The sequence below is a fragment of the Chenopodium album genome, chromosome 2, assembly GCF_948465745.1.
Source record: "Chenopodium album chromosome 2, dcCheAlbu1.1, whole genome shotgun sequence".
Classification (NCBI taxonomy): domain Eukaryota; kingdom Viridiplantae; phylum Streptophyta; class Magnoliopsida; order Caryophyllales; family Amaranthaceae; genus Chenopodium; species Chenopodium album.
This window is the reverse complement of record NC_137835.1, coordinates 79,118,340-79,179,560: the sequence shown is the minus strand read 5'-3', so window position 1 is coordinate 79,179,560 and position 61,221 is coordinate 79,118,340. Positions and strand designations below refer to the sequence as shown.

At 34.1% G+C, this 61,221-nt stretch overlaps 6 protein-coding genes and 1 pseudogene across 6 annotated transcripts; 2 read left to right on the top strand and 5 right to left on the bottom strand.

Moving 5' to 3' along the window:
- Nucleotides 1-1,997: 1,997 nt before the first annotated feature.
- On the bottom strand, nt 1,998-3,713 carry LOC145576744 (uncharacterized). Its single transcript, XM_081634460.1, has one exon. The coding sequence runs from the start codon at nt 3,711-3,713 to the stop codon at nt 1,998-2,000; it is 1,716 nt and encodes a 571-aa protein (XP_081490586.1).
- A 3,011-nt stretch (nt 3,714-6,724) lies between these two features.
- Nucleotides 6,725-10,865, bottom strand: LOC145588987 (uncharacterized). The gene is made up of 4 exons (XM_081645570.1): nt 10,517-10,865; nt 8,509-8,778; nt 7,971-8,252; nt 6,725-7,893 (listed from the first exon to the last, which is right to left on the bottom strand). Exons 1-4 carry the CDS (start codon nt 10,656-10,658, stop codon nt 7,076-7,078), a joined length of 1,512 nt encoding a protein of 503 aa, XP_081501696.1. The 5' UTR covers nt 10,659-10,865; the 3' UTR covers nt 6,725-7,075.
- An 8,768-nt stretch (nt 10,866-19,633) lies between these two features.
- LOC145588979 (pectate lyase-like) lies at nt 19,634-22,389 on the top strand. Its single transcript, XM_081645563.1, has 4 exons — nt 19,634-20,267; nt 20,865-21,522; nt 21,833-22,075; nt 22,165-22,389. Exons 1-4 carry the CDS (start codon nt 20,071-20,073, stop codon nt 22,387-22,389), a joined length of 1,323 nt encoding a protein of 440 aa, XP_081501689.1. The 5' UTR covers nt 19,634-20,070.
- Nucleotides 22,390-23,132: 743 nt separating this feature from the next.
- Nucleotides 23,133-31,851, bottom strand: LOC145601984 (uncharacterized). The gene is made up of 13 exons (XM_081658092.1): nt 30,148-31,851; nt 29,480-29,654; nt 28,692-28,804; nt 28,182-28,277; nt 28,020-28,089; nt 27,602-27,657; nt 27,133-27,183; nt 26,583-26,687; nt 26,449-26,493; nt 25,833-25,920; nt 24,697-24,902; nt 23,661-23,747; nt 23,133-23,536 (listed from the first exon to the last, which is right to left on the bottom strand). Exons 1-13 carry the CDS (start codon nt 31,513-31,515, stop codon nt 23,372-23,374), a joined length of 2,625 nt encoding a protein of 874 aa, XP_081514218.1. The 5' UTR covers nt 31,516-31,851; the 3' UTR covers nt 23,133-23,371.
- A 7,259-nt stretch (nt 31,852-39,110) lies between these two features.
- Nucleotides 39,111-44,530, top strand: LOC145601993 (tRNase Z TRZ1-like). The gene is made up of 8 exons (XM_081658104.1): nt 39,111-39,413; nt 40,085-40,247; nt 40,365-40,435; nt 40,545-40,640; nt 41,330-41,443; nt 42,317-42,385; nt 42,479-42,553; nt 44,166-44,530. Exons 1-8 carry the CDS (start codon nt 39,180-39,182, stop codon nt 44,238-44,240), a joined length of 897 nt encoding a protein of 298 aa, XP_081514230.1. The 5' UTR covers nt 39,111-39,179; the 3' UTR covers nt 44,241-44,530.
- Nucleotides 44,531-45,197: 667 nt separating this feature from the next.
- LOC145589040 (germin-like protein subfamily T member 2 pseudogene) lies at nt 45,198-46,010 on the bottom strand (annotated as a pseudogene).
- A 1,403-nt stretch (nt 46,011-47,413) lies between these two features.
- Nucleotides 47,414-56,922, bottom strand: LOC145588971 (putative aldehyde dehydrogenase). The gene is made up of 16 exons (XM_081645556.1): nt 56,541-56,922; nt 54,934-55,013; nt 54,539-54,642; nt 54,311-54,378; nt 54,114-54,171; nt 53,865-53,978; nt 53,467-53,550; nt 52,998-53,102; nt 51,196-51,309; nt 50,111-50,242; nt 49,941-50,030; nt 49,731-49,820; nt 48,542-48,751; nt 48,278-48,388; nt 47,802-47,881; nt 47,414-47,709 (listed from the first exon to the last, which is right to left on the bottom strand). The coding sequence occupies exons 1-16, from the start codon at nt 56,624-56,626 to the stop codon at nt 47,571-47,573; spliced, it is 1,665 nt and encodes a 554-aa protein (XP_081501682.1). The 5' UTR covers nt 56,627-56,922; the 3' UTR covers nt 47,414-47,570.
- Nucleotides 56,923-61,221: the final 4,299 nt, after the last annotated feature.

The following is a 61,221-nucleotide window of genomic DNA, read 5'->3' as shown; positions in this document are numbered from 1 at the left end:
CCACCTCAATGCCCAAAAAATACTTAAGCACTCCTAGATCTTTCATATGGAAGCAAGAGCTCAAATAATTCTTAAAATCAGAAAGAGCAGCGGAATCATTTCCAGAAATTATCAAATCATCCACATAAACAAGAACATTAATTTGAACCTTACCCCGATGAAGAGTAAACAAGGAATAGTCAGAATAAAACTGACGGAAACCAGATTTCTTCAAAGATGTTGCCAATTTGGAGAACCAACACCTAGGTGCCTGCTTCAACCCATATAACGATTTCCGTAGTCTACACACTTGGTTTGAATTTCCACCTGAAAAACCTGGAGGTAATTTCATATACACCTCTTCTGAGAGGTCCCCATGCAAAAAAGCATTATGCACATCCATCTGATGTAACTCCCAATTCTTTGCTGCAGCAACGGTGAGAAAAGTACGGATAGTAACCATTTTGGCCACAGGAGCGAAAGTATCAGTGTAATCAATACCCTCTACCTGATGATTACCAAACACGACCAAGCGCGACTTAAGTCACTCAATTCTACCATCAGAGTGATATTTCACCTTGTAGACCCATCTACTACCTAGAGCACGCTTCCCCGGAGGAAGTGCCTCCATACTCCATGTCCCATTATCCTCTAGAGCTTGAATTTCTTTTTGCATAGAAACACGCCAACCTGGGTCTTTCATAGCTTCTTTGAAAGAACGAGGCTCACAACCTGTTGTCACAGCTGCAAGAAAATTTTTGTGTCCCAAAGAAAATCGGTCACAATTTACAAAATGTGCTATAGGATAAGGCATACCTGAGGAATGACATGGAGACGATGAATTTGTAGACGAGGATGGACTCACTTTTCTCACATTTTTAACAACATAATCACGTAGCTTCACCGACGGATTCTTAATCCTTAAACCACGACCTAAATCACCCTCTTTAGGCACCTCTTTCAACACCTCCTCTGTTGACTTTGTAATCCCTTTTTCACTATTTATAGGCTGCTGGCAGCCCCCTGTACTGCCTACCACCTCCGTGGCAGCAATATTGCACCCAAACCATTGAGGATATTATCATTGGTTACCTCTGCACTAATATCACCCACATTTTCTATGCTTAGTGCACCCCCCTCATCAATATTATGATCATGATAATTATTAATATGCCCATTATTATCAACATGAACCTGCTCATCAATATGTGGTCCACGTGCTTTTGCATGGTCATGACTTAAATTATCAAAAGCAGTAGGTTCATATGCAAAGTCATCATCAACATTTCCAAACAAAGGACTAATAACATGATCATGTTCTTGATTACTCAACACAATGGCATAAGGAAATTCATGTTCATAAAACTTAACATCACGAGAAACAAAATAATCACCCGTATCAATATCAAATAATTTCCATCCTTTCTTACCATGAGGGTATCCCACAAAAACACATCGCCTACTCCGACTACTAAACTTATCACCCTTTGATTTATGATTATGAGCATAACATAATGACCCAAAAACACGTAATTCGGCATAAGAGGGTGGAGTACCAAACAAGATTTCATAAGGAGTTTTATAGTCAAGCAAACTAGATGGAGTACGATTTATTAGATACCCTGCCGCCAAAATACATTCCCCCCAAAATTCGATAGGTAAATGACCTTAAAAACGCAAAGCACGTCCCACATTTAAAATATGACGGTGTTTTCGTTCAACTCTACCATTTTGTTGAGGGGTATCTACACAAGATGTTTGAAATAAGATTCCATGTTTGGCAAAATAACCCTTCATACAATTAAATTCTGTACCATTATCACTCCGAACAAATTTCACTTTGGCATTAAATTGTCTACTAATCATGGCAAAAAAAGATGTAAACATTTGATAAACCTCAGTTTTATTGATCAACAAAATAACCCAAACAGCTCTAGAATAATCATCGACAAGAGTCAAAAAATATTTAGCACCACAAGATGAAGGGGTACGATATGGCCCCCAAAGGTCACAATGTATCATTTCAAACAATGATTTGCCCTACTATCACTAATAGGAAAAGGGTTTCTAGTTTGTTTAGCTTGATGACAAACATTACATGCCTTATCACATACATAACCAGAACCAGTAATAAAGGGAAGAGACCGAACTACTTTATCGGAGGGATGCCCCAATCTTTGATGCCACAACTCCGGAGATATCTTCCCATCCACACTCAAAGCCCGAATATTTGGAACATCACAAAAGTAGTAGAGTCCATCCCGTCGTTCACCGACTCCAATCAAGGTCCTGGTAATGCGGTCCTGTATAATGCACAAATTTTTAGCAAATTGTACAACACAATTTATATCATCAGCAAGATGGGTCACAGAAATTAAGTTGCAATTCAATTTTGGAACATATAACACATTATCAAGGGTCAAACCATGACCCAAATGCACTTTGCCACACTTCGATGAACTTGCCTTCTTACCATCAGGGAGTCCAATTGGACACTCCGTCATCTCTGTCACATTGCTCAATAGATTAAGATTACCCGTTACATGATTAGAGGCCCCCGTATCAATTATCCAAGTATTAGAGGACTCACCAATTAATCGATCATCAGTTGATTTATTTGCATTACCGAGCATATCAAGGAAAGTTTGCCATTGGGAAGTTGTCATCCCTGGAAATGCTGGAGCACCTGATGTATTCGAAGACGACGATGATGCTGCCCCAACAGCATAGACCTCTGCAGCACCACGCCCTTGACCAATAGACAAACCAGAAGGATGTTGTCCAGTGCCATTATCTCCACTATCTCCTCTGTCACTAACCACGGCACGCCCTACACCTTTACCACCACGAGGGCGGTCACCCCACCACTCGGGAAACCCATACTTGACGAAACATTTGGCAACTACGTGCCCATTCTTATGGCAATATGAGCACAATAATTCAGATTTTTCTCTATAAGTAGAGCGATTCATACCTCGAGATTGAGGGTGTGATTTTACAGCAAGAGTCATCACATCATCACGTTCAGCCTTTACTCGAGAGGAAGATTTTAGTCTTTCTTCTTGCAACATTGCTTGATAAGCACGATCAAGGGATGGAAGTGGGTCTTGTGCCAAGAGGTTGGACCTCACTGTACCAAATAAATCTTCATTGATTCCATACAAGAAATCATGGAAACGATCCTCATCCAAACGAGCCAGAAACTGCTCACCCAAGTCACAAGTACACTTACCGCACTTGCACGTCGGAGGGGGATTATATGTAGCCAACTCATCCCAAAGGGGTTGTAGCATACCAAAGTAATCAGCCACAGACATTGTATTAGATTGCTTGCACTCTGCCAAGGCTGCCTTAAGTTGTTGCTTCCTTGGTCCATTGCCAACATCAAAACGACGCTTCAAAACATCCCACAAGAACTTACCCTCCTCAAAATAAGGAATCGTTTTCTTCACCGAAGGATCGATTGTGTTTAAGATCCATTGTACTAGCGTAGCTTGTACACATCGCCAATCAACAAGATGCTTTGTATTTGTTGGTTTCTCAATCGACCCGTCAAGAAACTCAAACTTCCGCCTAGACATTAGAGAAAGCCGAATTGATCTCGACCATTCCTCATAGTTATTCCCACGAAAAACAATAGGAGTAATGATGTTTCCTGGACCATCATTTGATCCAATATAATAAGAAGTAGTGCTAATTCGCTCAGCATCTTTGTTTTTGTCACCTTCTGCCATGGAGAAGAGAAAAAAATTTGCCCTAGCCGCAATGGCCTGATACCATGTAGAGAATAGAAAATGTTCTCTTGACTTTCTATTTCGGCAGAAGGCTAATATATTACAACCTAAAAGTACAACACATGGGCCTTTAATTACAAGACAAAATATAATATACAAGCCCAAAGCACTAAATAAACTAAGGGTAATAAACTAATTACAAGGATATAATAATTCCAATAGATAATCTTTTTTCTTCGTTCCCTCCAATTTGGCTTGGTGTAACGAGTTTATCCTAATCATGTTGCAATAAGTTCAAAATTCATATATGAGCAATAATTAGTAAAAACTCTAATATATGTTGCAAAATTTTCAGATGAGCCATTAATTAACACATAAAGTTAAAGAAAATCAGTATTTTTTATTATCCGTCAAATTAATACACAAGGATATCTTAATTTCTCATAAATATATTGGTTCACCTTACATGTGCTACTATTATTGAGTTATTGACTATTAAGTGTAAATAATTTGCAGCTACATTATATTGTCAAGTTTAAGGAAAATTACTGTAGAATAGAGTTAGATTATTGGATTATATGGTGCAATAATAAATATCGGAAGACTATTTAATGGCTACAATAAAATTGTAGCTATTGTAATTAGTTTTAATCTTGGCCCTATATTTTTAATGTTCAATCTTGTCCATTCATCTAATTGACTTAAAAAAAAAAAAAAAAAAAAAAAAAAAAAAACAGTTTTCTTTGTCACGAGTAAAAAACTGTTTTACAGTTTCTAATGCAAAAATTTTGAACTTTGCCATTGATGCATATTCTAGCAATTTCTAAGTTCTAATAATTCTCCTATCTCCATTAAAAAATCAATATTTGATTACAGATTATTAACAATAATTATTTACCGCATTATATATTACAAGCCCATAATTTTTGCATCAAATTTTAAAAAAATAATGAATCATCCTCCATTGTTAAAGAAAACAAGAAAAAGGAAGGAAAAAAGAAGATGATTTTAAAAAAAAAATTGCGAAATTTGTCTCTAATTTTCAAGAAACCAATCAATTGATATTAAATATGAAAAAAAATTGGAAACATCAAGTAAGATAAATTAGAAATTTCATCCTTCGACCAAATTTTCTGGTATTTAAAAAAAAAATTTGATTTTATTTTTATTTTTTAAAAAAGTATTTTAAAGTCAACAAAATGGATGGATATGATGAATTTTATTAATCGAGGGTTGTGATTCACTCAGTTACAATGACCACAATTTTATTGTAGCCATTTGAAAACTGTCCAATAAATATCTCCTCCATTCTTTTTTATTTGATCCGTTTTGACTTTTATATTATTCACCCCTCTTCTTTGACCGCCTTTTATGAGTTATATGCAAGGATAAACATATTAAGGTGAGATCTTGTTAGATTCATCTCAATAATAAGTACTATCATAATATATAACCGGTGTTTTTTTTATCTATGGCTAAGGTCGTTACTTATTCAGGGTTTACTAGTCGGTCAAGGGTTACTTATTTTGGGGTTACTTATTTAGGGTTTATTTACTTAGTCGGTAAGGGTTACCTATTTTGGGGTTACTCAATTGGTTAACGTGTTTTCTGTGTGAGAGTAACCCCTGACAGACCGAGTAACCCCTGACTGATTAAGTAATAAACATCTGACTGACCAAGCAACCTCTGAATAAGTAACTCCGATCACACGGTTTAATTTGGTCGGCCACATATGAAAATTTGTGATACATAAGTTTTATAAATTTATTTTTGATAAAATAAGTTTTATAATTTTTAATTATGCAGAATAAAAATTATTGATGTTGAGTAAAATTTTGTATTGACAAGGGAGATAAATGAAACAAGTCAAGAAAAAAAAAAAAACGGATAAAGCATTAGATTGTACGTGAAAATGATAAAAATTTTGTTTTTTTTTAAATATCAAATTTACTCATCCTTATATTGATCAAGCCCGTAGGTAAGGATTAACTCTTTGTTTGTTATAATGGTAATTAATATGCAATACGAGTAATTTATTTCTTTTAATATATACTTACGTTCATTTTTTTTTTTAGTTGACATGTATTCCTTTTTAGAAAGTTTTTTTTTTAGTAGACACGTTTCCTTTTTAGGTCAGTTTTTGCTTTTTAATTAAGTGTACCTCACTTGCTTTATTATTCTCTCTTACCCTCTCTCCTCTCCTTAATATGTGTGTCTAAATTCAACGTGTTAACTAAGGGCCTGTTCCGATTGACTGAACTCAGCTGAACTGAACTGAACTGAGCTGAACTGAACTGAGCTGAACTGAACTGAACTGAACTGAACTTATTAATTAGTGATTTTTAACTACGGATTAGTGATATTTGATTATTTATTGATTATTTATTACTATACATATGTGTATATACAAATGTACATATTATTATTATTATTAATATTATTATTATTATTATTATTATTAATTATTGATGATTATTATTATTATTATTTATTGATTATTATTATTATTAGTATTATTATTATTATTATTATTATTATTATTATTATTATTATTATTATTATTATTATTTCAATTATTATTGTTATTATTATTATTATTATTATTTATTGATTATTATTATTATTATTATTTATTACTTATTGATTATTATTATTATTGTTGTTGTTGTTGTTGTCGTCGTCGTTGTAATAAGAGCTTAAAAGAATGAAATTTGGCTTTATATCATTAGCAATATCATTAGACGTAAATTAAGAGCTGAACTGAACTGAACTGAACTGAATTTCAACGGAAGAGAACAGGCCCTAAATAGAAACGGAGGAAATATTTGCTATATTTAAAATGATTTACCTCATGTATTATAAAAATATTTAAGATTACAATATGTGTTTTTCATCTAAATTCCCAAACAAGCTTCTTCAATTTCCGATGCTCCAAAAATAAGGACAACTTTTTCTGTAGTGGATTTCTGAAGATTACAGAACTGCTTATTAAGAATCAGATACACCTTTTTTTTTTAAAAAAAAAAAAAAGAAAAAAAGATATTGGGTAGAGTCAAAGAGGAAGTATATGATTTGTCATTAGCAGTTAGCACCAATTCATTTTATATTTTGGATGTATCTCACTTCTGAAAGCTATAATATGTTGTATGTATAACTTCATATGTTACATAATTACAGTATGCAACGTCTTCATCCTTATATATATAAAGGTCTAATTGACACATGTTGATAATTGTACAATTTATGATGAAGCAGAGTTAGACACAGAGTTTGTAAGTTGAATTTTTGAGACAGTAACACCACCAAGGTCTAATTTATGATATAATGGATGCTTTAGCTCGCTTTTGATCTTCTCTTTGGTCTCAAAGCCTGAAACAAGGCTTTAACTTGTTCAATACCCGCCTCCAATAGGTTTCGTCCTCCTTAATTGAATCTAACTCACCATTGTTAGACACTTCCTTACGCTTGTCCATTATTTCGCTGTTTGAAGACACTTCCTTACCCTTCTCCACCATTCTGTTGTTGCTTGAAGACGCTTCCTTACCCTTGTCCATCAATTCGCTGCATGAAGACACTTGTTCCTTACTCTTGTCCATTATGTTGTTGCTTGAAGACCCTTGTTCCTTACCCTTGTCCATTATGTTGTTGTTTGAAGACCCTTGATCCTTACCCTTGTCCATTATGTTGTTGCTTGAAGACCCTTGTTCCTTACCCTTGTCCATTATTTCGCCGTTTGAAGACACTTCCTTACCCTTCTCCACCATTGTGTCGTTGCTTGAAGACGCTTCCTTACCCTTGTCCATCAATTCGCTGCTTGAAGACACTTGTTCCTTACCCTTGTCCACTACGCCGGTGCTTGAAGACACTTGTTCATTACCCTTGTCCATTATGCCGTTGCTTGAAGCAGGATTCTCATCTGGAATTACGGCAGAGATGTTGGACTCTTTCTTGTCCTTGTTGGTGCTTGGTTTGCCCTTCTCCGTTGCTGCTACCTTTGGGATGCATACTCTTAACATATCTCCTTCGAATGTCTGTTTTACGCTCTTCATGTCTCTGTCACCTGGCACATAAAATGCCTTTATAAAATGCTCTTGTTTTCTACCCCCTACCTGTCTCCTTCCCCTAACAACTATTACCCCGGATTCATCAACTTCCACCTCCATATCGTCTCTCTTAAAATCTGCAAACAACATATAATAAATTCATTTTTGAGCAAATGTACAAGTGAAAATCAAAGTGTTTGAGAATTCTCCTAACCAGGAAGATTAACGAGGAGGCAATGAGATCCAGGAATATCATTAGTCCACCCTGAAGATGGGATGATTTCTTCTTCTACCGGCCTTGGGATAAATACTTTTAGTGTCGTAGCTCCGTCGAATTTCTTCTGTATATTGTTAACATGAATAGTATCTCCATCTACTGGCACATTGAACTTCTTTTCAAAAATTTCGTGTTTTAGACCTGCCAACTTTCTCCTTCCCCTAACTACTATGATCCCAGGTTTGTCGATATTCAGCTTGATATCGTCTTCATTAAAACCTTCAAACAAAATACAAGTATATATGCATTCCAAATAGCTTATCATAAATTATACAAGTACCAAGTATGTAATATGTGACCATCAATATCACCCCAGGCCATAATTATTTCCTTTGGTAATTAAATTTCAACTCCTAATATGTAATATCAACCCCTTTAATTATTGTAATTAATACATACATACATACATACAATCAATAATCTAATATGATTGAGCAAATGTACATGCGAAAAGTATTAAAGTGCGTCATCTAACCAGGAAGATCATTGATGAGGAGGCAATGAAATCCAGGAAACTCATCAGTCCACCTTGAAGATGGGTTGATTTCTTCTACAATCCCTGGGATACGTACTCTTAGTGTACCACCGTCGAATATCAACTCTCTGTTCTTTACGTCTCCGTCTTCTGGCATATTGAAGGTCTTTCTAAAATGCTCATATTTTTCATCATTTACCTTTCTCCTTCCACTAACTTCTATGATCCTAGATTCATCCACATTCAGCTTGATATTGCCTTTCTCAAAACCTTTAAACAAAATAAACATTTCCAAAAAGCTTATCATAAATTATACAAGTATGTACGTAATCTAATTATTAAATTGTGACCATTTCATGCAAGTTAACTATACGTAATTTATTAAATTGTGACCATTAAATTGTGGCCAATGAGAAGGATCTTAAAATGAGAAGAATGAGAAGGAATCTTAACCATCTATTTAATCCAACGATCAAATTTCATTTTTGTAAAATTATGCACATTTAGTCTAAAAAAATCTGCACAATTAGTTTGAAAATTATGCACATTTTATTTTCCAGTTTTTATTTGTTTTTTAAAAAAACTTTTTCTTCTCCTCCTCGACATCTCTCTTCTATAGATTCATACACATTCTTTTATCTCTCTTTCTCTCTCCTAAAATTATGCACATTTGACTTAAAATTTATGCACATTTAACTCAAAATTTATGCACATTCATTATATCATTGTTTTTCCTCTTCTTTGTGTTGGATTCTCTCTACCTCTTCTATATCAATACTTATTCATACTTCTACTTGTACTTTTAGAAATGAGAAAGTAATAGTGGTCATGAATAACATGTAACCTAATAATAATAAGGATTGATCGGTCGATTTCTTTGGTTCTCATCGATTTCACTACTTCAAATGTTGTTGATGATCTTAAGGATAATTAATCACAATTTTTCACAGCTTTTTTACACCCAATTTCTACAATTTCGGACTTTAATTGCAGCAATTTGGCAAAGAGGAAAGAGAAAATAGGCGGAGTAGAGATATGGTTGTTGGTGATGTGTGATTTAGCTTGAAGAAGAAGCTAAGAAAAGAGGAGAAAGAAAATGGGTAAAGTAGAAATATGGTTGTTGGCGATGTGTGGTTTGGTTTGGAGAAGAAGCTAAGAAAAGAGGAGAGAAAAAAAAGTAATAGAAATTGTGGCTGGCCACACCGTGTGGCCAGCCATATACAAAAATAAGGATGGCAGTGGGTCGGGTTAAATGGGAGACCCGCCCCATCCCTGCCTAAGTGGGGCGGGGATGGGTATAAAATGTGTACCCGCCATGGGTGATGGGGCGGGTATGGATTTTAGACTAGACCCGCCCCATAACCGCCCCGCCCCGTACCCACCTTATACCCGCACCATATTTCTTTTAGAAGAGTTGAGAATTTATAAAACTTGATACCCCTTGAGACCCAATAAGCTTGAATAGTGAAAGTCCCAGTTTTCTTAACCTAATTTGATATAATCATCATTAATGTGATACAATAGAGCATCATGGCAAAAGGGTTTGGGACGGTTTTGGGGCATGTATGAGGTGGGTATGAATATCTAAGTGGGTAATGGGGCGGGGATGGATCCTATCTTGTACCCGGTGGGGCGGGTATGGATGTGGATATTGTACCCGCCATGGGTGATGGGGCAGGGATGGGTATAAGATTTTTAGGCAGATATGGGTATGGAGGTACCATCATCCGCATCCGACCCGCCCCATTTCCATCCCTATACAAAAATGTGTTTTTTTTTAATCTAAAAATGTGAATTTCTTGATAAAAAAAAAAGTAAATTAGTAAATTGAGAAGGGTATTTTGGAAAAACACAAATTTATCAACCAATATATATAATAACCAAAAAAAAAATGTCATGTGCCTTTTTGCAATTCGGTTGCATGCGCATGGTGCACCCTGGTCTACTATCCTATTTTCAAGAAAATACAATGCACAAATGAATATTAAAGTGCATGAATTTGTCTAACCTGGAAGATTAACGAGAAGGCAATGAAATCCAGGAAAGTCATTAATCCACCCTGAAGATGGGTTGATTTCTTCATCTACCGGACCACGGCGAGGAACGGCTATCTTAGGTGTAGTCCATCTTCTCCGTGTAAAATCTGCCATATATGTATTGAAGTGTTGAAGGAATCCTTAGAAACAACCGCGATTTTATGTCTGTTTTGTATTTTGAATTGTATGATTGCGATGGATGTGTCAATGTTATATACTCGTCGTACTAATACTAAATATGGAAATGGGAGAAAAGTGTTTGGGTGCACTTTTAAACATGCAAGTTTTTCATTAAGAGAAGTCTTTACTTGTGGTTTTATACATTGCTTTATACCAAGCTTACTTTGGGTTTGAATACTGAAGTGTACTTATTGCAAAGGAAAAGGAATTCTTTGCTTTCAAACTTCTTGTAACAACTTCTTTCTTCAGCTAACTATCAACAAAATGTATGCATTTCACCTGATTTTTTTTGGAAAAAATATAGATTAGTATTATGAAACTCATTTGACATCTTAATTATACAATTATGTGATATATACTCCCTCCATTTCATAATGTTAGTCCCATATACTATTTTGGGCGTTTCAAAAAGATATACCCATATTGAATATATTTCATTTATAACTTGATTTTTTTTGGAATTAATTGATTGTGTATTGATGACATGACTCTAAATAAGGAAAATTTTACCTTAAATTATGCAATTATGACTTGTGCTTTCCAAATGAAAATCAAAAAAGTTAAATAAGGTAAGCTAATTATGAAATTTGTTGTACTTTAATGTTAAATTCCAAATATATTTATTTTCTTATTTTATGTGATTGATTCCATATGGGACTAACATTATGAAACGGAGGGAGTAACCTTTCTTCTTAGTTCTCATAAATTTGGCATGGGTGGTACGAGTTTCTCCTAACATGTTGCAATAATTTCAAACGAGTTATTAATTAAAAAAAATAAGTTTAAAAAAAAAAATCAGATGAGCCATTAATCAACAAATAAAGTTACGAATAAAGAAAATCAGTAATTCATTTGTACTGTCAAATAAAACATGAATAATTCTATTATTCTCATAATGTTGCATAATATGCATACTATATATAGTGCTACAATCTAGGATTGACTAATTAGTGCTGAGCTAGATCAGTTAGTAATAAGATACGGAGTAGCAGTTATACCTTAATGGAGCTAGACAAACTTTTAAATAAATCGGATGTACAATAAAATATTGTACATCCGTTATAAAGTTATTCTAAAATGAGTAAAAGTTATTCTAAAATGAGTAAAAGTTATTCTAATATGAATAAAAGTTAGGAAATATTTATGTTTTATTGATAAAGTTACCCAAAAAATTATAAAAATAACCCCATATGTACAATAAATTACTGTGCACCGAGTGTATACAAAAGTTACTCATTGAGCTAAGGTCTCAGGTACGAGACTTTGGGACGTAACAACAACTAATTTTTTTTCTTTGAAGATAAAGAAGACTTTTAATTTGAATGCAACTTGATACACAAAACAATTCAACTGATGCAATCTATTTGAGATTTCAATTGCTCAGCTATGACAATGTGTAGTGCATTGAAATGTCTCAACTATATAAGTGATCACACACATCACATTTTGTTGAAGTATGTCCCGATCTCGGGCCAACAAATAACAAATGTAAAAGTCCCACATTGATAAAAGAATAGAAAATTTTGTAAGGTCTAGGGGCTACTCTTCTTATTGTCATATGAATTTGGAATGAACCTCATTTGGACTTGTGAAGTAGACACTCTCTTTTAGTTTGTGAGTGCGGTCCAGATCCATATTTAACACATTTGTGCATGGTATATTTATCTAAAAGCACATCAATTTTTTTGTGCCTTTCTTTATTCAAGGCCAGCCACACAAAAAAATCTCCCAAGATGTTACTCCCTCCGTTTTTAAATATATACTTGTTTCATTTCTCCATGTGAGGAATTTTTGGAAAAATTGAAGAAAGTAATAAAATATGAAGGTAGTGGGATAGGTGGAGAAATAAATTAATGTAAAAGGCAAAAGTAGTTGAAAGAATTATAGGAAACAGAATATGAAATTAATAAAATATGATTTATATTGAGTCCATAAGTTGAGAATAATGTATTAAATATTGTAAAAGTTTTCTAAATAAGGAAATGGAGTAGTTATTTAAAAATGGTGGAGCAAGTATTTTAAAATGAAGGGATTATTATGATAAAATCACGTAAACAATATCATATGTCACACTTGTCAAAAAAAATATATACTTCCTCTATTTCTTTATACTTACAATACAACTGTTTTTATACTTGCCGATGTATTATTTCAATCATTTATATTTGTATTTAGCAATATATAAAAATTATAAATGTTAGATATTAAAATAGTATAATCCGAGATGAATCTAACAAGATCTCATATGACTATATTTTTTCTTAGCTATACCACTATGTTTGGATAACAATAGTGAAGGGAAAGGGAGAGGAAGGAAAAAGAGGGAAGGGAAAGGGAGGTGAGGGGAAGGAGAAGAAGATCTTCCATTTACCTTCCAAATGTTTCCAACAATGGATGGATTGTTGGAGGGATTTGATTTATTAAAAGTGGAAGGAAAATGGATCCCTCCCCTTCCCTCCTTACATTAAATATCCAAACAAGGGATGATGCATCCCTCCATTTCTCTTCTCTCTCTTTCCCTCCATTTCTCTGTATCCAAACATGGCGTAGAACATCAAAGCTAGTCAAAGTGAAGTACATGAATCCCTTCCCTACTTACTTTATAAAAAGTATGAAATTGCTCTTATGAATAGTGCACGGACCATTATACCTGGTCGAGGGAATAATCGGTCGTTGGACAATCACCCTCAAGCCAAACAATATTTCTACCTAAACCAACCTAAGACAAGTCTAGGGTAAGTAAAGGATCGTATCCACAGGGAATGGGTATGAGTACTCCGAGAATATGAAACGGTTGTAATCTAGTTCGGTCACAAGTTTGGGGTTTGATTAAATAACTACTATGGAGACAAACACTAGGGGAAGGAAATGGGAATCGACACCAACCAAACCTATGAATCAAAACAATAAGCAAGCATGTACACAAATTGGGTGATAGAAAGGGCACTCAACATTGTCTTCTACCGAAGCCAACACACTAAGCATTCTTAAACCAAACTCAACTAGCAAGATAGGCCAACCAAGTATTAATAATGGGAAGTAGACTACTAACTCGGGTTTGTCTTTCGATCGGTTCGAGATAGTACTAAGGCACAAATAATTGGGATTTCTCTCCTAATTACCGCAACTAATAAGACTACTATATCATCCAAACAAGGAACCATAATCAAGATAGAAATTCGGTCTAATCATACAAGAAAAGGTTCACTTCTTTCGAAACCACAACACTAAGCATTCCTAAACCAAACTCAACTAGCAAGATAGGCCAACCAAGTTTTAACAATGGGAAGTAGACTACTAACTCGGGTTTGTCTTTCGATTGGTTTGAGATAGTACTAAGGCACAAATAATTGGGATTTCTCTCCTAATTACCGCAACTAAGACTACTACATCATTCAAACAAGGGACCGTAATCAAGAGGAATTTAGCATAATCATACAAGAAAGGGCTCACAACTAGACCTCATCTTTCAATGCAAGCATAGAAGTGAATACATGAGCAATAAGTGGCCATCCAATTACACATGCAATTAACCAATTCTTTAACAATCAATCATCAATCCAAAATGAACATGCAAGCACAAATATCAATCAACCCATGGCTTGTTTGGGTCTTCACCCAACCCCTAGCTAACTAACTACTCACTAAACATGGTAAAGAATATTCTAACAACAATATCTAAGTTCAAAATAAAATCTAACAAATTGAAGAGAGAAGTAAGAACAAAGTAGATTGAACATGCAACAATAATTAACCAAGATTAAGAGAGAAATATATAATTCAAAGCAATTAAAAAACAGAAAATAAAGAGTAAGAGATAGAGGAAAGAGATTACTAATGAAGCTTCAAGGTTGAGAAAATGTTGAAAGTGAGAAGAGAGATAAAGCAATTTGAAAGTCATATAATATAGAAAGTCCAAAATTGGTTGCATGAGCCTTGTTGATTTGTTCCGTGTATCAAGTTATATTTGCAAGTGTTCTTTACTGATAAAATTCAAGAGATAAAGTTTTTGTGTTTATCCAATTTTCAAAATTCCAAATTCTTTTTTATCTAAACACAAAATTCAAATGAATACATCTAATATTCATCATTATCCTTTGTTCAAAAGTATCCCAAGTGTAATACTCTCATAAAACACGGTTTGCGTTTCCCTAAGCAATAAATAAGAGTGTCAAATCAACTAAATTCACTTCACCTCCCAAACGACACCTCACTTCACCAATTTACCTCCACCATAAAAGATGTCAGCCTCACAAAAATTTACACCACACAAAAATTACCTTCTCTCTCATCACTCCGATCAAAATTACTCTCCGATGTCTACCTCTCCAAAAACCCAAATTGAAGCCGACTTAAACACAAACCCAATTCCAGACATTACCATGGAAATCCCACCGGAAATTGCTCCCATTGAAGATCAAGAGCCTCCAAAAGTGGATTCAACTACCGAATCCCAGTCTTCTCGAAAGAGGAAGTCCGACGACATGCAAGATGAAGAAGAGAGTGCTCCGGAACTAGGAGTCAATTATCGGGACAAGCCAGCAGCCATGAAAAGGCAAGAGAAGATTAGTGATCACTTTGTGACAGGTTTGGCTATTAATCTTCCTTGGTGTAAGTCTGTTAAGTTGTATGAACTGCTTGATTTAATTGAGGCTCAAAATTGGGTGAATTTGTTAAGTGAATTCTTTAATCAGAGTATGTATGTTGATGCAATGAGGGATTTTTGCAAAAGTTTCAAATACTCCAAAGGTGTTATTCGTTGTTGTGTGTATGAAAAAGAAATTGAGTTTGATGCGATGTACTTGGCTGAGTTGTTTGATGTTCCTAATACTGGATATGATTTATATTTCAAAAGTAATGTGATATGGAACTCTCTTCCTGATGAAAATATTGATGAAATAGTGGAGTTTCTAGGTGGAGACCCGGAGGAAACCTACATAAACCACAATGACCTAACCCCTCTTGACAAAATCTTGTTAAAATTTGTTTTCAATGATATAATCCCTCGCACCCAAAAGAGAGACAGTGCCAACAAGCTTGACTCTGTTCTCATCTAATGCCTAGCCAAAAAGATCCAAATCAACTTCCCCTCCATCATGATCCAACACCTTTCCCACTGTGTTCCAAAAGGATGGAAGGTGGGATATGGTAACCTACTTACCTATGTTTTCGAAAGCTTTGGTATCTCCTTTGCTGATAAAGAACCCCTGCCCCTCAAAACACCGAATACATGCAACCTATTTTCCTTGAAAACCATAAGATGAAGGTTGTAGATGGATGTTTTGAAGTTGTGCTGGAGGAAAAGGAGAAAAGGCCAAAGGAAGTAGGTGCCATAGCTAAGGGGGAAGAAGAGAGAGCTACGGGGATAATAGAGGGAGTGGTGCAGGACATTCAGGAGGAGGAAGAGGAAAAGGTGGTTGAGGAAGTGACTGAGACAGGGGGAAGGAAGAAAAGGAAGAGCTTGAGGTTGATGAAGAAAAAGGAGCCCTCTGCACCCATTTGCATTGATATCACTGGGGTGCAAGATGAATTGCAGAAAGTCACAAGCTCTCCTATTTCGGGCAAGCATGCATCTGCAGGAACAGGTTTTGCAGCTTTCAGTTCTCCACCAAAGGTTCCCAGCGAGGATGTGAAGGAGATGAAGGATAGATATGCTCCTGAAGGTGCTGAAGGAACAAGAGGAGTCAAAGCAGAACATGGCAGAACTGAAGAAGAGCATGCTCATTCTGAACACTGATGTCAAGAAGCTGGTCTCAAGCACTGAACAAGGGAGACAGTCCATTGTGAAGGACATAGTGTCTCAAATCAGCAAGAAGCTGGAGGATCTTGTTGTTGATGATGACCAGAGCATTGCATCTTAACATGTCTTTCCTTGCAGCCTCTTTATGTTGATGAAACTTATATTTTATCTGCTTTTGGGAACAATTTTTAATTTGCTCTGTAATATTTTGGGCACTTTTTAAATTTCCTTTGGTAAACTTGCGAATTTGGTACATTTGGCCGATGTTTTGAATCGGTTTTGGATGATTATAATCTATGTTTCTTTTGCCTATATGCTTTGTGAATGTTTTCTCTCTATGCATGCTTCTTGTCTTAACACTAAACCACTAGATGGTGCTGTGTTATGGTATACTATATGTGTGTATGTTAGTTTTTGATAATGCCAAAAGGGGGAAAAGGATGCAAATTATCAAGGAAACTTAATCATTCTATGGTCTCTATTCGAAATCTTCACAAGCTGCCTAATCTCTACAAGCAGGTATAATGGATATACAAGTTTTTCAAGTTTTTTCCTTAAGTTATTTATTTATGCATTGCTTTTATTTTCTTAACATTAGTTTCCCTTCTGCATTATATTTTGTTTTTGCATTTTCTTTTCTTTAGGACTTTTCTTTAGGAATAAAATGGATTAGCTCTGTTTCCTTGTAAGTAAGTTTGGTTTGTTTGTCATCATCAAAAAGGGGGAATATTGTTGGACTTAATGATTTTGATGATGACACAACCTCACTTACTTACAAACTAATAAGTGCTTGATTGTTTAAGTGTGTACTCAGTTACAAAGACCAGGAGAATTAAGTTTCTTGTAAAAATACCATGAGGAACAAGAAGGCCAGAAGCAGAGCCATCCATAAAGAAGAGTTCCTTGCAGGAACTGGCGCTTCAGAAATGAAGACTGGAGAAGAGAAGGTTCCCTCAGGGAACAGAAGCTTCAGAGAAGAAGCCTCATCAGAGAAGAGAAGTTCCTCCCAAGGAACAGAAGCCTCGGAATAGAAGCTTCAACAGAAAGCATGAAGACTAAATATATTTATATATTTTAGGATTTATGTAAGTATAAGATATTAAGTTGCATTCGAAATACTGTGTGGAATTGGTCTAAAAAGATAATTTTGTGCTAGCTAATTTTTAGGGAAGTTGTTATTAATTATCGATTATCTTTTCAAACAAAAAGAGAATTTTATTTTTAAATCTGATTTTACAAAATATCTTCTGAAAAATAAAATCTCCATGTTTCCCAAAACTTGCGGCCTACTCCCCATGTTCTTCTTCAGATCATGGTTTTGCACATTGAGGAGTTCATGGTTCCTTAATTCAGGGGACATGATCTTCTTAGTGGGTATGAGTAGTGGCGTAATGGATTTGTTGCACAAAGAGGTTTTTCCAATACGTTTATTTCTCTATAAATAGTTCATGATTTCACAATGTACAACTTCATCTTCTAGACGACGAGGAATGGCTATCCTTGGTCGTGTCCTACTTTGCAGTGTGAAATCTGCCATATTTTCAAGGAATCCGATCCCTATAAACAACCGTGATTTTAATTTATGTCTGTTTTATATTTTTGAATGGTATTATTGCAATGGATGTGTCAATGTTATATACTACTCCTCGTACTAATCTTAGGCAAGGGAGAAAAGTGTTTGGGTGTACTTTTAAACATGCAAGTTTTTAATTAAGAGAAGTCTTTACATTGATTTATACCAAGCTTTGGGTTTGAGTACTGAAGTCTATTGCAAAGGAAAAGGAATTCTTTAATTTGCTTTCAAACTTGTTGTTGCAATAATTTCAAGTGAGCAATTAATAAAAACTCGATCTAATGTTGCAAAATTTTCAGTTGCACCATTCATCAACAAATAAAGTAAAGTAATTCAACACACGCCAAACACGGATATCTTAATTTCTCAAAAATTATATTGGTTTACCTTACATGTGCTACAACTATTGAGGGTAAATTATTTGGCAGCTACATTGTCTTTATAGATTATTAGACTATGTGCTACAAAGAAAGTTTGTTTTTTTTTTCTTTATAGATTATTAAACTATGTTGTCACAAAGACAAAAAAAAACTTCTGATTTTGAAAATAGTGATTTAAAAGAAAATTCTATCAATTTACTCAATTTTTTTTAAATCGATCGATAGCGTGTAGGTAAAGATTAACTCTTTATTTATAATGATTATTTAATTTAATATGCTAATACGAGTTTTTTTTTTTTTTAAAAAAGAAAATATTGTACTAGTACATAGTATGAGTTATTGTTAACATGTGCCCATCGTTAGAAGATCCCTAAATCAATGTGTGATATGCACTAATCAATTGTGTTTTACTATTGAATGAAGATTACACTACACCATTGATACTAAAAGCGAATGAAGAGTACACTACACCATTGATACTAAAAGCCAAGTGTCATGGAAGGATTCGCTTTTAGAAATGAAGATATTTTAACCTATCTTTCATTATTTTATAATAGATATTTTTTTCTAAAATAAACAAACATATAATATATTACAATAATAATGTAATACTCCATATCATTTTGTATCATATTTTTTCTTTGGAAGTTTTTTTTTTTTTTTTGCTCCAACCTGGATTGACTCTTTAACTTTTATTACAAAGTATATATTTGTTGATTTATTTATAATAATAACACTACAATTCAATAGATAAAAATAAAAAACCTTGATTATTAATTATCACAAAAAAAAGCAATTAAATTTGTATAAAACATTATGTCGGTCAAAGTAAGCTACAAACATTGTGCCGGTCAAAACATGCCAACAAAATTGGGACGTTGAGGTATGTACATTACACATGTTACTCTAAAAAAAAAAATACGTTGCATGGGTTATAATTAACATAAAATTTAATTCTTATGTACCCGTCAAAAAAAAAAAAAATTCTTATGTAAAATCCTATAATCATTAAATTTGTTTTTTTTTTTTAAATAAAATGTTTAATGATCAATAACTTTTGACATCAATATAATATTAAACTCAAGTTTTGTTTTGCTTTTTTTTTTTTTTTATGATTATTTTTTTTAAAAAAGAAATTCAAGTATGTACTTCAAGTTTTTGTTAAATTAATATTGTAATTAAAATTTAGGTTAAGTAAAAACCGTGCATTGCACGGGACTTAAACTAGTTCTTCTTTAAACACGAAGCCATATGTATAGTACGCCAAATGTCTACAATTTGCTAAAATTGGAGCAAAAAGTGTACATATTTTTACCACCCCTATAATTTTTCTGTTTTTTTTTTTAATTTGCCAATTTTTGTCACATGTACATATTTTTACCACCCTCTATTATATTTTCTGTTTGTCTATTCGCCAATTTTTGTCACATTCACCTTTCTTCACTCTCTGCTTCCCATTTCCTTTTCTTTTCTTTCTTGTTTTAGAATTTCTTTCCTTTATACCACTATTTTGCAACTAACAAAATTGGAATTTCAATCTTGGGTAATTCAGAATAGATTAAAAACACTCTCAAAAAATTTAAAATATTATTAAAAAAAAAAAAAAAGAATTTGTTCGGAGATAAAAGAAGGTTAAAAAAACAGAAAAAAAGAATGACAAAAGTTACAATAATGTGTATGTTCTTGTTCATATTTGTTTCAATCATCCTTCCCCTACATGTACAGGCTAACATTGGTGATTTCGACGACCATTGGAAAAATCGAGAGCAGCAAGCAAAGATGAATGCAGCTAAGGCTTATGATCCCAATCCACAAGAAGCTTGTCACACGCTTAATAAACAAGTTCACGAGTATGTTATTACCATTCACCTTTCATTTCTTACAATATGCTCTACACATTTGACGTTTGATAGTAGGGGCACATAGAGACCTAAATTTCAAATCTAGACGCGATGTCTAAATAAGAAATCTTTTAAATTTAAATAGACAAGTCGATTTTGAATCACCAGCATAGGCGTCAACCCAATCTAACTCATCCTTATAGATGCAATAAAGTGGCCTAATAATCTAAATTATTTTTTATCACGCAATACACTTTTTTTTCAAAGGCCAGGCTTCCTATCATTGAGTCTGAAATGATTCTAATTTTTTTTTTTAAAAAGAACAAATATTTTTGAAATATGTAACATACACTTTTATTTTGGAATAAGTTATAAATAATATTATCTTTGAGAAAGTAAAACGCGAACCTATGGATTGAACAAAGTTTGAACTCAAGACCTCAAGTTTCAAAACTATATTGCCAGCCACTAAGCTATATCATATTATATGTCATTTTATTAAAATTAAATATAATTAAGGATTTCAATTATGGAATTAATGTAGTATCTTGAGGCATCGCCCAAAGCCTATAAAAACTAGTTATAATTATATGTTTGATGACACAGGAACTACCATGAGACGAGCAACAACAATACAAGGAGGGGCTTAGGGAAGTATGATGGTCATTGCCTAGCCGCGAACCCTATAGACCGGTGTTGGAGATGTGACAAGCACTGGTCCATGAACCGTCAAAAGCTAGCTGATTGTGCTAGAGGGTTCGGTCACAAGACCACCGGGGGTAAAAAGGGAAGAATCTATTTTGTGACCGATGACTCGGATGGTGACCTACTAAACCCTAAGCCAGGAACCCTCCGCCATGCAGTCATCCAAGATGGACCACTTTGGATCACTTTCAACCATGGCATGGTGATTAGGCTAAGTGAAGAGCTCCTCGTTTCGAGCAACAAGACGATAGATGGCCGTGGAGGGCACGTACACATAGCCGGCGGGGCTGGAATAATGTTACAATATGTGGATAATGTGATCATACATAGTGTACATATACATGATATTAAGAAGGGAAATGGTGGGCTTATTAGAGATTCTATGAGCCATTTTGGGTTTAGGACTGCTAGTGATGGTGATGGTATATCTATTTTTGGATCTACTAATATTTGGATTGATCATGTTTCTATGTCTAATTGTATGGATGGTTTGATTGATGCTATTGAGGCTTCAACTGCTATCACCATCTCCAATTGTCACTTCACCGATCACAATGATGTAAGTATACGCTCCCTGTGTGCTATATGTTTGGCTATTATACAGGGACTCACGTAGGACAATAATGTAGACAAGATTTGATTTTTACTTTTTTCGTTACATCTACAAAATCTTACAATCTAGGATATGACCAGTAAGTGTTTAGATCAGTTGGTAAGGTAGCAGTTATTCTAGCTTAACCGAGGTCTCAGGTTTAAAAAACCTGGGGATGTAATAACAACTAGTCTCATGATTAGAAATTTTGGATTGTCATAACATTAGTAACCAAATGCATATGTGTAAATAAGTAAATTTAATGATATATGTATAGGTGATGTTGTTTGGAGCAAGAGATGGTAATACATTGGATGAATTAATGCAAGTAACAATAGCATTCAACCACTTTGGGAAGCGTTTGATACAAAGAATGCCAAGATGTAGATATGGGTTCTTCCATGTTGTTAACAATGACTACACTCATTGGGAAATGTATGCCATCGGAGGAAGCCAACACCCTACAATCATTAGCCAAGGAAATCGCTTCATAGCACCTCCTAATCTCTTTGCTAAAGAGGTAACATTATCAACACTAGTACTTGCTTATGCTCTTAAAATGGATATAATCTAAAGTTTTTATTAATGATAACATGTTGGTGAATGTAGGTGACTAAGAGGGAATATGCACCATATAGTGAGTGGAAGAATTGGCTATGGACTTCGGATGAAGATATGATGTTGAATGGAGCTTTCTTCAATCAATCTGGAGATAAAACAAAGAAATTTGCCTACACTAGGCAAGACGTGATCAAAGCAAAACCCGGAAGTTATGTCAAGCGTCTTACACGCTTTGCTGGTGCTCTTAATTGTAAGGAAGGAGAAGCATGCTAAAATCGCGCTTAGCTTCTTCAATAGATAGCTATACTTTTTTCTCGATCCATTAGAATAACTACTGGCCTTGGGGTTAGCTGCTCTCATTTGTGAGCAATAGGAGACGCGTAAACAAAGTTGATTGTACTTAGTCGTATGGTTTAGCTAACGTACCCCTCTTTTATGGCTTGCTTCTTGCTTACAAATGGAGGCAAGAACAAGGAGAAAAATGCAAGGAATCTAGGAGCAAAGGCAATGTTTTTAAACTAGTATGTATATCATGATTATGTTCCTAGGAAAAATTGTGGTTTTGAAAGCATATATTGCATAATATACTTGCATACATTCGTACGAATATGTGTGTGCTTTACCAAAGTGAACCATAAATCGAGTCTTGTAGTTTCTTTGAAAAATAGAGAATAACTTGAATTTCCTTCAATAAAAACAGAGCAAAACTTAAATCATTTAGTTGTTCTAGCAAATGAAGTCTGATCATTAAGAGGCTTGCATCATATCCAACATTCCAACTAACTTGAAATCATACTATTGCATAACTAATAAAGTTCTACAACTTATTTGGGGCTTCAATATACCCTTCGTGAGGAGGACATCCTAATGTTTTTTTATCTTACTTAAAAAAAATTAAAAAAAATTAAAAAAAAACATTGAAGGGAATATGTAAAACTTAAATTTTTAACTTATCAAATTTAGATTAATGACTTTTTTTTTCTATTTTGAGAACAAAATAAGAGAAATTTAGGAGAAGTTAATGAGCATTTGCACATTTTAAAAAATGATACCATACAGTATCGATTTTGTTGGATTCTACCATTTGAAGAACCTCATTTTATGTCTTGCTCAAATGATCTTGTATTATACACATGATTACAAGCAAGCCTTGGAAAATTGGCAATACAATGTTATACAAGGGAATGAGCATATCCCATCCAAAGGGACAACATCAGGAAAAATGGAAACTAACTACAAAACTGTATGCGACACATCAGTCCTCCTCAGGATCAAGACCACCAATACGATGCCGCCTCCTGTCAAAAACAGCTCTGAAGGACTCTTGCTCTGCACGCTGCCTTTCTTGAAACATGGTATGCTTCTTCGTCTCTCTAGAATTTCCGGCTGTTGCTTCTTCCTTAGGTAGTGGATTTGACTTCTGTAGAATATAAGGCAAAAAGTTTATAATATTCTTGCAAAAAAAAACTACTTGTCCTTTTAATACAACACAACTAAATTGAAGTCCTTTAAATTATTCGATGAAGTTGAAGTTGAAAACCCACCAAGTTGTAACCTGCACCAGGGCCAATGACTAATGACACCAAATTTGCTTTCTTGACAGCACCAATGGAAAAACCAGTATTGCCACCCTATAAAACAGCATTATATCCAGTTAACAAGGAACCAGAGGTCAGCATATTTTAGCATACAGCAAGTCAGCAACACGCAACCCAAAAAATGGAAAGAAATCCACAAGCAATAAGCCACACAGTATAGAAGGAAATCCACAAGCAATAAGCAAAACTCCAAGCATGGAAGACTTGGAAGTAGCTCCACATTAGAAAATTGCTAGCATGTTGACAAAGCAGGTTTGCAGCTTTCTAATTGATCGTTAGACAAGCCAGGCATGGGAATGAGGAACAAATATTAGCAACTCCTCTCGATTAAATCTATCAGCATAACTCAATATATCCCGCAATCACAATTCTTGGATAAATCCTTGGAAGGACATGCCAAGCAGAACCATCAAGTTCAAGAAACAGCATCACATTTAGAGAGGAGAGGAGATTGAAACTTCTTCTCCCCATTGTTCTGCCAATTGAGTCAAAGGGGAAAACATAAAATAGAATTTTAACATTCAAACTACCTAACAAAATCAGGTGAATCACAATAAATATAACTACGGAAACACAGTTTATCAAAAGAAACAGAAAAAATTTAAGATATGGCAAAACAAACAAGCACGATATGGTTACAGCTACTACTCCTGGAAGGTTCAACTTATCACAAATGAGCCATCAAAGTTTAACTAAAAGGACACCAAAATAACCATTTAATGGTAGACCATAGACCTTTAATTAACTCCACTCTCGAGATAACACTTCTGATTTTCTGGAGTATAAATATACAAATGTAAAACATGGACAAACTTTGATTTCACTCTCGCAAAACGAAAGACAGTGCAGAAGACAATTATACGCGTCACAACCACAATATACATAAGTGGAAACCACTGTGCATGACTGCAGAGTATAGACCAATTAGACGATTATAGATCAAGCATGTAGATACATTGAAAGACGAAAAGAAATAGCATACCTGATCTCCCCAGTGAACAGATTTACCTTCTCTCCCATATGTTCTGACCAATCCAGACAAAACAGTGGCCTTGCCCTTCAAAACTTGATTTATCTCATCATCGTCATCATCCAAATTGTCTGACCATTTACTACGTCCTAAATCTTTGACTTCTTCTGCTGGATGATCAACCTGGGAATTCCAGTTCCTCTCATCCTTTTGGGAAACTGTATTTTGAAGACCAAAACTTAACCACAAACCCTTCCTCTCTATTCAGGATTTTTATGTTATACAATTGATGTCACTTCCAAAATGATTATAATAACAGCTTGAAAATTTGCAAGAAATTCTAAAAGCAAGTCATGACAATATAATCCTTTACCCTCTCAAAATCTTCAACTTTTAATGAGTGACCCAGCAAAGAAGATAACAATGTATAAATGGCTAAAAACATACAATCATGAGAAGTAATGAACCAAAAAGCATTCAAAAGATCTGGAAAACACTAAAATAACTTCCTCTGTTTCTTATTAGTTGACACACTTCATCTAGGCACACATTTTAGAAGGTGTCAAAAGATGTTAAAAGCCAATAAATACCCCTTGCCCACCATATTTCAAATCAATTTAAAGGTGTTAGCGAGGATAAAATGGGATTTATACATTAAGAAACTCACCAAAAAGAGACTTGTCAACTAAAAGAATTTTCCTAAAAAGGAATATGTGTCAACTAAAGAAAACGGAGGAAGTATTACATAAGGGTCACAAATGCAAGCATAATACAGCATTAAGCCAAATTTACAGCAGGCAGCATTTGGTACATCTCAAAATCAAAGGTGCAAGGTGTCCAACCAGCACCTTTTCAGATCACACTTTGTTTTTTCACAAAATAAACTGCTCATAGAAATATGATCCCACCAAATGAAAGAAATAATCATCTGCTAAATAGTGTCTTGAACTAGTATCAAGCAGTGGTAAAAAAAAAAAAAAAAAAAATCCACTCCCAACTGCATTGTTAATTTGCAAGGCTTTCAAATTTTATATATATATAAAATAAATAAAAATAAATAATAATAATAATAAAAAATTTAAAAAAAATAAAGGTTTTCAAACATGTAAAGGTAATAAAGTTTTATTAAAATAAATTTTGAACCATACCATAAGACCCAAAGTCTCCAGACGAAGATGTAACAATTTTCTCGGCTACTCTTTCATCAACATCCCCATCTTCCGTGTCCATATCAACCTGAGTGCAGAAACTGTCATCAATAGTAACTCACAACAAGAAGACTTACACTGCTAGTTTGGCAGGTACTAGACAATGATAAATGATGGTAATTGACTAATTGTATTGAGTCTATACTCCATCTGTTCATTGAAATTGCAACATGGGAAGTAAAATGATTGTAAAATCACTTTATTTGGATTATGGTTCTCACTATCTCTCTTCATCACATTTTTTCTGTTTTCATCTCTATACTCACATTTAAAAAAGTGAATCCACCCATGTTGCAGTTTTAACCAATTACTTAAGTGTTTCTTTTCAAGAATGTCCATGTTATAATGAAAATAAATTTGACATAACATACATAGAATTAAAGTTGCATTACTGGGGACTTCTTTGCAAATAAACACAGGTTCATTGGTATTACCATCATATATAACTGCCTATGGCCTACCAAATCAGCCAAACAGATTATGACCCTTAAAGATAATACAAAGTACAAATATAAAGACTCGCGGTATTTTTTTTTTTTAATGTAATTTATATTACCTCTTCTATATTGCTCTCCTTCAAATCATCTCCATGGAATAAAGACTGTCATAAATGTATTACACCCATATCAAGTTAGAACAATCTTGCTAACCATAATTCAAAAAGGCTATAGAAAGGACCATAGATTAAACCTTAGCATCCACTTGTAAGTACATTGATGGAGCTTCTTCCCATTTTGCAGCCATCTTTTCCACATCAACCTGATTAAAGCCGTGAATATTCCTAGCAGTGCAACCCTGAAATTTTTTTACAGATATTTCAAAAAAAAAAAAAAAAAAAAAAAGTAAAAGTATTTAAGTCAAGAAATGATGGCTCATCTACTACCCCTAAAAAATATGCAATACCCTAAAACATTCCAATCGTCAAAGACCGCAGGGGATGAGGGAATTAAAAAAGGAAATATATTAAAATGCCATACAAACAGAGACTTTCTACGATCCTCCTCCCTCACCCCACCCCACCCCCTTCTTTTTATTCTTTCCATTCAACAGTACCTTAGCTAAAGAACAAGGAGAGAGAAAGACGGAGAAAGAGGCAACTTGTGACAGTATAAGAGACAAAGTTTTCACACAAGAGGTATGCATCATCCCCAGTTGTAACTTGTAGGCCATGCTTTAAAGGCAGCACGAGAAGCCTAAACTATGACCAACAATATACATGAACGGCCTAAAGGAAACTCACCGCAGGATCCTTGTATGGTGCTTCCAGCACATAAACTTCATAACCCGACCTCTGAGCAAAAAATAAAAAGACAATCATTAGTTAAAGCATAAAGTATCAAGTATTAACTCGGATAGAATGGAGAAATTCAGTTAAAACAGAAATGAAAGCAGCAAAAGGACAGTTAGTGGCTGCAAAGTCAAACCAAATAACAAGCTTAAGCCATTAGCATTAATATCAATATAGCAATGAGCATAAAGCAGCATCAACATCTGCTAACCTTTGTTGATGTTGCAATATTATTACAGCAAAGAGTCACAAATTAACATCTAAAAGACAAGCGAAGCAAGGCCAATAAAAAATGTAGCAAACTGGCCCACATGGGTATTATCCCATCTGAACTTGAGAAGAATCCTTTTCCAGACCCCCAAAAGAACATGAAACAGACAACAAAATCTCGCATTACTGATTTTAAAGAAACAGAATATACCTTTGCAGTTGCCCAAAACTGAGCAAAATCAGCTACCCGCAGATTGCGGTCATCCACTAAGACGAGGCACAACAAATCAGCGACAAATGGGTCAATTGCCAATGAAAACTGCATCTGATGTCAGTGAAGATGAAAGCAGTGCAACAGCACTACATGACCACTAAGACCCACAGCTAAACTCAACAAAGGAATTCGTGAATTCCTATATAAATCAGGAATTCATGACTTCTTGTATGTCTATGCCTACGATTTTTCTAAAGAGCATATAGAAAGCATAATTTTATAGCACGGAAAGCCAAACCATACATTACTAGTTTCATAAAATAAGATTAAGTCATACTATAAAGAGAGTATAAAATTAGAAGATGCAAGAGAAAATAGATCAGTTGTTATTCACTAGTCTAATCATTAATCATACCAATTACAAAGGTGAAAGCACCCTCCTCAAGAGTCTTCTTAAATGCCTTTAGCATGCTTGATCTGTAAGCCTGTTGCAACAAAAACAAATTCAGAAGTCAAGAATTCCAAGACCATTTGAGCAACAGAGAAAGACATTTATAATTTTCAATTAGTGCAATACCTCCTCCATTTCAGGTTCATAACAGTACTCTAAGACCATCTTCATGGTAGGTTTCTTGAACCTTCCAGAAGATTTTGAAGCATCATTCTCCTCAACCTATGAAGCAAAAGATGCTACATGAGTATGAATTATTCAGATTTTAAGTTTAAAACAGTGTAAATAAACATCTCAACTGGATTAGGGTTGTAAAAGGATATTTTACCAAAGTAACCAAACTAATAAAACACTTCACCCCATAACGAATGTCCATCTTCCCATAACGAAAGTCCATCTTCCCATAATTAGGAAAGCGCACTTACTAAGCTTTCACATACTCATCACATCCAATTTTCAACATCCTCTAATTCAAAATTTAAATTATGCTTGTCGTGTTATCCCTTCAATATGATTTATAGGTCTATAAACCAATACACTGTCCTTGAGGATCAAACTAGTATATCTTACCGCATATAACAAATCAAACTGAACATTTTATGTGGAACATGAGAGGATAAAAAGCCAAAACTGTACCTTCTCAACTTCTGTCATGAAATAATCATCCATTGAATGAATTCTGGGAGCACTGCCACCATGTTCAACCTCCAAGTCACGTAACATCTTAGCCAAGTAACTCTTTCCACTTCCTGTGTAAAATATTACAATGGTGAGGAATCACATCCTTTTATTTTTTGAGATAATGTTTACTTATTTAAGTGCATGTGCATAGTGCTGTGCTAATTTCATGCACATACACATTAAGATTTTTTTTCCCCCTTCTTACTCATTATAACAAGCTAATGTGGTTGGGTTTTACAAAATTACAAATATGGCTAGAGGATTAGATGTATTTCAAATTGTTTTAGAAGTAGGAATAAGTATTTTATAACTTTTTCAGGTGATTTCCTAGATAATTAGCCTCAGGTAACTTATTTTTGTTACAGTATGCAGGATCAAGCTAAGATTAAGGTCATATAGTTTTGTCTTAATCTCGATCTTTTCGCCCTTACTTGTGTTTCAAGTATATCTGTAGCCTATTTTTATTTAATCAATTGATCAATTTTGGACTGTTTAACTTAAAAACGAACACCTGGATTCTGCAAAGTCTATTTGAGCTATCAAACATATACGAAGTATATCATCTTCTCCAATAATAAATTAAAAGTGTATCTTGACATATTTTAAAAAATATTGCTGCTTAAAACATTTCTAGTTCTTATCCATCTAGTACCAAACAGATAAAAAATACTCCATAGACCAAATTAAAAGTTCACGAAGAAGAGAACGTCAGATTCAGCAAAAAGGTCTAGCAATGGAAGTACCTGGTAAGCCTCGGAGTATAATCACAAAATGGTCTGGACGAGATTTCCGATGAGGTGGTTTGAATAAGTGGGTAGCATCTATAGTTTTTGGTTTATCAGGAAAAGTGTTCTGTGATGGAATTGTTTGGCCATCTCCAAGATATTGTCCAAATGATGTCAAAGTTCCTTGAGCATCCTGGAGAAAGAAAGAACGCCAATGTAACAGTTTGTTGGAATAGGGAAGCAATAGAATTTTTAAAATAAAAAATTTAAAAAAATAAAATAAAAAAATAAAAAATAAAAAAAAAGTAGCAAACTCCACAAAACGAGTCAAATAGACACAAACATCACAAATCATCAAATAGGAGAAGCCCTTGTTTTTCAATTAAACTAGCAGCACCATAAAAGATGATGCAAGTACTTTGTATTTTTCAAGAGTTCAAAGAAAGTTCGCCTTAGGAGGGAGGGAAAGTCTAGCAGGCTGTCAATCATGTATTCCAAGATATCAATTAACCATGACTTGAGAAGCTACATCACTCAGCAACCTAATTGGCATAAATGACAATTGGGTACATATCTTCTCCTACCTTCCAGTAGTCTATTGAGTATCTCAGAAACAAAATCTACTATGACTATACCATGACATCTACAAGCAAACAATAAATAAAGGAAGGTTTGGATTCACTCACCCGTTGAAAGGCACCACGAGACATATGTCCAAGTTGAGAGTTCAGCGGATGTGAATTTGCCCGTGTGTGAGATTCAGGAATCGGGGCATGTGAAGAGTGCACTGGAGCTGAAGAGCCAACAGGAACAGGAAACAATGAAGATGATGCTCTGGGTGGTGAAGATAAAGGCTTGTGATCTGTTGGCCAAGGACCTGGTGGCTCCATAGGCAGAGGTGGAGGTGGAGAAGCTGGAAGTGGAGGCTGCATGTCAAATCCTTGTGAAGCATTAAAATGACCCGTGTTTTCTGAAATAGAGTTACCATAACCACCCTGGTAATCCATATGTGGGGCTCCGTAATGAGGCCTGGCAGGAGCAATATGATTACCAGCTGGAACATGATAACCATCAGGAGGGGGTGGCCTGGTTTCAATTGGCGGCCTTAAATCACTTAAAGGGCGTGGAGGACCATAATCATATCTCAATTGACCAGGTCGCGGCACTGCAGGAGCAAGTGGTGGATGGCCACCGGAATAGTGGTTTGCTGTAGGCAAATTGCTCCTTTGATCATAATGTATAGGAGCATTGTGAGAATGCATAGGCTCTACATTGCTACCATAAAATCCCTCATTTGAACCACGCGGCATCCCATAGTTCGAGTGATGATAACCATGCTCTACCTCCGACACACTCCTTTTCACGCTATACCGCGATCCATACTCTACTCCATCCCTTTGATAATGCACACCATGCCCCACCCCAGCAGGGTTGTTACTCATCTCCACATTGCTCAACGGTCTCACTCCAAACTCACTCGAATTCCCAGGAACCCGAACATCAACATTCCTATCAAAACCCGAACTTTCTAGAGCATTCCCCCTCATGTCCCCACCAAAACCAAAACCCGGATTCGGTCCACCATGATCATGAACCATCTTTAACCTTCTCTCACCACCATCCACCGGAATTTTTGATGCCGGATAATTCCCATCGCCATGAACCCCATATATCCCAGGATAATTCCCATCAACCCTTAATCTCTTACTACCCCTATCATTCACATTGTTATAATAATCATTCCCCATATAACTACCATCCCCAAAACCAGGGTTTTGCATTGAATATGGACCTCCATTAACATTCCCAAAATTACCCACATGAGGAAAACTAGGGTTTCGATTACTAAACCCCGGATCATAATATGGGTCACTAGGATTAGTATTATTATAAACGGGTCGATTCATATTAATTGGGCGAAAATTGGGATCCAAATTAGGAGCAGAATATGTAGAGGGGTGAGGAAGAGGAGGGCAAAAGGGGAAGTGAGAGATTGAACAAGTTGGGCAGATGTTACCTTGGATAGTTGGGTGAGGACGCCATGAATGATCCATTGATTGAGCTCTGATTTGCAGTGAAGTTGCAGGAAAAAAGTGTCGATTAAATCGAAGAACACGATACAACAGAAATAGAGAAATTGAAAGGAATAGTAGTATTAAAGATTTTCTGAGATTTATGTGTTGATGTTTTCACTTTTTAGTAGGATGGGTGGGTGTAGAAACTACAAGAAGGGGATGAACATGGAAAACTGCCTTCAAAATCAAATTGTGTATGTTATAATCTGGGTTTTCTAAAGATTTGATATGGTCTGGGACGGCTTAAGCTTAATGTCACGGGAAGAGCACATAGCCCCTCTTGCGACGTCTGAATCTCCGGGGCTTAAAGGAATTAACGGCAAAATGACACAATATTACCACAAACGCGTGCATCGGTAAGGCACACAGATATTAGAAGGTTTGCTCGTTTGCTTCATATGGGACCTGTTGTGTTGGGTCATTTGGGAAATTGTTAGCACGTGACATTTAGCTCGATGTATTCGACAAGATCGGGTGTAGTTGTGGGGATAGTTGTTAGCTATAGATTGTGGTGTGTGGTTGTATGCTTGTATCTAACTATTTGCGTGAATAGTTTAGCTCTAGCTACGAAACATTTATACTTTAAACTTTGACAATTCATTATTTTCCTTGGTAATGTACAAACATTAAATGGTATTTGTATTATGAACACTGTTTATGCTATAATCACAAGATCTGGATAGTCATTAGGGTACTACTTCCTCATCCCAAAATTAAGTGTCCATTTCTAATCATCAATAATCAATCAATCAATCATCATCAACAAACACCGAAAATGACACGTGTCACTTTCTGGTGATGTTTTTCCCCTCCAAAACTTTCCCTCCCATTTTAGCAAAAAAAAATTATTTTGGAATATTTATATAATATAATACAACTATAATGCTCCATATTATTCCTAATCTAATATATTATCTTTACAATAATTGTATTCCTTTTTAATTCGTGTTCAGCTTAATTAAAATAGTTACACAAGATTTTTTTTTTTTTTTTTTTTTTTTTTTTTTTTGAAGAGAATAGTTACACAAGATTTTAAGACATTTTAATTAGGAAAAATGGAAAAGAAAATTCCAATCTTTGCACTTTTTCCTCCTAAAAATCCAACCTGCATTTTATTCCTTAAAAATCCAACCTTTATACCCAACCTTCTTCAACAGATCCATTTGACCTTTAACCTGTTAAACAGGTTAAAAAGTTTTTTTTTTTTTTTATTCTCACACTTTTCTTTCTCACTCCTCTTTCTCTCTCCTCTCTTCTTAAAAAACGGAAACAACCAGCAGCTGCCTCGCCACCAATTCCGCCACCACACAACAACCCTCGTGAACGCATCCCACCGCACCTTCAACAACCCTCCAACACTGCGCCTCCGACAATCCACGCAACACCAATTCCGCCACCACACAGTTCGATTCACCCACAATAAAAAATTTTATTTTTTTCTTTTCACTCTCCTTCCTCCAAACACCACCAATGCTCCACCCATTCCCACCACCACTGCATCACTCCGGTCCCATCCCCACAGCCAAAATCGCGCCCCTCCGTTTCCACCCCTTCAAAATCGCAAGAGAAACGCGTAATCCTGCACCAACCAGTCCCTAATCCACCCAACCGTTTTGCAGCCCCGTTTTCACCCCTTCCCAATCACCGCAACGGAAAAAGTAAGGTTGTTGATCTTCATCTATCTTTGTTGGAATAATTCCACCCAACTGCAGCAACCCCGTTTCTCTTGCGATTTTGATTTTTGTCGGAAAATTACGCGCCGATATGTATCCAACAGTTAAATTTGGCTGGATAACGTCGATGAATTCATACAGGGTAAGGGGGAAAGAGGAAAGGGGTGGTCGATCGGCGTTTGGGGATTGTTATTGTGGGTGGCGAATTGGTGACTGTGGGTAGCGTGTGTGCCGGCGAGAGGAGTGGTGTGGGATTGTGGGTTTTCCGGTGGAGAGGAGAATGGTGTTGCTGGGTTCCGGTGGCTGATGTGCGATGGGGATAGGGTGGTCAGGCAACGAGTTGGGGGGCTGGCTGGGTTCCCGATTTTTTTAAAAAAAAAACAATTTAAAAAAAATTAACCTAACACGTGGCATGTAACTTAAAAAAACCAGTCATCAACAGGTAATGGATCTGTTGGAGAAGGTGGGGTATAAAGGTTGAATTTTTGAGGAATAAAATGAAGGTTGGATTCTTAGGAGGAAAAAGTGCAAAGGTTGGATTTTTTTTTTCCCCATTTTTCCTTTTAATTATGGGGGGATAAGATATAATTTAGAAGGTTGAAATATGGTGGAGAGTATAAGATAAGGAGCCAAAAATACACTATTAACATTTAAATTATTAACAATAATGGGTTGAATGGGAAAAAAAAAAAAGGATATACTCATGGTGTTGATTTGAAATCTTATGAACCAATATAATTGAGTTAGTTTTTCGTTATATATTTCTGTAATAATTTTACCAAAGTTCTTATACAAGGAAGCTCCTGATGCCATGAGAAGCATTGGACCCGCATATGTAGCACGCAGTTGTTGGGGGTTTGGATTACTTTGGTGCAACCATTTTGAACAGCATTGTTAAAGCTTCCACTGTAGATAACAAATCAAAGGGTTGTCCTTGGCCTGGTTATCCTAGAATATTAACACAGGACGATTTGATTATTTTTACTGGTTGAAGTCTTCTGCATCGTGGGATTGCTTGAGTTGGCGAGAGGAGTGGTGTGGGATTGTGGGTTTTCCGGTGGAGAGGAGAATGGTGTTGTTGGGTTCCGGTGGCCGATGTGCGATGGGGATAGGGTGGTCAGGCAACGAGTTGGGGGGCTGGCTGGGTTCCTGATTTTTTTTTAAAAAAAAACAATTTAAAAAAAATTAACCTAACACGTGGCATGTAACTTAAAAAAACCAGTCATCAACAGGTAATGGATCTGTTGGAGAAGGTGGGGTATAAAGGTTGAATTTTTGAGGAATAAAATGAAGGTTGGATTCTTAGGAGGAAAAAGTGCAAAGGTTGGATTTTTTTTTTTTCTCATTTTTCTTTTTAATTATGGGGGGATAAGATATAATTTAGAAGGTTGAAATATGGTGGAGAGTATAAGATAAGGAGCCAAAAATACACTATTAACATTTAAACTATCATATATATATATATATATATATATATATATATATATATATATATATATATATATATATATATAATTGTACAATAATGGGTTCAATGGGAAAAAAAAAAGGATATACTCATGGTGTTGATTTGAAATCTTATGAACCAATATAATTGAGTTAGTTTTTCGTTATATATTTATGTAATAATTTTACCAAAGTTCTTATACAAGGAAGCTCCTGATGCCATGAGAAGCATTGGACCCGCATATGTAGCACGCAGTTGTTGGGGGTTTGGATTACTTTGGTGCAACCATTTTGAACAGCATTGTTAAAGCTTCCACTGTAGATAACAAATCAAAGGGTTGTCCTTGGCCTGGTTATCCTAGAATATCAACACAGGACGATTTGATTATTTTTACTGGTTGAAGTCTTCTGCATCGTGGGATTGCTTGAGTTCTTATGCTTATTATCTGATTTTTGACCAATATTATCTAATTTTTTATACTTATTATCTAATACCTGGCCAATATTATCTAATTTCTGATACTTATTATCTATTTTCTTATACTTATTATCTACACCAATATTATCTTATTTCTGATACTTATTATCTAATACCTGAGCAATATTATCTAGTTTCTAACAATTATTATCTAATATCTGACCATTATTATCTAATTTTTAATAATTATTTATTTATTTTTTTTTGTATGATTGGACTCACATGAGTCCGTTCTACACAATACTTTTCCTTTTTACCAAGTTATGACTTTTTTTTTCCTTCAAAAAATCTATTTGTATTAACTATTACTACAATATGTCATGCTTACACCGATCATTTTGGGCATATGTAAAGCTATCGTTAAAAAAAATTCCCGCCAGTATATAATATGATGTCAGCTTTAAATCTTTTTTTTTTTAATTATTTCACTTACCTTATTATTTGGAAGTACATTGTTTATTTATTTATTTATATTTTTTTTTAACAAAGCTAATTAATTCATTGATTTTTTTTTTTGAATAGTAATTAATTCATTGATAAAAAGTCATACTACACCTTTTCAAAAAAAAAAAAAAAAGTCATACTACATCTACATTATATAGTTTTATTGGGAATAACATGCATCATTAATTTAATATAATGTATAATATTTTTAAATATTTTAAACACAACAAATCAACAATAAAATTATTTTTCTTAATTGTGGTTTTAATAATTCTTGCATTATTATTTCATTTTTCTTTTATGCATTGCACGCATTTGTATTATTGCACGACTTGCCTCATTTTTATATTTATTTATCACAAATTAGTTATATGAAAAAAGATTATTACTATCGTGCATCGCATTGGCACTAATCCAGTGTAAAAAGTAAAAACATCCATTATTAAATTTGTAGAGTGCATTGCAATTTCACTTGCCCTTGCAATGATACATTTTTTTACACATTGTAAAAATGTCCATAATTATAATTTGTAGATTGAGTTTTTTGCACTTACTAAGACGTTGTGTTTATTTATTTAACAGTTTGACCGCAACTATGCCGGATAGCCCGGATTACAACAACATTTTTCAATGAAAGGCGGCCCAATGCATTGAGCAATATCATTACTACATGTAGTCTGACAAGCTTTTTGAGTACAACCTGGTGAACATTCGTCGTCGTCATCGTTTGTTCCAATGTGTTGAAGGAACACTTTATCAAATCTTGAACTCATAGCTAGAGCCTGCACTTATCCAATATGATAACAAAAAATAAATAAATACGAGTACCACTACTATCAGTAACTTTGATGATTACATGCAATATCATCGGTTGATATGATAAGAAAAATTTCGGATTGGTTTCGATTCACATTTTAATTTTTCCAAATGTGTAAAAATATTACCTGGTAATAAAAATGAATTAAAAGTAAAATATTATGGAGTAATAAATCAATTAAATTAAGGATAAAATAATTTAAAGTTTTAACACTAATATTGTTTAAATTTTAACACACATAATACTTTAAAGCATATAAAGTTTTAATCAATGTTTGAAAATTATATTAGATTAAATTCTACAGATTTACTACATATAAAAATAGAAAGTATAATCATAATTCATAATAGGGAGATTTATCAAACTTTGTAATGTATAATACTTACCGCAAACTAGAATAACTAGTAGCACTAGCATGAGTGACACAAAGAACTTTCTAGCCATTTGTTATAATTTCTTATTGCTTGTATTTAGAGTTATGGAGATGAAAAATTGAATTATATATAATTAAAGTATAAAAACCTTTCATAATTCATACTTTTGGCCTCTTTATATACTAGTAGATTATGATATTATTATTGATTTCCTAATAATTATATGATTCATTTCCTTTTCTAAAATATATTGTTCTTTTACATATGATTATGAGTTTGATTTGTTATCAATGAATTCTATTAAAAAAAAAGGATTATTTCCTTCCAATGTTATTCATAATTTTCTAGATTTGGCTCCTTTCTTAATGAAAATTATTGCACTATTAAATATGCATTGGGAATTATTGATTTCCAAATATATTTAAATGAAAAATTGTTTTTTCCATCTTAATTTTGCTAAATAGAAATCATTTTTAAAATATTAAAATTATTTTTGCCAAATTAAATTTATTATACGGATTATAAATTATTTTTTTACTGATTCACTATTATTGTATTTGTTCTTCGATGCTACTGATTTTGTTTATTAAAATTAAATTGATTGAAATCAATTTATCTCTTATCAATTAAGGACATGTTCACATTTATTGAACTGAGCTGAATTGATTGAAGCTGAACTGAACTGAACTGAATAAAGCTGAAAATGAATATTTTATGAGGTAAGGAAATTAGGAGCTGGACTGAACTGATTGATATGATGGAGCTGAATTGAACTGAAATTAAGTTGAAGTGAACATACCCTAAGTTATTGTATTTGTTCTTCCATTCTTTATTATTCTCTATTATTTGTAAATTCTTTAAAAAGAATAATTCCTTCTAACTATATTCATAATTTTCCAGATTTGGCTCCTCTCCTAATGAAAAATTTGCACTATTTAATATGCGTAGAGAATTATTGATTTCCTAAGATTTTAATGGTTTAGATCAAAGTGGTTTTTCCACCTTATTTTTGTTGAACATTTTTTTTTTAATGAAATTACATTATTGTATTTGTTCTTCGATTCTCTATCAATTAATTTGTATTATTGTATTTGTTCTTCTTCGATGAAATGATTTCAACAATGGTTTTGAATGAATCTGGAGTTGGTTTTCATAGTTTTGGAGTCAATTTTAACGATTCTTACTATATCTTGAATGACAACCATCTAGATATGTAATCTGGAACGTATGTTTTCACTAGTTCAAACTTCATTAACTGGAGTAGAACAATTAATTAGAAAGACGTTGATTGCTAGGAAAAAGCTAGGTTTTATTGATATCAATATTCCTACACCTGATGTTAGTTTCAACATATTATCATAAATGGTTGAGAAATGATTATATGTTGATGAGCTATTTGTTGAATTCTACAAAGAAAAATCTAGCCAAGTGTTTCTTTTTTGAGAATTCTTTTGCTCGATTGTGGAAAGAGTTGCAGGAGAGATTTGGTAATTCAAATCTACCATAATTATTCAAATTGCATAGAAAATTGACTTGTTTTTACTGATCAAAATCTATGGCAAATGTGGTGACCAAACTAGGAACATTTAAAAAAACACATAGGAGTACTCTAAAGTCTGTTAGCTTCTCCTCCTAGAGATTTGGGATCGAATCCTACCAAGTGAGGGTACTTGAAGATATCGATTTTTTTTTATCCGTTCCTCTTTTCAACTGTCTGACCTAACCTACAAATATTAAAATATATAAAAAAAATGGAAAATTTGCAAATTGCAGCCATTTAAAGTTCGTATTTTGCAAATTGCAGCCATTTAAATTTTTTTTTGCAAATTGCAGCCCAAAAGTTCGTATAAATTGTAAATTGCAGCCGATTCAATTTTTTCATCGGTTTACATGTTGAAAAATCTTTGGTTAAGGTTTTAGGGGTCATTTTAGTCCTTAGGGTCCCAAATTGAGCTCGAAATCAGCAAACAAAAAACGTAAGTGTCTCGTATTTACAGTTTCCCAAAAATCGATACACTTTTGTTATGCAAAACGAGATATTTAAGTTATTTTTTTGCTAATTCCGAGCTCAATTCGGTTCCCTAAGGTTTAAAATGGCCCATAAAACCTTAATCAAATATTTTTCAACTTGTAAACCGATGAAAAAGTTGAATCGAACCGCAATTTACAATTTATATGAACTTTTGGGCTGCAATTTGCAAAAAAAAATTTAAATGGCTGCAATTTGCAAAATACGAACTTTAAATGGCTGCAATTTACAAATTTTCTCAAAAAAAAAAAAAAAAAAAATCGTAAAAGTTGAGGTCTCATGTTCCTCTGCTCCTCGAAAAAAAAAAAAAAAAAAAAAAAAACCCGAGTATGTTGGCAAAGGTAGTCGGCATTAGTCAAAAGGCTGCAATACTAAATCAAAAATGTCAATGGTGCCGAAGAATGACGAGACGAACTTGGAAGCAAACTCAGCAACAAAGAAGAAGAAAAGGGGAATAAATATACAAGGCTATCAAATTGAGGGTTTATCAATTGCTGGTCAAGAAACATGCATAATCGTCCCTTCTCTCAACCTCGCTTTCGATATCGGAAGGTGCCCTCAACGCGCCATTTCTCAAGACTTCCTTTTTATCTCCCATGGTCATATGGACCACATTGTATGTCTTTTCTTCTGCTCTCTTTTTCATCTTTCTTTTCTTGTATTTCATGGTTTTTTTTTTTGAAAATTTTGATTTTTGGTTAACTTTTGTCGAGTTTTTCCATATTCTTGATTTGGGTTTTTTTTTTTTAGAGTATTTTGTGGGCTTCCTTGCTTTTGAATTAGTCTGATTTTTGGTTAATGTATTATGAGAAGTTTCTGCTATAATCTTATATTGGGGTTTGGATTATTTTCTGTATTATGTTGTATTTATAATCATTGAGAATTTTGATATGTATAATCACTGCAATGGGAACTGTTTGAGATTTGTATGAGTATCAATGAAATTCGTGAGTGGAATAACAGTGATTTTTGAATTGGTGGTTGTTTTTGAGTTACTATGTTTTGTTTTAAGGATGTATATTACTCCCTTCCCCGCGCCTCCATTGTTGGAGTAATTGTATAACAAATGGAACATATTGTCTCTTTAATCATCGGTTGATAAAGTAAACAAATTAATGGATAGTTTTTATGAATCCTGCAGTTTTGTTAAAGTTGAATTCTTTAAAATGATTTTCTTTCTTTTTTTTTGACATATGCCTTTTCAAATAGACAGTCTATGGAGTATTTTGTGAATTGTGTATATCTCCTAAATACTATTTGTATTGTGTAATATGATGTGTATATTAGGGAGGATTACCGATGTATGTTGCGACTCGTGGATTGTTCTCTATGAAACCTCCTACGATTTTTGTGCCTAAAGCTATAAAAGAGGATGTGGAAAGGCTTTTTGATGTACACAGAGCAATGGACCAATCTGAGCTGAAGAATAATTTAGTTGGTCTAGACGTGGGTAATGTCATTATTAGATCAACATTTTCAATGTATTAGCTCCATCCAGGCTTGATTTCTTCAATGATCATGCCAACTTAATTACTGTGCTTAAAATTTTTATTTAAATAATTTTCAGGAGAAGAATTCTATATTAGGAGGGATCTCAAAGTAAAAGCATTTAAGACATATCATGTCATTCCCAGTCAGGTACCAATTACTTAGTTATTTTTCCTATTAAGATCTCATCTATGTGGATCAAAGACATCCTCGAGCTTAAAACCATGTATACTTTGTTCACTCATATTATATGTTGCAGGGATATGTAATTTATTCCGTTAAGCACAAGCTTAAGCAGGATTACATTGGTCTTCCTGGACATGAGATCAAGGCTTTGAAGGATAAAGGTGTGGAGGTATGTTTGATTACTGTATTATCAACTGACAATTGTTGCATCTACGGTGATAGGGTAGACTGTTATTCAAAAATTTGTTTGCTCAATCATGAGACTACTGTAAGTTTCTGTTCTCGGTTTATATCTGTAATTAGTCCGAATATATGATAAGAAGATATTTTGGACTATGTAAGGGATAAATGATACTTTGTATCTGTTTTGGCATTGTTTCCTTACTTTAGATGTGTCCATCTATTGAGGTCCATCGTCCATGCAACCATTTAGTCATATGTCATGGTGAATGTAGTTTGTAATTGCCAGGCAAACACAATAACATTCTGAAGTACAAATTTGTATTTGTTGACTGCTTATTTACTTGTGGTCCTCTTTTTCTGCAGTTGGTATCTTAAGGGTCAGTTGGAGCATTAATTTAGCTAGAATCCTTTTTCTTTGTCCTTAATTTGATAAATTGTACACTTGCCGTCACAGCTGCAACTGTAGCTACATATTTGACGCCTTCTTGTGATACGGCGTGCCTTTCAGAGTCTTAGGAGTGGGCTGTTCTTGCATCCCCTCTCCCCCTTCCCCTTAATACCAACCCTTTAAAGCTAGAATAGTTTCATAACCTATGCAATTGCATAAGTGGTCAGCAATTTAGTTCTGCTGCCTTCTGCATATTTCTGTCTTATAGATTGGTTCCACATTGGCAGATTACCACAGCAACTACGTCACCTGAGATAGCATTTACTGGAGACACAACAGCTGACTTCATTGTTGATCCAGCTAATGTTGATGTGCTGAGGGCAAAGATTCTTGTGATGGAGGTAACTCACTTTATGAGCACTTGATTTTTCAGATTTATTTATTGACTGTTACTTGTTCAATCAATGATATTTCTTGATAAGTTTAATTTATTTGAGCTTCTGCCTTGTTCATTGATTTGTTTGTGGAATTTCTGGTTGTCCGATCTGCAAAACGGATGTATATGATGTTTGTATTGGTAAACTGTGATGTAAGATCTATGGGACTTGTCTTTATAAACTCTCTCTTGCACATCATGCTCTTATCACAAGTTTTACCAGGAAAAGGAATACTTTCAGTCTTAGAACTTTTGGATGAACACATATGGATTGGTATTGGGGAAATATGCAAATTAAGCAAGGGTTCTTGAGTTTTCTTTGTTTGTTGTCTTTGGCTGAAGAGGTTTGGTAGGGGAACCGGGAACACTTACAGCTGGTACTTGAAAGTCAACGGTTTTGGAAATGGTACAACCTCTTCTTTTTTTTTTTAGTACTACTTAAAAACAAAAATACACCTCCCAACAAATATTTTTGTGTTTAGTGAGTGGTCAGTTTGGAATTTTGCTCTGTGAGTTTGCTGGATGTGCATAGCATAAGCTTATTAATAGTGCTGGATTTTGCTCACCACAACTTCAATGTTAATTCTAGAAGCAGCCTCTGTTTGTGGGTCTAGAGCTATATTAATCTTATCCTTCCTCAAGGCTCAAATCCCCAAACCCGTTATGGCAGGGACCTCAGTGGATTTGGACTTTGTGGTACTTGTATATCTAAGGTTGCTTGAATCCTCTTATCAACTACTGTTTCGTTCTCAATTCTTCTCTCCACTGGTAGCTTCTTAGGAAATTAATAGATGTGATGATTTGATAGGCGTGGTCTGTCTTTTATGTTGTCATGCAGTGCACCTTCTTAGACAAAGCAGTTGACGTGGTGCATGCAAGAGATTATGGACATACACATCTGGATGAGGTTCTTTTTTTATTATTTTATCCCTTTGTATCTGATGTTTGTATAATGATGCTGCATTTTCTCATTGATTTTGTTTGTTTAACCATCATACAGGTTGTAAAGTATGCTGAAAAGTTTCTGAATAAGGCAATTCTTCTGATCCACTTTTCTGCTAGATACTATGTAGAGGTAAAAGATTTAAAAATCTGGCATTGTTTCCTCTTTCTAGTGGCTTTGGAATTGTTTATACTTTGATTTATTGTTTGTACATATGGATGTGTAACTATATTAACTATATTCACTAGAATAAGTGCATGTCGCAGATAGGAGATTACTTGGATATTTGGATTTTTTGCTGCCTTTGTCAATTCTTCTTTGTTTTCTAGCCTTTCATAGTTTTCTAACAATTGTGGTTTTCATCTTTCTTCGCTTAGCAATTCTACACCTGGTTATATCTGCCCTTTACTTATTATTCTCTGCCCTCAGGCTCTCATGAACATATGCAAGATTTAGTTGTTATAAACATCTGAATTTTGATGCCTTGCACCATAATATTCAGATAGCAGCTAATTAAGCTAATTAGAAATGATTAGAGTAGCATTAATGTGAAGGTATTTTTTAGATGTCTAATTTATGTAAACTCCTGAAGTTGGTTTCAGTTTTGAAGCTGATTTCATAATATTGATCTTTAAGTGAGCGGGTATACCAATCTATTCTTCCCAAATTCACACTTAAATAGGTTGGTGAGCAATGTTAAGATGAAGTGGGGGGAATTCGTAATTTCCTGATAATGAAATAGGTTGCTTCAATCAGGAGATGAGCTTGTTAGTAATGTTGTTGGCGGCTGTGCTTTCCTTGCAGAAGTAAAGGTTATTTATAGATTGAAATGGCTTGTAATTATATTAGAGTTGAAGGATTAAGGTGGTAGTGTGGGTAGTTGGAGCGCAAGATTGATGAGTATTATGTGTATTTTTTATTGCTCGGATTTCTGTGCAATTGTGCGTAGAAGTTATCCTTCGTCAGAAAAATTATTCTTGATTAAAAAAGGGTGTTGAAGAATAATTTGCTGGGCTTTCTGTGCATAGAAGATTGTATTAGGTCAGAAAAATTGTTTCTGTGTTAAACAATTGTGTTGTGCTAATTGTGCCAGGGAATATCTTTTATGTCCTTCCTTATTTCTAGGGCATCTGAGTTAGGATATTGTCATGTTTCTGGCATGGCAAATGGCAATACTAGAGGAACTTGGGGTTTCTAGCTATAATAAATGGCATCAGATGTGCTTGGACGAAAAATTTGGCCCATAATAGGAGAAGAGCTGATCTTGATGCCTCCAAATATGGAGATATGGAGGGAGAAAATATTTGAATCTTCATTCGGGAGCAAAAATTAAATAGTTGCGTTAAAAAATGCATCTAGATTCAGATTTTCTGCTGCATTTTTTAAGCTTAGTGTGTATATATTGTTACCTTGTGGTCCTGTTGTATGCATACCCACCACAACAAAAGTCATCTTATACAGTTATATTTCTCAGCCTGATTTTGATTTGTGTTCTCTCTCATGTTACAGAGTACCTCAGTTTCGCCTTTTCTTAGCCATATATTTTTAATTTAATTTGCTCCATTTATAAAAGTGATGCTTGATTCTGTACCTAAAATTGCAAATTACATCTTCTGACCCCTTAAATTAATTCTACTGCTGTGTTACTGCTCTGCCAATATTGTGTACTATCACTTATTGTAAGTATTGTCAGTAATTCTATTTAGATGCCAAAATACAGCTATTAATTTTGTAGCTTTGACAGGAAATTGAAGATGCCATTTCGAGATTGCCATCAGCTTTTGCCGGCCGGATCTTTGCACTCACTGAAGGGATTTAATGATTGGTGTTATAATGAGCGCTTTGAAACACATCTATCTCCTGTACAGAAGTTGAGTTGTTTTTGTGCACGATTATAGAACTGGTTCTTTTCTCTTCTTTTCTCCCCCTTTGCCCTCATTACTTCATTAGAAATACAAGCATTTTTCCATATCACATGTACTAGTGTACTACCACCCTAGTAGCTACAAAATATGAAGATGTTTATTACTGAATTAAGTTTTACAGTGAACCATGAATTCAATTTTGACATCACATTATAGTTGATTTTTCACCCTAGTACTGTATAAACTTAGTAAAGTGTGACTATTAGCTTGGTGTAAATCTAGTTTTGAATGGAATGAAATTAATCTCAGAAAGCTAATGTATCATGCCTGTGCTTGGTCGGTAAACAAACTCAACTGGTGTCTTGTTTATTTGATAATCAAGGAATTAAACTCCATTCAACTGTTAAATTAGTGTTTAATAATGTTTTAAGCTTCATTTAGCCATCAGGCTAATTGTATGACCCTTTAACTAGTAACTAAGACTGAAGTGTCCTAGGTTGTTAAAAGTGTTGAATATTTGTCTATACCAATACAATTATGTTGAATTAACCTTAAACGGTTATAATGCCTTAATTTATACTCTGAATTTTTGCAATATAGTCTACTAAATTGTGTGCATTGGAGTTACTCTTAAAATATACTTTAAAAGGCTAAGTCTTTTATTAAATCTAGAATTGCCTTTCTTCTTATGTAAAGGGTGACCTACTAAGATTTGCTTCATATCCTCAAAAGTTTGCATAAAAAACAAAGATATATATGATGTCTCTTGCCAATAAGCAGGCGAACTCGAAAACTACATCATTTATTGTATTGATTATAATTCAATTGTATAAAACTCTAATCCTTATTCTCAAAATATCGTAAAAATAAATAAATAAATAAATAAAGTTCATCTTCATAGAGTAGTAGGGTTTTTTTTTTTTTTTTTTTTTTTGACATGATCTTCATACTAAATTTATGATCCAAATTTGGATTCTATACTGTGGACAACACTTGAATCAACTTGGAAAGTTTGGGATAGAACATGATCTGGAATTGAAGGTTGGGTGCCAAATAGAGTTGTGGATATGATCACTGTACCAGGATTCTGGCTGTTGAAAGATGTTATTATTGCTGCTTTCTTATCCCCCACATTCTTCTGAAAATGAACTAAACCTCTGGGAATCGCAAACATCTGTCCTGGAACCAACACCTTCGAGTAGTACACGTTCCCTGTGGTCACGAAACCAACTAGAACTTTCCCTGTGATCACCACTCCACTCTCGCTTGATCGTGGGTGGGAATGGGGTGGGTTCATCCCATTAGGTGCAAGGTCAACCCGGTTCATTGAAAGTCCAAGCATGTTTAGGGCGGGGAATGTAAGAACGTTCCCTGGTGTGACCTTCGATCCAAAAATGGTAGAAGTGTTGCCCTCCTCCATTAGCCCGTCGAAGAAGAAGTCTTCAGAGGTCACATTTGAGGCAGGCTTGCAAGGAAAACTGGAAAACGAGGGAGACGAGCTGAGGTCTGCTATGCAGAAGTCCAGCAAGGGATCAGGATCAGCAGCGTGGGAGATAAAAGGAGCAAGCAAGAAAACTACAATGCAGAATAAGGCAGCCATGAGTGTGTATTTTTGTGAGTGTTGTTTGTGTATGAAAAGTAAGATTAGAGTGTTTTGCTTGTGTATGAAAAATAAGATTAAGGTGTTTATATAGGTCACTAATATGCGACTTTGTCAAGGACATGCAAAATATATTAAATTCTGTAAGACTGCTGCAAATGATTTTTTTTTTTTCAATATGGTAAGTTGTAGTGGTTGTAGACTTATAGGTAAAAGACTGATTCAATTTGTTGAACATGGAAGAAGCTCATATTTTGGTTAGGATTAATCTGGCTTTAAAACATTGAACTAAATCAGTTACGAAATACGTACTGTAGATTATTCAATATATGAACAGCTACCTTTTTACTGAATCAAAAGTCGAAACCTTCTAGGCTGTTTAACAGAAGGCTGTGTACAAGCTATTGCCTTGTAGCATTTCCTGACTCGAAACTCATCTGAAATTCATCTTCAGATATTCCTTAGCATTTTGATTTTTGTAATTGTCCATGATGTTTCTTCAATCATTATGGATTGTTAAGGGGGTTAGGGGGTTGAGTTATTAGCAGTTGTGATCCTTGGAGGTAGCAATTGGATAGTTCAATATGGCTACTAGCCCGAGTCCATTCGGATCGGGTCATTTTGGGTAGGGATTGTTTAGTTTATGAAAACTTGAGTCAAGTGACTTTCATGCTGTTAATTAGCTAATTAAATAGATCAATCTCAACATAATATTTTCTAGTAGCTCAATTTTGGTTATGGTTGAGTATGGTCAAGCACTCAAACAACACAACTAGGATCAGTTTTTCAATTTTTCTGGATCTAGCAAGTAGCAACCCCCACAAAGATGGAAATATGGAATGGTGCTACCTTGAACCTTAATTATCGAGATTTTATTTCAAATAATACTACGTTCAACGGAGTAATATGACCATCTTTTTGTACACTTGAAACCTATATTATTTAGACTCTTCATTTTACCTCAAATACTTATGTGAACTCTCGACACTCGGACATAGGAACCATGTTGGACACTTTATTTTAGTTTAAAATCATAATTTTTTAACAAAATTGCCGAGTTGGACTTCTGAACAAGTACCCATGTTAGACATAGGTACCGAGTCCCAGTACGTAACATAGTTGAAACAACTTTCCAATATCTCTTGATTGCTTGCATAGTTGCATGTTTCTGCATAAATAAAAATCAAGAGATAAATTATGTGGAAATACTTGTTTGTTTGGGGCACTGTATTGCCACTGATTCAAGAGATCACAGCCTTTTACTACCAGCATGGCAGCATCTACTTAGTCCATTAAAGAGCATCTCCAATGGTTCAATTAAAAGGACTTGCTTGCAATTTAAATAAAGTTCCTAGCTACATGCTTACCATTGGAGAACAAAAAATTGAGCAACATGCAAGCAACTGTAGCCCAAACAAGCTACATGCTTGATTGAAAAAGAGACAAATAAACTCCACTCGTCTTGAGCATTATACTCACGGATCGTTCAATTAAAATTGCTATAATAAGATTGAATTTAACACCAGATCATCAAGACACCGAAAGAGCGTAAATTTATTTAAGATTATGTAATTCTGGTCACAGTAAAAATGACGGTTTTTATTTTAAACCACTGTCTCTGAAAACTAAGCTAATGTACTCAACTTCATTTCCTAACTTGCCACCATGCAAACGCATTGAAACATCAGGTAGCTGGTGGAAGTTTCCACTGGGAATGTACAGGACCAACATCATATATGATTTCTCTATGGCAAGACCACACTAGCTTGATTGCATCTGGAGTTCCAATTCCTGCACCCCTAGGATCTCCAGCAGGTCCAAACCTGGAGAATTTCAGGTCGAGAAATATTTATAAGAAATTACAATGCACCATACATAATTTATATAATAATTAATAATAGGATTTAGGGCTTACCAATGATTTTGTGGAGCTCCTGTAGTCCTTGCTCGTAAGCCAGCATAAGTGGTTCCATTTACTGTATTCCCAATAACTTTCTGCAATTGATCGAATTAACTCAGATGCACGAAATATATATATTTCTGTCATAATCAGTATTTTGTATGATTACATAATTCCCTACATTCTATGATTATATTGCGGCAAAAGACTACAAAGATCAATGAACAAGTTCTGTTTCCCTCATTCATTTCCAAAAGTTATTCAGAATATACATTTTTTGGCTTAGATACATCTTAATTATACAAATTCAGTTTTATTTACGTCAGTGATTAACCCATAAAACTATTTTAATGTTGTAAGTGATTCTTTCATTCCCACCACCACATCGATATAAACATTAGTGAGATGTCTTTCAGAAGGCCCAGGTCCCCGGTTCTGTGAAAGGAAAAGCGGAAAAACAAAATAGAAAGCAATTTTTTAACACATCTTGCCTGTAGGAATAACAAATCATTTGACACCACCGCAGCAGTTAAATGTGCATTCATCCTCTCTAAGGCATCTAGCACCAATGGTAGCTGGTTCGCTTTATAGTCAGTAATAATCTGCAAATACCAAAGTCCATGAGCAATAGATTACAGTTTTCTTCAGGGACAGGCGGATAGCCATTTATAAATACTAATATTAGGTTCAATTTGCAGATATACACCAAAGGTGCATGAAGTGGGGAAGGGTATAGAAAGATAAACCAAACTCACCTGGAATGGTCCAAATATTTCTTTAGTCACAAGCTCAAAATTTGTGTCCTTCAAAATTTCTTCCAGGGGAACATATACAGCAGTAGGCTTAATCGCACCATAAATTGAGGGTATAGTGTGATTCTCTAAAGCCTCACCACCAAATAGTACCTTCGATCCTGGTATTTTTAGCAACTTCTCCACATGCTCCAACATTGCTTCGGTTGTGACCTATGTGATAACACCAAAATTATTAAGATAAAAGCATAAGATCAAAAGCATTAAACCAAAGTCACTGCAGAATTGTTATTGCATGCCTCACAGATGTTGGAAAACATACAAAATGTCACCCCTGGGGCAAATTTATCTACAATATATTACCTATATATTTTCTGACAATGTGCATGGGTAACAGGGTAAGTAGTCTGTAGCTCTCTACTATCTGAGCGATAATTAAAATCAACAAACTAGAACTTCAACTACGGAGATCAATTCCTCAAGAAGTTATCACCAAAAAGCAATAGCAAGAAAGGGTAAAAGCCAGATATACACACAATACAACTAAAGGAAAACACAGTTACTGTACAAACACATCCAGAGGAAAGAAGGGAACATCCTCTGGCTCTCCCCTCTCCATATAAAAGGCAGGTGCTTTGAGAGGTAAAGGATATAATTGAACAAATGAGACAAACTTAAGTGCATCCCATTTTCCACAACAGAAATGACATGGGTAATAGAAAATAACCGGTTGAACTCTTAAAGCACCTTTAACTGCTAAGATGTCACTGATGTTTAGCTTGATGAACTCAGTGACATAATGAGCAGCTCAGTGAAAGACATTCTCACAGCTCCTCACAGTCTTGTGGCAATCAATAGTAAATTTGGGATGAGACTGATTATTCTGTTGTTGGATAAGAAACTAACTCAAAAATTCCATTCCTTATGTTAGTACAGAGGTGTTAGAGAATGAAACAAATAAAGCATTTGGGTAAAAAAAAAAAAAAAAAAAAAAACAAAACCCTAAGCCTTCTCCTAGGTTTCAGAACATGAAAAAGAGCAGAAGCCCCCCCTTCACCCCCCGCGCATCTTATTCTCAATCCTGACAAACACAGATAATAACTTTCATCCCCACTGACTCTTATTATTCCCAAATACTACAGAAGCCATGAGTTGCAACATCTCTAATGCAAATTATGCAAATGGAGCTTACAGTAAGAACAGGTCCAATAGTCAGGTTATCTAGCTTCCTTCTAGCAGCAAGATCTTTCAACTTGGAAATAAGAGAACTTGCTGACCAGTTCTGCAATGAAAATCAGAGAAAAGGATCATATAAATATACATGTATAATTGGTTTCACACTGGAATTACAGAAAATCACTCCTTTTTATAAAATATATCCATTATTTTCAATAGGGTTTACCTCATGCATAAAAAGGATGGACTGTGCAGAGCACTTCTGTCCACTGCATGCATATGCGTCTTGATCACAAACCCAGGCAACATAATCCTCCTGCCAACAAGAAGAGGGGATATGAGAATTACTAAACCAAGAGCATGATCGAGATCATATGGAGAATGACAGAAGCAAACCTCCTGAACATCAGGGCCAAGAATTTTCCAATCAAATCCTGCATCCTCCAATTTAACTCGGCCCTTCAGGTCATCAGCTAATTTCTCTGCTACTCTAGAGCTTCCAGTGAAAAGGGTCATACGAGGATTTGCCTGTACATGACGTCTGGCTTGTAAACAAGAATTTAAGTTGCTTTAATCAGATTCATTAGAATGGAAGTACAAGTCCTAGGGATCTTTGACCCAATCTTCAACCAAGACAGCACCGCACAATTAATGGATCTCAAAGCAGGAGATTAAACAGAATTTTAAGCAAGGCCTAATTAATTACCCACAGATATGAATAGAATTCTGATACTAATCAAATCACAGGCAAAAGGTACAAAGATGCTATAAAACAGCAACTTATGAAAAACAGATCTGATCTAACACTTTACTAACTTGAAATTCTGTAAGAAACAGGTAATCAGTACAGTCATAAGGCCACCATGTTTACTCAGTATCTAGCTGTTTTTTCCCCATGCCCCTTATCATAACTCAAATTCAATAAATTTACAACTATCAACTCTCTATCACATTATTAGACCACAAGTTAACTGATCTATCAACTCTGTCACGTTACTAAACCACAAGTTATCCATAGTTCATCACATTACCCTAATCACTAATGAAATTTCCACAAAATAAACAACGATATTACACCCCTAATGTTGCTCCAATCTTGTTATGCAGTAGTAGCCATAAAAACTTCTACAATGTCTTGATCTCTAAAAAAAAGACTAACCCAGATATAAATGAACAGCAAACTAAACTCTCAAATCCTTGCCCAAAAGAAATATAAAATCTGACCCTAACCTGATGGAGATCTCAAAAGATCAACATCAACTTTACATACCCACTGCGGCTTCAATCTCTACGTGCCTTTTGCTCCAGGCAAAACAACTAATTTCCACAGACCGCTTATCTGTGTGTGTTTGCGTTTGTGTGTGTGGGGGGGGGGGGGGAGGGAATAAATAAGTGGGGCAAGTTATAAACTCGAATGCTCTTTCCACAGGACAAAAGCAATATAATTAAAATTCTTTTGAAATAGTGATGCAGAATGAAACCTCCAACAGCAGTTTGTTCATCGTCTTGCCATCAGAGTTGATGAAGTCAACATCGTCAGTAGATAACCCACATAAATGAAGCAGGCGCAGCATTTGTTCCATTACAATGCTAACCTGCAAGGCAGAAATATATATAGAGTCAAAATTCTGTTGTGAACTTCTGATCACAGATCTAAGAAGCAAGTTGAGAAATAAAAATTGCAGCAAACTATAGGCATCAATTATATGTTAGTATGTCATGCTCACATGCTATAAAGAAATATACATCTATATATACACATAGTCACATATATAATTACTATTGTTTGAGGTCTCATTGCCAATTGGTTCACAAATTCTGCATCGAAATGTTCTCTTAATTGTCCAAGCACTGCAGTACCTTCTTTTAGAATCTGATACGTCTCTTTGAGAACAAGAGGCCATTGGTAAATTGGTATACCAGAGCCATACATTACCTACGTTTTATTTTTTCAATTAATGCCATTCGACTTTTCACACTTGCCGGCTCAAAATTTAAACTATTAATATCTTGATTATTAGTAAGTAAAAATTATACTTCCTCTGTTTTTTTTTACTTGACCTGTTTCTTTTATCACGCTTGCCAATGCAAAACTTTAACAGTCAATAACTTTAATTCTCCATAATTAAAATATATAAAAGTTATATATTATGATAGTACTTATTGAGACGAATTCAAAATGATCCAACATAAATATGTTTTTCCTTACATATCTATATCTATATATATATTAAAAGTCATGGAAAGAATTATAATCATGCCACGTGTCATAATTTTTGCCACGTATCGTCATGACTCGTGACTTGATAAATGATGTAGAGTCATGTCATTTTAAAACAGATATCAATGTTTCCTCACAAAAATTTAATGTTCATAAATTCTAAATTTTTAATTGAACCTATATATATATACTTCAATATAATCTCATTCTTTCGTTTACTCATCCATAATTCATATAGGTTATATGTATTTAAAATATGTAACACAAAAATACATAGCAACATGTGTTTACCTTGAATAAATTTTTAACAGTAGATAAAAATTCTTTTAACAAATAAAACAAACTAATATGAATTATAAAATTTAGATTACTGCAAGTTTCCTAATGAATTTTAATAATGTTCAATAATATTTAAATTTTTTTTTTTTTTTTAAATTATAAAACCACCGATAGATTTTACTTTAATTTATTATAATTTTTTATATACAAAAAATGACCGGGGCATCGCCCGGGCCTAAAACTAGTTATTCACAAAACACGGTCAAAGGAGGGGTGATGAATAGTGTAAAAGTCAAAGCGGGTCAAGTAAAAAAGAACGGAGGAAGTATAAGTTTACCACGAAGTATTTTTTCTTATATAAAAATCACCAACATTGGTCAAAGTAAAGTACGTTAATACTGCAAAAGGTCAAATTGGGTAATTACAAAAAAAAACTGAGTAATAGCTTAAGAAAAAAAAGATACAATGCCATCAATGACTCTCTCTAAACGTTAAACTGATATCAATAAAGACGCTGTGTATATTCTACAAGAAAAAGGAAGAGTTGCTATGTAGTTTTCTTTCTTTCATCACTTTCTTTCTTCTTTTAGAGAATGAGAAGGGGGAGGGTATTAAGGATTTAGGGTGACCCCACCAACGCACACCAAATTAGGGCTAGATAATTTCATACATCACACCAGCTCTTGTAAATATGAATGAGGCCTAACAGTAACTCACAGCAAAAATTAAAAAATTATTAAAATATAGCCTCTTGAAATCCATACAAATGCCTTTTTAAAATACCTTGCTATCCACTTTGAGTAGAGGTTTGTTTCCCATGTAAAGTGCACCCATCAACTGTAGCACTGGGATTTCTAGAGGGAAATTGAACGGAGTAATAATAGCCACCTGAAATAATAAATTGTTAATAAAAAAAGCTGTCTAGAGGCATGAACTCGATTTTGTGGGCATTGTAAATACGTAGTAAGTAAATAATGTTCAAAGATTTGACATTTTTAGCTACAATTGAGTTATGCACAACAAAAAAATGCGATCAAACTTTCAGAAAATGTGGCAAATAATGCTAAAACGTCCTTGGCATCCAAATAAAAAAATGCATATTCCAATCACCATGGTACTTTTTGTTCTTTTTTGTGGTGAGGAAAACTGTGGTACTCTAATTCCACCCAGCATGCAGCATTCTACTGGTGTAAAAAAAAAAAAAAAAAAAACTCAAAATTAATAAAGGAATGAGTGTAAGATGGTAACATACCGGACCATAAGGCCAACGGAAACCATGACTTTGCTGACCAAGATGATTCCCAGGTATTGCAAATGACCTTGCAAGAAAACGAACCTGTCCAAAAGTAAATATAATCAACAAAAACATATCGAATTGAAGATAAATGAGTTGCTATTATAATTAGTTGTCCACTGAGAAGGTCTTATTAGATTAAGGATCTACAACATCATTGTGAAAGATAAGAAATTAACATAACAAGGTTTTCTATGTATATATTTACAGCATATAATACAAGATATGCTTTCTAATTTTCACTTTCAAGAACATAGCCTCTAGTTTGCGACCAGCTAAAACATAAAACTGAGTTTACTATTAAATAATAAAATGTTAGTAATGAAGTGTTTTTGTTAAGACAATTCTCCAGATACCTGGTCACCAGAGAAATTCTCAAGAAATTTCTGTGTAACAGATACTTCAGCCATAGCCTGCTCAAAACTCTTTGGAGAAACCCTTTGAACCAACCTAGCAAAGAACTTTGAAATCTGGAATGTAACACAAAAAAATTTACTAATTACTCTTTTTTTTTTAAAAAAAAAAAAAAAAAACAAGTAACATCAAACAACTAGTTGGTTAAAAAGACGGCAAAATAAGAAGATAAGAAATGAGCCAATGAATACCTCAGGCTGAGAAAGCTTGTCAGCTGCTTTAGTTGATATGGCTCCTAACTGAAGATATCTGAAAATTCAGCCTCTTTAGCATAAAAAATCTCATAATTAAGAGCACAACGGTCAATACTCAATAGGAAACTGTGGAGAGAGCATAATGCAACAATCATATAAGGGAAGACAACTAGGAGAATGACATAAGCACAAACCTTTCTGGGTCCTTGAAGGGATTATGAAGACCATGTTTAGGGCACCTGGATAAGCTATCTACAAATGGCTGTATAGGCAGTAAGCATGAAAAAATAATAACATCAGATATTCAGATGAGTATATGCATAGTGTCCGAAATGATTTCACAGAATGGATGAAATAAGGGGAGACGAAAAAGCTGTTAACTATCACTAGTAGAAGGTAAAAAGTAGAGCGCCATGACATACCTTTATATTTGATTCACCAACCTCAGCAACCTTTATGAATGGTTCACCGTTCAATGGATCCACAATTGTATTCCAGGAAGGAGACTCAAACCATTTCCCATTCACTGAAGATTAAACAATTATATTATCAAAAACAGCTTAGACTGAATGTGCAAGTTTTTCTTAAGAATACACTGCTTAACAAAAATAACTAATGCCAATCCTAAAAGAACAGAAGTTAAGAGCACCAATATCAGACTAGTATCAGAATCCTGTGAAAACAAGGTCAGTAGCAGCAAGGCAAGGAGGGTGACATAATGAAATAGTTGAATTAAAAAGACAAGAATGACAGCAAATATCCCAATCGTTTATTTAAATTTTAACAAAACCTCACATCTACACTTTTTCAAACATACCCAAGTTAAGCACTTTAGCTGGTTCAGAACCAGATACTTTGTCTGCATCTACAGTTTGAAAAGCTGCCAAGCTCATATACCTGCACAAGAAGGATTTATAGATAAATTAGACTGAAGGAGAAAGTGATTCTCTCATAGTTGTATAAACATGTCAACCATACAAGCTATTGCATATGCAATTGACATTCTAAAACAAAAAATTAGTAGAGGGGATAAAGCACAAGAAATCCCATAATGTTTGTATTTCTCGTCCTTAGTTGTGCTTCTATGTAATCTGCACATGTGGGGAAGGCTGGGCTGAGGGATTCAAAGACCAAACTGATGATCTGCCCTCATACTGTGACAATTAGGTATCATTTCATATGCAAACACTTCTTCCCTGATCTAATTAACCAACCACAGCGACATCTTACATGTACGATCAAGCCAAGTAGGCATATAGATAAGTTGTTAATTGCTAACTACTAATGTTTAACAGTACTTTCCAATACTTGCCACTATTATTGCTCAACTTGTTAAGTACAATGCTACAAGAACAGCAATATACAAAAGAAGTTTGTAACTTTGTATGTACTAATGTGCATACAAAGTTACAACTTCTCCTTAGCAGCACTCACACTGGGTGGCATTTCTATCGGTTCAACCGCTGTCCCTATAACCTTGTTCTAATGTGCAAACTACTTGACTACTACAATTACCTTATGCGTGCCAACAATGGTTGCCCTGATACTTTAATTGTTTACAGTCTTTTCCACTTAGCAAATACGGCATATATATATGTGATCAGAAAGTTCATTTTTTTAGCGGTAGACGGTTCACAAGGTGTCCCGACTGCCCAACACATTTAGGTCGAATTGTTCACAATGTGTCTCGGTGAAATGACACATTTTCACTTTGGTGCGTAGTCTCTATAAATAGAGGAAGTATGACATATGTGATGTATGATGAAGTTATCAAATCCTCTTGCTTTCTTCTTGACATAAATATGACCATGTTTGTTCATATGTATTTGCACATTGATTTACTACTTTAACTAAACAACCTAAATCATTGGTCACGTCTTGGTATCTCAATAGTTATATCGTGTTAAACTAGTTTTTTAAACGATAATATAAAACTACTATGAAAACAACCATATTACGTGCCTAGAAGAAATATTTAATCCCTCCAATTCCTTGAAGGTGCACACGGCTTTTGCAAGCTAATTATAGATTTATAAGTTTTTTTCACTTAAGATGATTATCAATGTCAAAAATTCTCAAATTTCATTTGATTAGCCAAGCAAATCACTACATAATCAATTAAATTAATTTCCCAAACCTATAAACCAAACACAGAATTGACACAAAAAATCATAAAGTAATAAATAATACCAATCAAACAGTACAATCACAAAATAAAATTCAATCATTAAACATAGCAAAATATTGAGATGACCCAATCAAGCTAAATTCTCATCATTTCACAAAACCCTCAAAAACCCAGATACATTAACTCATATAAATCATACCCAGAAACCAAAACTCTCAACAAAATGCACTGAAATTTTGGAAATAATTGATTGATCAGTTGATATTAATTCTACAATTATAAAAATTTAAAAATACCTGGGAAATTTACAAGAATCAAGCAAAGAAACAGCTTTTTTGGAAACAATCGTCCTCATTTCTCTGCGAATTGCAAATCTATGCATGATGATTAAGCTATACTCCGAATAAGAAAGATGATTTCGATTTTCCTCGTCTCTCTGTTTCTCTCTCCTCTTTATAAGTTAACTGAGACTGACACTTCCTCCTTGGAGTTATAAAAAATTGAACTAATACTCCGTAAAACAATATGGGTTTAATTTACCAAAAGGTTAAATAGAAATGGAAACATTCATTAGGTTATTCGGGTTTAACCCGGTTTGCGACTACGCGGATTGGTGGGAAAATCTTCGGTTGAGATTTTGGCTTAAAATAAATCTGATTAAACCCGTCATGAATTTTATTCAATCCGTGACCTATCCTTACCATGGAAGTTTTTTTCTTCGTAAATATAATATTTAAACTCGTTTTTCAACTCGCTAATCTCATTATGGTCATGTATTATAATTATCACACGATGGTCGTTTCTAATAAACTAGGTAGAAATGATAAGATTTAAATTGTTTGAGCTGTTTTTCAAATGAAATACTCTATAATACCAATTTGAGCCACATACCTAGCTTGAATAAAATTGATTGACTATTTTTCGGATTATGATGATGATTGATTGTGATATTAAAAATTATGAAGTACAAAAGTAATACGACTCAAATTGTTCAATTGCATAAACACAACTTTAAAAGTTCTTACTTCGTATTTTGTAATCTGTATGTATTTTAATACCGAGTTAAACATGAATAGTTAAACATGCATCGTCCGGGTTAATATCATTACACAGAAGACAGTTTAAGTGCTTAACATCTTGGGTTCCTGTATGAGTAACAAACAAACATGAGTAACATGTGAAATGGTAAGTTTTAAAATTTTAAAGTGCTGGATTTGGTGATTGGATGGATTTCTATGAAACCTTGACCGTTGTTTACGACTTATGCAGAATTAGATAAGTTGGTGAGTCATACTACAATCAGATCTATATTAATGGAATAATTCAACGGTTGATACGCATGTAGAGTAGCAAGCAAATTGTACATTATCTGGTTATGTGACAAGTGTTTAACTTAGGATGGACTTTGCTTAAAGACTTTGTTTTCAATTAAGATTAAACTTTTTTCATTAATACCAACAAGTAATAATAAATAAATTGTTGATACTTGGGATTTTCAATGGTGTCATTTTCATGTAGACATATATAGTTCATCACTTCATCCTACTGAGTACTGATTAATCGGGCCGTAGTTAGTCCATGGTCCACATGCATGTCAGTCTAATTGTTCAAAGTGACTATAGCTTAAAATGACTCGGCCGTGGGCTTGTGAATCAAATTAGAAGAGGGAGTGATAATGAGTTCAAAGTGATACACTTGTGAATTAAATTAGAAGAGGGACTGAGGGAGTGATCATGAACCCAACCCGAAGCAACTCAAAAACGACCCAACTCGAATTAACTCAATCTCAAAATCACTTTGGATTTATTTTTTTTAGCCAAATACTTCTGTTTCCTCATGGTGTTTCTCAAGAAACAATTTCTAGAAACTAATTCTAGGAAACATAAGTTGTTTTACAAAAGGTTGGTCAAATAGACCATTAATATGACCTAAGTTAGCGAGCTATGGTAAGGGACGGTTGATGAAACAGGGCCCCCAATTATTAAGGGCCCCAAGCTTTGTTCGGGTCACTACAAGAAAAATCACTTTTCGTAGCGATTATTTCGTAGCGATTGTACATTCGCTACAATATGCAAGTATGTTTGTGAAATAACTAAGGATGTCGTATCATTTTTACAATCGACATGGTTTTCCCATTTAAAATTGATGCGGAAAACATAATAATACATGTCCACACTATTTTTACACATTTATATAATTTTGAGAGATCCTATCATTTACAATCCACTAAATCCTAAAAATCGATACGAAAAGCCTTTTCAACACTACATATATAAATATTGTTTGACAAAGAGTACATAAAATATGGCATAGCTTATTGGTGAAACATTTAATATAAGAGTTTGAGGTTGCATGTGTTGAATCTTGTAAAGATCATACGCATGTTTTTTTTTTTTTTTTTCTGAAGAAAATGAGTTATACATTTATAGCGATTGTAATCGCTACAATAATCACCACGATTGGATGTAGTTTTTCGTATCGATTATTGAGGCCAACCCCAACGATATTGAAAACCACTACTAAAGGCTAGGGCAACAGGGGATATTGTATCGAATGACCATTCGTTGGGAAAGCTTTTTGTTGCAATTACAATCGATACTAAATGTTAAAATAATCGCTACGAAAAGGTTATTTTCTTGTAGTGGGTGCTGATATTTTGTGTGTAAAGTTTAATTAGTTTTACCAAAATCAAAAGAGAAGAAATCTAAAGCTATTATTCAGGTGCTGGTATTTTGTGTGTAAAGTTTTGAGTTCAGGCTCTCATAAGTCATAACTACACTTCTTCTTTATCAAAAATGAGATTGGACACGTGACCAATAGACAAGGAAGTACTAATCGAGGACCTCATTGTGAGAAATTGAACAGAGCACATTGTTGTGGTGTTATTGTAGCCCCGACATTGGAACGAAAACCCTTTAGGAGGAGGAGGGTGGAGGGTGGGGGGTGGTGGTGGTTAAGGGGATTGAATCCCCACCACTAAAGAACCTCCAATTAAAATTTTATGTTTATTTTTATTTTTTATTTTTTTTATTGACACGGAATTTTGATGTTTAATCTTATAAACTCATGGTAGTAAACTAGTAAGCCAAGCTTTGATTTGTACAAATTTTGACCCTATAACATTTAAAATCCTAACAACCATCAACCTTCCATTTGTATTCGTGGTCAAGATATATTTTGAGCACCTTTGATATTTAGTTATTTACCCCAAGGTCCCCAGCTACCATGTGGAGTTTTATTAGGCTCATTATTAGAGTTTTTTTTTTTTTTTTTTTTTTTTTTTTTTTTTTTTTTTTTTTTTTTTTTTTAAAAAAAAAAATAAAAAAATTATGGTCCCTTAGCTTAATTAGGTTCAATGATAAACTTCCAAATTTTTAGATTAGTGATACGTTATTGTTGTATAATTGATGCTAGAGTTACTAATAAGTACGGAGGAATACTAAATTAATTGTACTGAAACAATAATGTTGAAGCCTCATATTGTATTGTCTACATGTAAATTTGTCCCACGTTAAAAAATACGATACATATTAAATTATTAACTCAGCTGCACTATAAGCATGATAGGGAAGCTACACTTTGTAAGTAGTTCAAACTCTCTACTCCTGTAACATTTCAAAAGGCAAAAATTTAATTAAAACAATAAAAGTGGTCTACTGCGATTCATCGATCGATACATAGCATAAAGAACTCCTCAACAAAAGTGGTTCAAATGGAACTCATTCCTCCTCTATATATTTCTTCAATACAAGATTTGTTCGTCCTGATTATCCTATTATGGCTTGTAACTTAGGTTGACATATCAATTACAAATATAGACACTTAGTTGACTTTTAAACAAGAAAAGTATGTTTTATACTTGTATGTAGCTCATATCTTAATCACTAATTAATATTAACAATATCTAATCTAATATAGTAATTCAAATGATACAATTTGGCAAGATTATATCCTAGTTGTAGATTAAATAATTCGCAAGGACCATGGCATAATAAAAGTATGAAAGTGAGATTTAAGATCTTATTGTAAGAAAATTGATGAAATATTTAGGTCAATGGAAGCACATTGCTTGCAATTGGTTGGTGCATTGGCTTCGAATTTGACAACTAGGTTCAATCTTGGAAGCTCATTTTCACATGGATCAAATAATCCATGATTTATAAACAAATTGCAAAATCGTGGACTAGTTGACTCCTTCCGTTTCTTTTTGTTTCGTCTTTAATTGTCCAACTTATAATTTTTATATGCATTAAAAATTAATTGACCATTTAGAAAATATTGGCAACTTAATGTCATGCTCCATTATTTAGCCGCACAAGTCTCCTACATCACTTGGCGTATCCTTTTTATCAATTTACTCAATGAATTGGTCAATCTATTCACAAATAAATAAAAGTCAACTTATAACTATTTTTTACGTTAATCTATTTATTTCAATTTTATACAATACATAAGGAGATTTATTATATCCTTAGTAAAACTTATTCATCCCGACTAGTTTAGTTATATTCCGTAACCCATACATATTCAAGCAAGTTAGTAATACAAGTTATTCATCACAACTTTTTATATACAACATACATTCATTACATATTTACGTAAGTTAATAAATTAGTAGTTTGTTTTTATCATATCAAATATATTATGTAAAAATGTTGGACTTGATCATTAGTCTTCATAAATATTTATAATCATACGTCATAAGTATACCCGTTAGAATATTGCATTATAGAAAAATATGACATTCATGAATATTATTATAATAATTATAACAAGTGTTTCCACACAAGTATACCCGTAATTGCACAAGTCAAAAATTAAATTTCACATGCATGCTCGAAAAATCCATTTTCATATATATTGAATATTGCATTATAGAAAAACATTTGAAAGAGTAATTGATTCAACCAACAAGATTGAGAACCATCTAAGTTCGTTATTACATTCGATATCAAGCTTGTTAATTAAAATTAAATA

Coding starts and splice junctions, on each gene's coding strand:
- LOC145576744 (XM_081634460.1), bottom strand. CDS start 3,713: ATGGCAGAAGGTGACAAAAACAAAGATGCTGAGCGAATTAGCACTACT.
- LOC145588987 (XM_081645570.1), bottom strand. CDS start 10,658: ATGGCAGATTTTACACGGAGAAGATGGACTACACCTAAGATAGCCGTT. Junction 8,779..10,516: donor CCTTCTCGTTAATCTTCCAG/GTTAGACAAATT, acceptor TTTTGTTTAAAG/GTTTTGAGAAAGGCAATATC. Junction 7,894..7,970: donor CCTCCTCGTTAATCTTCCTG/GTTAGGAGAATT, acceptor TGTTGTTTGCAG/ATTTTAAGAGAGACGATATG.
- LOC145588979 (XM_081645563.1), top strand. CDS start 20,071: ATGACAAAAGTTACAATAATGTGTATGTTCTTGTTCATATTTGTTTCA. Junction 20,268..20,864: donor CTTAATAAACAAGTTCACGA/GTATGTTATTAC, acceptor TTGATGACACAG/GAACTACCATGAGACGAGCA. Junction 22,076..22,164: donor CTAATCTCTTTGCTAAAGAG/GTAACATTATCA, acceptor TGGTGAATGTAG/GTGACTAAGAGGGAATATGC.
- LOC145601984 (XM_081658092.1), bottom strand. CDS start 31,515: ATGGATCATTCATGGCGTCCTCACCCAACTATCCAAGGTAACATCTGC. Junction 28,805..29,479: donor TATACTCCGAGGCTTACCAG/GTACTTCCATTG, acceptor TATTTTACACAG/GAAGTGGAAAGAGTTACTTG. Junction 26,494..26,582: donor ACTTACAAGTGGATGCTAAG/GTTTAATCTATG, acceptor CATTTATGACAG/TCTTTATTCCATGGAGATGA.
- LOC145601993 (XM_081658104.1), top strand. CDS start 39,180: ATGTCAATGGTGCCGAAGAATGACGAGACGAACTTGGAAGCAAACTCA. Junction 39,414..40,084: donor ATGGTCATATGGACCACATT/GTATGTCTTTTC, acceptor TGTGTATATTAG/GGAGGATTACCGATGTATGT. Junction 40,436..40,544: donor ATCATGTCATTCCCAGTCAG/GTACCAATTACT, acceptor TATATGTTGCAG/GGATATGTAATTTATTCCGT.
- LOC145588971 (XM_081645556.1), bottom strand. CDS start 56,626: ATGCATAGATTTGCAATTCGCAGAGAAATGAGGACGATTGTTTCCAAA. Junction 54,172..54,310: donor CCCTTCAAGGACCCAGAAAG/GTTTGTGCTTAT, acceptor CTGAATTTTCAG/ATATCTTCAGTTAGGAGCCA. Junction 49,821..49,940: donor CCATCCTTTTTATGCATGAG/GTAAACCCTATT, acceptor TTTTCATTGCAG/AACTGGTCAGCAAGTTCTCT.